Source organism: Acanthochromis polyacanthus, chromosome 16 (assembly GCF_021347895.1).
Source record: "Acanthochromis polyacanthus isolate Apoly-LR-REF ecotype Palm Island chromosome 16, KAUST_Apoly_ChrSc, whole genome shotgun sequence".
NCBI lineage: Eukaryota > Metazoa > Chordata > Actinopteri > Pomacentridae > Acanthochromis > Acanthochromis polyacanthus.
Window position 1 is genome coordinate 8,747,847 of NC_067128.1, and position 71,411 is coordinate 8,819,257.

The 71,411-nt window shown below is 40.6% G+C and overlaps 4 protein-coding genes across 4 annotated transcripts; 2 read left to right on the forward strand and 2 right to left on the reverse strand.

The window, feature by feature from the left end:
• Positions 1–554: 554 nt before the first annotated feature.
• Positions 555–1,366, reverse strand: ripply2 (ripply transcriptional repressor 2). Its single transcript, XM_022189377.2, has 3 exons — positions 1,183–1,366; positions 1,018–1,088; positions 555–920 (listed from the first exon to the last, which is right to left on the reverse strand). Exons 1-3 carry the CDS (start codon positions 1,300–1,302, stop codon positions 758–760), a joined length of 354 nt encoding a protein of 117 aa, XP_022045069.2. The 5' UTR covers positions 1,303–1,366; the 3' UTR covers positions 555–757.
• Positions 1,367–12,645: 11,279 nt separating this feature from the next.
• LOC110948017 (melanocortin-2 receptor accessory protein 2A) lies at positions 12,646–15,512 on the forward strand. The gene is made up of 3 exons (XM_022189378.2): positions 12,646–13,191; positions 13,602–13,701; positions 14,324–15,512. Exons 1-3 carry the CDS (start codon positions 13,077–13,079, stop codon positions 14,805–14,807), a joined length of 699 nt encoding a protein of 232 aa, XP_022045070.1. The 5' UTR covers positions 12,646–13,076; the 3' UTR covers positions 14,808–15,512.
• An 8,806-nt stretch (positions 15,513–24,318) lies between these two features.
• LOC110948020 (beta/gamma crystallin domain-containing protein 1-like) lies at positions 24,319–50,563 on the forward strand. The gene is made up of 21 exons (XM_022189382.2): positions 24,319–25,754; positions 26,242–29,764; positions 30,059–30,238; positions 31,335–31,373; positions 32,194–32,312; positions 34,250–34,406; positions 35,108–35,247; positions 36,567–36,693; positions 37,073–37,108; positions 37,786–37,946; positions 38,127–38,247; positions 39,167–39,312; positions 42,060–42,186; positions 42,859–42,888; positions 43,006–43,118; positions 43,581–43,713; positions 45,086–45,225; positions 46,583–46,706; positions 46,933–47,091; positions 48,992–49,154; positions 49,922–50,563. Exons 1-21 carry the CDS (start codon positions 24,319–24,321, stop codon positions 49,948–49,950), a joined length of 7,203 nt encoding a protein of 2,400 aa, XP_022045074.2. The 3' UTR covers positions 49,951–50,563.
• LOC110948040 (reticulon-4-interacting protein 1 homolog, mitochondrial-like) lies at positions 50,447–59,694 on the reverse strand. Its single transcript, XM_022189411.2, has 9 exons — positions 59,079–59,694; positions 58,788–58,939; positions 56,587–56,655; positions 56,010–56,134; positions 55,496–55,544; positions 55,236–55,372; positions 54,477–54,660; positions 52,417–52,512; positions 50,447–51,373 (listed from the first exon to the last, which is right to left on the reverse strand). Exons 1-9 carry the CDS (start codon positions 59,374–59,376, stop codon positions 51,170–51,172), a joined length of 1,314 nt encoding a protein of 437 aa, XP_022045103.1. The 5' UTR covers positions 59,377–59,694; the 3' UTR covers positions 50,447–51,169.
• Between the last annotated feature and the right edge of the window lie 11,717 nt (positions 59,695–71,411).

The window sequence follows — 71,411 nt, forward strand, 5'->3', positions numbered from 1 at the left end:
ATATATATATATATATATATATATATATATGTGTATATACACACACACACACACACACACATACATATATATATATATATATATATATATATATATATATATATATATATATATATACACACACACACACACACACACACACACACACACACACACACAGACACACACACACACACACACACACACACACATATATATATATATATATATACACACACATGAGCGAGCCTTGGGTGTCTGTGTAGGATTATAATGTGGATGCTTCAGTCAAAAGCAGACAAGAAATAATTAAATAAGAAAGCCCCAGAGAGGCGTTACGCACCTTTCACAGACTTTCAAATGGAAATTTTAGTCTTAGTGGAGGAGTCTTCCTTTTCCCCGGAGAACCTAATTTCCTCTGGATCAATGAACACTGCCAGAAGCACCGAAGAGCCCAATTTACTGTTTATTTGTGTAATAAATTATTTGATTTTGACTGATTTCTACCCAGTATGACTCTACCCACAGAAACAAAAAACTTGATTATATAAGCAAATGATCTCCAGACAGCTGCATTAATTTAATGCATTTTATTTCAATGCTTAACCGAATACAAGAGGTAGAAATGTTAAAGGAATAACTTAAGCATTTACATTCTCGTTTGATGCAGAAATAGAAAAGGATCTATTTACATATATTTACAGGAATAAATTAAGAGAAATGTATATATTAGCACACTATTCAGCAAATTGTCTTCAAAGGCTTCAGAGGGTGGCATTTAGTTCAGCTCCTTTTCCGCCTCTTCTTCTTCTTCGTCGCTTTCTTCGTCGCTGCTGGAGTCTCGACAGGGGCAGATGGTCGCTTGGACCGGATAGTTGCGGAGCAGCATTTTTGCATCCTGGTACAGATAATCGAAACATCTGGATTTCGGCCAGAACAACCTTCAAACAGAAAAAAATACTGAATTAAGTGAATTACTTTGTGAGAAATGGCCGGCGTAAGAAATGAAGATGTTTAAAATCACAAAATTCCCCTTACTTCACGGGATGTACGACCTGAGGAGGTTTGGTGATGTTTGCAGTAGAGACGTTTCCATGCGTAGAGGTAGTCTGAAAGTTAAAACAAAACGATCTAGTTAGACCTTTTGTCCATTAAGCAATAGCATTGTTCAAATACAAAATAAATTTAAGTAATTAAACCCACCACGCATGGAGCAGTTTCGCCCTGATTCCCACTCCACGGTCTCCACATATTGGATTGCTGCGTAGAACTGGCTCCAGATAAAACAGGCGTTAATCCACTGTTGGTAGAGTAGGCTTCCATGGCTCCTTGCGCTTTGATCAGCTCTGAGTGTAGTCCTGTGAGGATGTGAGGCTGAAGGCAGGAAGCTCCTATTTATCAGGGCCCCGGCAGCCCGTGCCAAATTGGGCTTTGACGCGTCCCCAAGTGTTTCCATGCGCCATGGTGTTAAGGTGCGAAGTCACACTGCAGCAAACTCAGACCATATGGCTGCTTTCTTTCTTAATTTCTGAATGTAGAATAAAGTATTGTCACGGAGAATTTGGATCTGTTGAAAACACTTCAGAACAAGCACGATATTTCCCAGATGCAGCATCTATAAGATATAAAACTGCCATTACACGTAATGACTCGTGCGTAATGACAAATCTGAGTCAGGAAAAGCAGCATATTTGTTTAAAAGGCCCATCTGGCGACGCACAATTTAGTGCAGATTTGAATGTAAAATTGAACAACAGCTGATTTACTCTGCTAAAGCTTTGTTAAACAAAGAAAAACAGAGAAAATAAAATTGAACTCTTGATCCCCTTAACCTTTCTTTATCTCTGTCTGTTCGTGTTGCCATTTGTGTATGAGGTGTGAACAAACACGTGCCATACTGTCAAAGCCTGCTCAGAGGAAGATGGAGGGAGGCTCGTGTGTGTGTGTGTGTGTGTGTGTGTGTGTGTGTGTGTGTGTGTGTGTGCGTGCGCGCGCGCGCGCGCGCGCGCGTGGGTGTGCGTGTGGGTGTGTGCGTAGGGAGTTCGCCACGCGTCAGCCTTTTTGTGTACACAACAGCAGGATGGGCGCTAATAGTTACACCTCGGCAGATGCAGAGCCTGAATGCATCACATCACATATGGAAAACGTAATGGTGCACCCCAGCTTCTACAGGAGCTCCATTAATTTACCATTGCAATAAATACATTCTGTAAGCAGCTGATTTAATTAATCCCCCTCATGCTTTCATAAACGCCTGGATAAGTGAATGTTTTCCCCCCAGTGCACCAGCAGATGGAAGTGTGGGGCTACACGCTGTGCTGAAATCATGGGAGCAATGTAATATTTGATGCACATCTACACAAAAATGCAATGCAAGTAGCACACTGAGAGTGGAGTTCAGGCACTACCAGGTGTTTTCCTTTGACTTCAATCATACAGAGCTAATGGCTGCAGCATCACCTGTTCAAAGGTAGCAGGTCTGCTGTGAGGCTGTGTTTTAAAGGTGAACCATGCATGACCAGCATTAAATTTCGTTGCCCACTAGCTCCATTGACATCACAACGCCTCTCCAGGGAACAAGCAGTGAGAGCCTGGCACTAATAAGGTCCACAAAGACTGCCTCCTCTGTCTCCCTTTCTCTTTCAGCCTCTCTCCCTGCCTCTTTTTCAGATCTGGAGCTAATTGGACACACTATGCTCTGCTGCTGGCTCTTTTTGTGTTTTTTTTCTGTGTCGTGTACTTTATTTGCAATGCTATAAAATAGAATAAATATATGCACAAATGACATACACGCTGTCCAAATTACACAGGCACAAATATGCTCTTTTGAGTTGATAAAGTAAGCAGATTAAAGCGACAGTTACAAAAAAACACTTTCACCGAGCAATACAGTAAAACTAGGGCAGCACATTCAGACTCTTTTATGGGTTTGTGGGGTTTTTGCTTTAGTACTGTTCATGACAAAGAAGCTTCTTGTATGTATACAGTGACAGGTCTTCAAAACCCATGCAGTGCATCCTGACAGAATAGTGTAAAGTAGGAGTCAAAACAGTGCATTAAACAATAACACAAAAGCAGCAGGGACAGTAGATGTGAGATCCCTGCCAGCTCAGAATGAAAAAAAAAAAATCACTGCCAAGTCCACCGAAAAACACATCCCACCACCACACACACGGGCTAAATATCACACACTCGTCATGGAGAGCGCAGATAATCCAAGATAAAGCCATTATCCCTTATTGGCTCAACCCATTAAGCCTAAATAAGTAACAAAGGATGAGATGGAGATAAGGAAAGGCATACAAGCTGATTGTATAGAGGAATAGCTGCGATTCGACACTGATGAGATGTATTTAATATTTTAAGCAATCGGGCTTTTTCTTCTGCTGAAACTAACCAAAAAGCCTGAACCCGATTGACTAAAAGCTTATAATTTTCCATTTACCAAGACCTCCTTTTTTAGGTTCCCCTGAAATAACCTCATCTAATGCTCTCCCTGGCTTATTATTCGTAGGTCGTGCAGCCTCTTTTCTGCCCAAGTCATTTACACTTCTCTTTTACAATGACTCTAGATACTTCTTTCCAAAAGAAATCCTTCTCCATGGCAACAGTCAACCAAAATAACACAATTTTCCAGGAGTTCATTCAGAAAATCTTGATAATTTTATCACCATGACTGCACATTACATCATCTTTACAAATGACAGAGGTCGTATTTTATTTGAGTCAAGTAAGTATCATTAATCCTGTAATCATGTTACATCTTCACAGTTCGTCTTCCTCTCTGAGTGATTTTAGTCATTTTGCGCGAGAGTGTTTGCGTAAATGTATGTGTGCTGGGCTGCTGGTTTTAAACTGCTTTTGTGTTTGAGTAAAGAAGCTCTCAGATCAGTGTTGTGCTCTGACTCTAATGCTATATTCTAATGGCAGGACCACTTTAAAGACTTGCTTACTTTTTCCATTTTATTCCCTTGGAAATGTAAAATATATCGACAATATGGCTCTAAAAGAAAATCTAGGATTAGTAAAGCACGTAAAGCAGCTATATTCAATATTTTACTAATATCAGTGCATCAGGATATATGGTTTTGTACATATTTGAAGAAACTCAGAAGATTCACTTCAAATCTAAGTGTACACTGTTCTCCACATGAATAACTATGTCTCAAGGCCAGGCCGGCTCAGGGCTATGCTTCGGTTTGTATTAGAATAAAAAATCGTATTAAAATCTAACAAAGAAGGAATACAAACCTGAGAAGCCAAAATAACAACTGTCTGTACTTTTGAAGTTTAATTCAATTTAATTCAACTTCAAAATTAATTAATTACATAATTCACCAATAGAAATATCTGCTTGCCAGCCAAACTGATATTTCTAATACATAAGACAAAAATCATCAAACAGAAGTCAGTGTCCAACGCTTATATCTTTGTAAATTTAAGATTAGTTAGCATCTTCAAACATCTTCCAGACAAGACATTAATGTTTTCTAAATGATGAAACATGACCAGTGATCCCTGATTATTCCACGAGAGCCACCATGACATTTACATCTGCGGTTTTTGGATGGATTGCCATGAAAATTCCAACAGATATTCAGGATCCCCTGAGGATACTCACATTTTTGGTCCCCTAGTGCCACAGGTAGGTCAAAACTTTCATTTAATTCTGTGAAATAATTGATGGATTGGCACTTTTTTTTTCCATGGACATTAATGTTGTCCAGGTAGTTCCTTAAATTTCCGAAGGCCCATGGAAGGACTGCAGTGCAAATTAGGTGAGAGTATAAATTCTGTGTTAGCAGGAGTTCATTATACGTACTTTCCCGTGCAAATGACACACTGAATAAAACAAATAAATGACTTACCAAGGGGCTTTTGTGCAAAAACACTGCAGATACTTAAAATGTGTATGTGACGTCTACATTTAGACACAGTAAACCCATACTATGTGCTTGGCATATAAAACAGTACATATTTTAGTCATACACGATTGGTTGAATGTATTCCAGGACACAGTAACATTGACCTTTGCCCTCCTTGCTGTTGTAAGAATGTTGTCCTTGTTAAATCTGGTAAAGATAGGAAAAGATTCCACCACACGGCCCCATAAGCGAAGCAGAGGTTGCTAATGGTTCATTTACTGTAGAGGAGCTGTCCAGGCTGATGGCACCTTCCTGCTTCCAGCTTACATAAGGAGCTGAACTGATTTTCTTCAGGAACAAACAGGTGCTTCACCATAAAGCGGTTAAAATTAAAACTGGAGGCTCCGTGAGGAAAGAATATTATGATTTACATTCGTGCTTTTGAATAGGTTCTGTTCAGTAACTGTATTCTGAAGACAAGAAAAATCAAAGACCACCGAGGCACAGGGCTTAGAAGCTGTTAACAACAGCCAGCCTGACAGAAAAATCATGTAGTGTCTATTTATCAGGTGTCCAGTGGCACTTTAATCAAACCTGCTTGGTATTCAAATCCACAACCTCCTGCAGCTGCAGTTCAATAAACTCAGAGTAAAAATAATGATGCGCGTTTGCCTCAAGATCTGTACTTGACGTTATCTGATGTCACAATCTTCTCCTGAGCATCAGATCACATGTTCCTGCGTATTTGTGAGGGTTTCTGTGAGCTCTGAGTTATCTTCTGAGAATGGCTATGCAGAAGGTCAGATTGATCCAGATCCCAGTTTAATTGAAGTCCAGAGTGTTCCCTTGGAAACCATCCGACGGGTACAAATGTACCGCAAGTAGAACCAGATGGGATTCAGAGGAAAAATATAAGAAAAACAGAAAAAATACAATTAATTCTTGAATAACAAATAAAAAACAATCAGTCTGTGCATCAGGGGCTAAGGGGATGTAGCAAGGCAATGAAATCCTGAGACTGGCTTGCTAATTGTTCGAGGAATATGGATTTACAATATGGAGCTGATGTTTTAATAATGAAAACAGAATCATATTTCTCACTGTTTTCCCCATCTTTCATTGATTTATTGATTTCTATTGATTTTGTGGGCTTCATTCTGTACTTTTTATTTTCACTCCATCGTCCTCATTTCAGGCTCTGACCCTCGATCACAGAGAAAGAAAAGGCAGAAATCGCCCGACCAGGGGTCAAGATGGCACCGCCCTGACTTTTCCTTCAGCTCTGCACTGGGATTAACTTGTGTAGCTGCACAATATGCCGCCAGGTTTTTTTATTTATTTATGCTGACAAAAACAGATCTGGAAGGCTCATCCATCAGAGCTGATGCACCGAAATATACCACTTGTGGGGGTCAATTTGGATGACAAAGGAGAAAGAGAGAATCTTTAAGGCGGATTTTGCAGTTCGAAGGAAGGCTGAATGAAAAGGGTGTGTTTGGAAGTGAGAGCTGGAGTGCATGTGTATTGTGTGTTTTCAATAGCCCAGCAGCAGTGTATCTGGATCATACTGTTCAGGGAGAAACCAAAGAGCTGTTCCGCAGAGTTTGGAACAGATAACTACATCAGACACGTAAGGGAAATACAGTTTGGTGCAATAAATGAATGTTTTTCTTTGGGAGAGGGACAGAAGCAAAGCAAAAGAAAGTGTGTTATAGGAGTTAAATAAAGAATGCACAACTACTGAGCCCGATCTAGAGAGGACATGACCACACTGCTGGTGAATAAAAGATATGAATTCATCAGGGCAACATCATACTAATATGCAATGCACGTCACAGCAATGCGGACGCAGAACCGATGAATATTTTATATTTATTTAGGAATCTTCAATGTTTCTGTCGTCAGTTCACAAATGGAAAAAGCAGCCAGAGTGGTGGGTGGGAGAAACTTTAAAGCATGAGCAATTAGGCATAATGGGTGAATGAAATGAAGGCAAATTAGCAGCAACGGTGGGAAATGTGTAAGCTCACAGCGGCACTGGGCGCACACAGCGTAATAATGAATGAATGTGAATCGGAAAATGAAATGTAGAAATTAGCCCCATAAGGTCTGTCTACATTTTGAAAAACCTTTTCTCTCTTTGTTCCTTCACAGTGTTCAGGCTTTGTACAGAACGGGTATGTGTGATAATCAGTAGAGAAATCCGAATCAAAGCATACCTCCTACCAACAGCACCTGCAGTGGTGAGTCAGAGATGGCAGCACCCACCGGTCAGGGTCATTTACATGCATCAGAGGTCTGCAGCCTCTTTGGAGGAAGGTGTGCATCTCACCTTTCATCACTTTATACTCTGTACAGAAAAGGACACATTATAATGAACATCATATGCAGAAGATAGAGGATGAATATCACGAGTTTTAACACAGACTGTTAACTGAAAATAAATTTAAATCATCTCCACAAGTAGCCGATGTTGAACTTAGATGAATAAAAGTACAGTGTTAAAAGATTTTTAATAACTAACTGGCTCCAGGCTGTAAAAGTAAAGAGAGCTGAAGCCCACTGAGGTTACGTTCACAAAGATTTTGACTATTGATTTTAATATGCAGCCAGTCACCCAATAATAATAAAAAACCCCGACATGTTGAAAGTGAAAAGCAATTTTTCCATGATAGTACTTTTCATGGTTGGCTAGAAACTTGTCCTTAATGCTTCATGTCGCAAAAAATTGAAAACAGAACAACTGTGGCAAAAAAAAATAACTACAAGAGAGAGGTAATACTGTTTAGACAAAATTGTAAACAACACTCTATCAAACAAACATTTGCACACAATGTGATAGGAATCTACTGGAGTGATAAACCTACAGAGACCTGGACTGGCAGACTGGCAGGTCTACAATACCTGCACAAGAACACAAGAAGAAAAGAAAAGTTTCAGATGGTGTGCCAGTTCTGTTTCAGTCGTATATTGAGATTCTTCAGCGGTCAGCCGCTGCTCTCAGACGCTATTCCACTGATGCTCCATCAACACAAACCTCTTTCCAAAGCCGGGAGCTGCTTGATGCTGATATGCCAGTCTTGGCTGGCTGTCAAATATGACATTCTCATTCTCATATCAGTATGCAAATTTAATACCAATGGTGTAATTTCAAGACAAGCCCCATTATAAATTATACTGAACAAATATAATAACGCAGCATGTACTGGATGAATAAAATCTATCCATCCGTCTTAACATTTTGGATAAAGTGTGGGTCCATCACATGGCATGCCTGTAGTGGAACAAGGTCATGAAACAAGCAAGTATGAACACATGTGGAATGAGCTTGGTGGAGTTGAGCATTACGATAAAATACATCATGAAGAACCTAGCCAACCATATATATAATTTGTTATTTACAAGCAAAGTTTATAATGAGGTTGCAAACACCTACCACTGTGACCCTGCAGTAGTTTGCTTTTTGGTTTGGCCCTGTGTTATGGATGAAGCAGACGGGCTGGTGGGTGGGAGACCTTAGCTTAGGTGAGCTCTAAAAAAAGATGATAGACTTTTGCAGCATTTACAGCAAAATACAACAATATTTTACAATCAGATGTTTCAAAAGCATGTAACTAGGTAAGTGAAAACACAAAAGCAACAGTTTACCAGCAGTTTCCTTCAAGTGCTTTTACCTGCATTGTATTGCCACTGAAGATGAAAATGACATATTTCTATTGACCACAGTACTTGCGTTGAAATTCTTCCGCTTGCATTGCATTTGCATACTGAAGTGACCGTCTGTTTGGTAGAAATAGTCATGGAGAACTTCCTTGCTAGCATATCGACTGGATTTTTCTAAGGTATTGTAAAACAATTGAGAAGAGAAAATGTGCCGTGTCAGTGATTATTGCTCACTAAGCAGAGAGCAGGAACAAACCAAGCTGACCTTTAAAGCAAATAACTGAGGCCATGAAGTGCATTCACTTAAATACCATATTTTACCCTGTCCAGCATGTGTCATAGGCCCATCCACAATCACATGGCTCTGTCCTTACATCAAGAACTACATGTAATGCTTATATGAAAAACACATCCAGTCTCTGCTTTGTTGTGATCTGAACATTGTAGCCTTGCAGTGTCTTAAGAAGAGACGAAATGATGATGACATTGGGCTTACAAAACAACCTTATCTAAGCTGTAACAGGCAGTTCAAATGCTGAAACTTATGTATTTATAAAAATGCACATTAAACACCGATGAAAACATGGATAAATGGTCTAAATAGTCAGAGAATTCATTATATTTTACCAACTAACCCTAAAAGATTGTGGCTTGAGTCCGACATGAGCTTAAATGAAAGCTAATGTGGTTGAACTGGCTGGGTGTGTAAATAGGTAATTGTTTGCAAAGCAGCTTATCATATAAAGGTGAGGATATGATAATGGTGTGTCCATGTTTACACACCTGGTCAGCTACTGTAGGTTTAAGCTGATTAACTGCTGTTTTCACACATTCGTGCTAATAACCTGATGCTAGTCAGCTAATAGCAAAGGGCTAATGCTAACCTTCTAATCTACCATGTGTTTAGGTATGTGAGTTGTCGAGTCAGGGCATTTTCCTGCAAACACACGGCTATTTTTATTGTCAGTTACCAGGTGATCTGGCAACCATTTGTCCTCTGTTATCTAAATGCAGCACCGCAGGCAAGTGGATGACCAGCACTGGTTGGTTATTTTAACCAATTAAAACATCATGAGATTTAAACTGATCATCATTGCTGGTTATAACTTGCATTAATCAGCTGACTTTACGTGTTTGCAGTGTTAGTTCTGTGTGCATGTAGTTCGTATTAACTACCTTTACCTGCTTGTGCAAAAGTGTATCCTTAAAAAGGGGGGAAATAAGCAACAATAGATTCAATTTTAAAAAGATCTGAAGTGTAAGTAAAAAGGCTACTGTAAAAGAATAATCTGTGGCCATGTATTGATGTCCTAAGTTGTTATTTAATTACAGCTGTGGGAAGCCAAACCAGCTATTAAGCCACTGTCTAAATCATATTTGTATCTATTTTTCAGATAAATAGATTTTTGAGGTTTACTGTTGCTCTGTTCAAAATGTACCTTTGCACTGAGAGCATGAAACTAAGAAACTAAACAAAACTGTAAAAAATGTAATCTTTTGAACTTGACATTTGAGCATCTGTTTCAATATAATAATAGTGAAAGTCCGTGAATAAATCGACTTTGTCAACATCATCCACCAGCTCGTCAGTGTATTATCTGCAGGAAAGTCAGGTGAATAGTTCAGTGGAATTGAGTAGACAAGCTGCTGGAGCCGTAAGATAAGAGACGTTATAGTGGATTAGCGAAAGGATTCATCACTGCTGTTGCAGATGCACACAGTACTGCAGGTGTGGAGATGCTACACATTTAGAATGTTGATCAGGATGTTTCACTATTTTCCCATCAAAGACCAAAAGTAACCTACAAATTAGTTTCTGTTAAGACAAAATCAGTTTACATACAAATAATAATACATAATCTATGCAATGAAAGTCTTGTTGTGGACATTTTTTGCATACGATCAAGATTTCTTGCTTCCATATCAACACTATCTCTTCCATTGCAGATGACAAATACAGAAGGGTCCCAGAGAAGAGAAGCTGCATAATTCAGGATTGCATTTGGCTCATATTAGCTGTGTTGATGATGTAACAAGCTATCACTCCTCACTGACAAGTACTTGAACCATTTCACTGCCAGCAGCCGCACTTCTTTTGATCAAAAACCCTTCTAACTTTCTGTGTGATAACAGCAGTGTAGCATCTTACCGTGGCAGCTGTGGCAGGGGAAGAACAAAGCAACTGCCCAGAGGATAGCAGACCAAAGCAAACCCTGTGTGAAAGCTTTTGGTTGAAAAATGTATTATTGATCTGCAGATGAATATGAGACAAAATGCGGACAAAATGCGAGCTTTGGTGTAGCTTTTGCGCACATTAACGCTTTTAGTAAAATGAATGCAGCAAATAAACTGAGTAAATGTGCCATCCAGTCATGATATTTGGTGCTTTATATGATTACCGGGTGATAATTGTGATCCATCATGTGGCAGATTTTTGTTTCTAATGTGAAGCTCTGGGCCTCAAAGAGAATAGCAGCTGTAGAGCAGAATTCACCTCAACAGCTTATTACAGATGTACAGAAAGTGTCATTATTATTTCTGTAAGTTGATTTGTGCAAGGCTCCTCATTAGCAGAAGAGCACATAGAATCGACAGAGTTGACGGTGCCATCTGGAGACAAAATGTAACACCTGTGGTAGTTATACTACGGTGTGTGTGTGTGTGTGTGTGTACCCCACATGATTCAAAACTGTGAGTAATTCAGTGGAAAGAAACAATAAAGGTGTGCTACCTCAACAGGTATTTTGAGACAACACAAATCTCCAAAAGTGTCACCAGATGGCATCATCATTTCGAGTCTCAATGCAATAAGAAAAGCCGCCTCCATCATTTTAATTAATTTACCTTGTGCAAAGTTTATACTCTTGTGGAATATGTTGTGACTTGTAGAAATAGACTGTTTCTAGCTGCCAAGAAACCATCTTCCCAGTGCAGCATCCCTAAAGAATGACATGTTATGATTTAGGTCCAGTACTGAGTGGCAGTTATAGATTCAGGGATGTTTATGTTGCAGCAAATTGTTAAACTTAACTTTAATTTCCATGACGTGACGAGCTGATTTCATTGAGCGAATGCAGAACTGAGGTGGATAAAGTACCTTTGCTTAAGAGCTACTTCACGAATTAAAGTAATGCAGGACTCCTAATGAAGCCTGTTGATCACGATCAAAAAGATGAAAAGAAGGCATGTAATGATGTGCTGTTTAAGAGTTTTTAAAAAGCATTTCCTGCCTCGAGCAGACGCGTCCTCACATTTTGAAATTATCCTTGGCGCAAGTAATTTTAAAATCATTAGTCATGCTTGCTTTGTTTACATCCTTTCACAAAAAAACCCATGCTCTATTTTAAAAAAAAACGCATGAGGTCAGGCCATTTGAATAAGCACTTTATCATCAGGGGACTTGGTGGATGGTGAATTATGATGATGCTTCACTTCAGAATTTTCCTGAAACTTTTCCACTGAACTCAACTTTGAAGTCATCATCAGTGGGTTGAAGAAGACTTTGGGTCAGGCTCATTAACACTTGAGAATTATATGCTCTTGAGTAATTACCAAATGATGACTAAAAGAACAAATTAAGACTAAACTGATAGTCAAACAATTGGCTCCATAAATAGCTGTTGGAATCAGGGTAATGATGGGTTCCTGAGGTTGGTGGGTTCACACACTGACCACTAATGAGTAGCTTCATAAACTCCAGCTTTTGTCTCCTGAAGTAAACACTGTGTTGCATTACTGTAAAACAGGCACAGTTTATAGAGCTGTTATTTAGCTGTGATTTGGTGGTTTGGTTTAGGAAAGGTTTTCCAGCTCCCACTCCTTATAATCAACAAGTCTCACTGGTTTATGCTTGAGTGAAACATGAAAAAGTTTATCCAAATGCATCAAAATATGTATTATTCCTACACGTTTTTGATTGTATTGTGATTGAATATGGAAATATGCATTTACAATATAGATTTTTTAAAGATACAATGTGCATGCCACACACCCAAAACACATCCAATACATTTTATCATAGACTGCTTAAAATTTACAATAAATTCCAACATTCTGAAGGCATCTAGAGCTGCATATCCAGCAGCTAGCATTTGAAACACCTCACAGTGGAGTGGAGCCAGCCAGCATCAGTGCAGTGTGTAATCTCTCCATCCCCGGGAGTGAGCGAGCCACCAGTGCAGAGGCAGTTGGATAAGGGGCGATGCGCACTGAGGAGCTCACCAAAAAGGCTGCTGCTTCTCTTACATGAGGATGGACAGAGTTCCTGCGTAGCGCGAAAGCAGCGACAGATTCCCACCTTCTTCTGCTCTTTACCACACTTTGGGGGCGCTTTTGTTTTGAAATTATAGGACGAGAAACACCATCGAAGTTCGAGGATTCCCCCTGTTCGCAATTTGCAGGCGGTGAATTGTGTTTCTCAGCGAGCAGCGAGGTTTCCTGGAGACTGGAGAAGGGGGGCGTTTATGCAAACTTACTTTGTGGATGCAGTGACGTGCTGTTTATGTGGCGTTCTTCTTGGATTCATTTCGGCTGTCTTGTGTTGCTAAGGTGCGTTTAAATCGATTTGAAATGTCCGATTCCCACAACCGGAGCCAAGCCAGCGCGCGTCGCAGTGACTACGTGTGGCAGTATGAATACTACGACGAGGAACCTGTTTCTTTTGAGGGTCTCAGGGCGCACAGATGTAAGAATGACTCCGCTACTCGTTTTTCTTTCACTGTCTTTCCACTTTGTGTGGTTTGTGTGCGTGCGTATGAGCCATCCAGGGCACTTTTTCAAAAATCATGCTGCCTTAGCTCCTCACTCCTTGCATTATCTTTATTGCTTCAGCTTACAGGTGACAGTTAATCCAGTAGCAGGATTTCATGCAACCCCATAGTTGGTATTTTAATGATCAAGACACTTCATGAGACCAGATTGCCAAAGCAAACTAATCCAGTTCCTCAAAAACAATGTAAATGCTTAGTGTAAGTGACTAATTGAGGATTTGCACTTAGAGTGAGGTCTCCTGAGGAGGCTGGGAAGAGCAGAGTGATGAGATTAATCACTTAAACTGATGTACTAATGAGAGTCTTTCCCCCTCTGACCTTCCAGACTCCATCGTCATCGGCTTCTGGGTCGGACTCGCAGTGTTTGTCATTTTCATGTTCTTCGTCCTCACACTGCTCACAAAGACAGGAGCTCCACATCAAGAGTGAGTATAAATGCATTTACAGCATCAGCAGGCTACAGCCAGTGTTTCCTCTCACTTTCATCCAGAGCTTCAAGGAAATTTAGCTCCTCTCATGTGAGAGCTGTCTGAGGATGAACTCAAATGGACAGCACAGAGAGAAGCAGGGCTGTAATGAGGTTCAGGGATGCTTCTGGTATTCTGACGGCCAATTAAGTCGTCAAACATTGTAATTTTGGTTGCATGGCTGTTCTGTTTCTGTGAAAGGATGAGTTGGGAGGTCCAGCAGCATACTGGCAAAGACTGACTTCCATTTCCAGTGCAGACTGGCAATGAAAACTGGTGGGAAATCACCAAAGGTCAGACTGAGTGAAGCTGAGGTTAAGCCTGGAATAGAGAGATTACTGGATGGGTGCATATATGTCACCCTCCCTCGGCCCCTTTGTTTTGCCATAAAAGGCTGCTGAGATCATTCAAGTTCAGACACAGACATAAAAAGCGGGGAAAAGAAATCCTCAGTCATTTCATGTATTGAGCTGCAGCGACATTATGAGTAAAAATGACAAATAAAAGCCTCTCAAATTTTTCAAAGCCTTTTCCGACTGCCTGATCTCACTCCAGACCGTTTTCTTTGTTTCCTCAACAGAAACCAGGACTCTGCTGAAAAGCACCATCGACCGGGGAGCTGTCTGGTAGACATCGATGGTCATCAGGATGAAAACGACAAGGCCTTCTCTCGTCCGCTGCTGGCGGGATCTCGCTCATATTTTAATTTCTTCATCAGTGAGGACGATCAGGGTCAGGCGAAGCAAAAAACTGAAGACAAGCGAACTGGAAAGCATAATGGAGCCCGAGCTCAGCAGGGGAACAGCGACCGGCCCAGAGGCATCAGCTCATCAGGAGTGGACGAGATGGAGGAGGACATTGAGGAAGCTGGAGGATGCCAGCATCTCAATGGATTAATAGGAGAGGGTAAGATAGACCGAGAGTGTGCCTTCCTTTCTCACTTCAACATCCCGAACTTTGTGAGCCTGGATCACAACTCCACGCTTGGAGAGGATGATCTGCTGTACGAGCCGTCGGCCATCCTGGAGCGCCAGTCTCGTGATTCTCACTGTGACGTCCACTAAGGACAATCCTGCAAAAAGGCTTGGATGAAGCAGTATTGTACTATCATTTGCTTTCCATTCAGAGGGCCAGCTGTGACCAGACCGTGGGAAATAGACTCATCTGCTACACACCTTTTTAATTATATTTATAACAAGCATACAGTCAGATCAGCAAGCAAGAAGGTATAAAGCAAAGGCCACAATCCCATATTAAGTGCAACTCAAGAGTTTTAAGATGAGAGTCCTTCCTGTGTATGTAAAGGCCTCAGTAACAAAATGTTATTTTGAGTACTGGGCTCCTCAGTTGGATGAGGTTGTGCCGTTCTGAATTAGATCATTCCCCATCTGAGCAGAGAAAAATTAAAGAGCTGTGGGGTTGCCAGGGAGAGATGCCATGTTCAGTTTATTCTGCTGTTATTGCTGTCCTGTTGTTTTCGTGGAACTCTGGACGGTATCTCTGCCAATTGGTCCACCAGCGAGATTCAAAGCATCGAATGAAATGCTTTTTTTTTCTAAAATGATATGCTTTCTGTTAGAAACGGTGAAGTGTGCGTTAACTGTGTAATTAGTAGCACAAAATCAAACATATCATTGTTCTTTCAGGGTAGGAAACCTGACACATAAGGGTGACGATATCATATGATACTTTTGTAGTCCTGTTAAATCTACAGGTGCTGAATGTTGATTGCCCAAATAAAGCCGAAATGTTTTTTGAAATCAACCAAACATTGGTGTGGTGTAGCATTTCTTAACACGTTGTTGTTATAATGATATCTAATTAGATCACAGTTAGATTTACAGTTCCTGGAGGTAGTAAACTAGAATTGAAAGCTGCACTTCAGTGAAACAAATGACTATGTGGAAGGTGGCAACTTTAACTTGGAGTGAAAACTGAAAGAGAAGTACCATATTGGCCGCTCCATTCAATTAAACAGAGCATTTTAGTGCCTTATGAGTCATTTTTCCAATTTTATGGGCCCCAGTTTAACAGTTTTGGAGTTTCACTTCCCTCATGAACCCACTTCAAATCACATTATATGCCTCCTGCAAGGATCACACAGCTAATATTAGCATCTAGCTTCAGAACGTAGCGGAGCGTTTTGCAACTCAGGAGACAGTAATTGCCTCAGGAGATGGTGGAGATCAAAACTGAGCTAAAAGTAGAATCCCAAACTTGCATACGACATCAAATGACAAAGTGCTTTGTTTACAGATTGTTGCCATGTCAACAAGTACCAAAAAAACATCAATAAATACAGACTCATTGTAATATCCTCAGTGTTTGGGGAGATTTGACAGAAGAGAATAAAACACAATTGCTGCCCTGCTGCCTCTCTTTATTCACACAGAATAATCCTCCCCAGTCATAACAAATTAAAATAGTTTCGAGCAACATCGGTTGATGATTATGCAAAGGAACATTGCTAGTTAGAATTGTCAGTTATCAGTAGATGGATGAGCTACATATATTTGTCTGATTGAAGGATGTGCTGGGAATGAATGAGAGTCAATCAACTTTAACGCAACACTGACTCTGCCAAATGAGTCGTTTGGATTTTTACAAACAGCCTATTAATTCTTTTTTTGGGATGTTCGGGGGAGAATAAATATAAAAATGAAGGCCTCTGACCTCTGCTGGTATTTCTTCTGTTCATTGAAATGCAGGCAGTCTGAACCAGAATGAGTAAATGTGCTTTGTTACCCAGAAAAATTGACACAATTACATTTTTTCCCCCACACTAAACTCACTAAAAAAACAAACACCTTCTTTAATTATTCTGTCACATTCTCAGATAAGCAGCAATAATTGCTTTTTGTTTATAAAACCGTCATGGCACCTGTCGCAGTTAGCAGTGCTAGAAATTAATGAGAAAATTAACACAGAAATGCAAAATCTATGTACATTCGATTTCTTTCCCAATTTTCCTCAGCGTATCCACCGTAACATCCCTGCAATCATGCCTTTGTTACTGAGCTGAGAAAAGTGGATGCGTGTTAATCATTAAACTACCACTTTACCAGAGCAGCTGAGTGATACTCTGAAGTGTCATTCAGTCTTACCAGTGAAGATTTTTTTAAAAAAAGAATGAAAGAACTGCTTGGTAGCGTTTCGAGCTCGCCCAGGGTGCTCTTTAAAAAAGGCGGCAAAGTTCAGAACGTCAAGAGCTGCGTAGGCATTAAAGCAGGTTAATGTTTGAAGTTATATAATGCAAGCGTGCAAAAGGTTCATCGTGATGAAACAGAATTTCTGCCTATCAAACAACCTGACAGACGTGTGTGACTTGAGAGGAGACATGGACTACAGAAGGAATATATTAATTGCTGTCCTTTCCCCATCTGTGAATGGCAGAACTTCAAACTAAAATCATTTACACATCACTGGCGGTGGTTGCTGTGGTGATGTAAGATTAAGTGACTTGGCAGCGAGGGAGAGAGAGAGAGAGAGAGAGAGAGAGAGAGAGAGAGAGAGAGAGAGAGAGAGAGAGAGAGAGAGAGAGAGAGCAGCAGTGAATCACATTCTTATTTATCTTCTGACTGAGGGGGTGTTTACAGCCAAATTGTGTCCGGTTTGAAAACTCAAACACAAAGAGGCTGGTGGGGAGGAATTTGAAATGGAAAATGTTAATGCAAATCTTATTGTGTCTCATTCATTTTGCGATAAAGTGCATTCTCACCCGCTCCATCCAACTAATTTGACTTACACGCAGACATGACTGCTGTTCGACTCCAGCATCCACATGCCTCGGCTGTTTAGCTCGGAATCATCTCGTCTCTGGAGGGCGGCCTCCGTGGATGCAGTGAATGTCTGCAACCAGCGAGTGGGGCAATGGAGTCAAAACAACTCCTCACGGCAGTCTAGCATTGGCTCTTCCTTCTAAGGCGGGCTGTCTGGGCATTGTGGCTGACAGTTGGTGGGTTGAGCAGCGATGGAGGGCTGACTGGGAGGGGACGGGCAAGGCGGGAAGGAGAGCAAATGCTGGTATTTTGTTGACTCAGATAATTCTTTGGGATTTGGTGGGTGTCAAGAAGAAATGCCAGTGAAAAGCTAATTACATATTTGCATGCAGGAGAACAAGACGCGCAACATATTTCATGGCATCCATAATACCACCGTGTGAAAAGGGACAACGCTGCACAATATCTACAAGGCAACTTTTCAAGCGACTAAAGAAGAAATGTCGTGATGATGAATGCCTCCTCTGTAGCCTTAATGGTCTGACTATATTAAATATCAGTGAGCTTTGATCCTGAATAAACTATTCATTGTGCTCTCAAATGCCAAGTATATGAGTCAGGCAAATTTAATTAACATCATTCAAAAATGAGAAGCTGTTTAGGAGCCAACTGTCGATTATTGGCTAAAAGCATATCAACCAACATGAGTAGTGACTCTGTTTTAATAAAAAACTAAGCCTTACAAACAAGATCCAGACTCACTTCATCTCTGTCTTTTTTTTTCAAACATTGAGGGACATTTTGGCCATTTATGTCATTCTTTTGTGCGAAAAAATCAATGCTCTTTCTAATTTAAGATAACCTATTGTGTGTCTTTCAATCTCAAGGTTAAATATATATATATATATATATATACTACTACTACTGTAAGCAGTAAAAAAGAAAAGAAGAAAGCTCAGAAAGAACATCGAGGTCCTCAAAATAAAGTACTACAACAACAAAAGACAGAAGAATAAAATGCCAGATCCAAGTAAGGGAAAGAATAAGTGGAATAAAAAAATAGAAGGTAAAACCATAACACGATACTAAAAATGATTATGATAGTACTAAGAATAAATAAGTAAATACATAAATAAGGAAATAAGGGTAAAAGAGAACAAAATGAACAACGAAATAAATAAACAGCAATTAGACGATTCAAACAGATGATAAAATAATCATAGAAATAGGGATATAAACTATGTCCAATCCATCATAGCTCCTCCATATGGAAGGCGTCAATGATCACACTTCATGTTTTCAGAGTCTTCTGCCATATTTATAATAAAGGGTAGCCACCATAAATACTAATTCTAAATTGAAAAGAGCAAACCCGTGCATAAATCACAAAACATTTCTGAACCGCAAAAACTGTTTAAAAACTGCATAAAGAGCCTTTCACATGAGAGTAATAGCTAAAATGCAATCTAATTAGAACTTTCTGACTGAACATTGTGTAGCTGACCTCAAGAAACCTCACATCTCCTCCCAATCAAGGGAAATCTGGGTTGGATATAAAGAGTGACTAAGTCTTTCTGTCCCCTGCATAACAGCAAAGCAGCTGCCTTCCTACAGTGAAGCTGCTCACTTAATGCAACCAAAATAGGCAACTTGTAGTGAGCAGCTGCCAGGAGAGCATGTCTGTAACTGTACAGGGATGGCGCAGAGCTGGACTGGAAACAATTCACTGTGAAAGTCGTACCTGAATGAACCAATGCCTGAAAAAGTGTCTGCTTTCTTTTTACCACACTTTTTACAGTTGCTCAGATTGCTCAGTGGAAGAATGTGACTCATCCCTCAAGGATTTGCATTGTCAGTGTATAACAAGCTCTCGAGGTAATCCTTACAATCCAGGTCATCAGTGGAAGAGGGAGAGACTGAAAGGTACATTTTATCTAAGTGCTCTTAAAATGCTGCTGTAATGATACTTTTTCAATTAGCTAAAAACCCGTAAAACTGGAATTCCCCTCATTGTGTTGTGAAGTGTGATAAGTGCCGTAATTTCCATACATTGTTTTCAAACATAAGTGAGCCGACCAATACTGTTCAGGCTACTGAAAACACATAAAATCTGACAGTCAAAAGTCACATTCCTGAGCTGGCGCCACATGGGTGAAAACCCTGCCAGATATTCACCTTACAGGTTCCCCATTGGGTTTACTATTAGTAAAAGAAAGAACCGAAAGGTGTAAATTTTTCATTGGGTGGAGAATGAGACAGGTTTCAGCTTCTGTGGCTCATCAATAAGTCATGAGAAAGAGACGAACAGAGGGGAGGAATGTATTTGCATGTATTTGGGAATGTGGTGCATGTCACTGGCGTGTTCTATGTGCCTACTGTTTGCAGTATGCAAATGTGGCATGTCAGATCAGCACCTAGCACTGGTTTTATAGGCGGGGTCTGCAGAGAGGACCCCCACAAAGAAAGAAGAAAGCAGCGCTACTAAAGGCATCATCATCCATAATTAGATCAACCCATCAAAATGAAATAGACTTAGTGTTCTGTTACAGGGAAGTCTGTAGACTCCAGTGCATCTATGCCAGGCTAAAAAGTCTTTACCTGTTCTGCCCTTTTACAATGACACAGTTGCACAACAATCCGTCATAGCTGGCTGCTGTATCAGGTGCTCAAAGCCCTGGGGTGTGTTACCTCGCCCGGGCAGATTCCACCTGTACCTCTTCCCTCCTTACTATGGGAAAAAATAAGACTTCCAAAGCTTTATTCACAAGGACACCCAGCTGGGAGAGTTAGCTGTGGTGTTTTCTCATTTGAAATATTAATTAGGCGGTGTGGTGCACAGTGTCCTGCTCTGCCTCAGAGGAGGGACAGGTTACCTCACAGGAGCGGCGCTGAAAGGCTTCATTCTCTTCAGGGCTTTTTGCAGCGGGGCTGCTTTTGACTGGTGTTTTCCTCTGACAGCCAAGAGCAACACTGTAATCATGGTAAGCTCACACTCTTTGTTTCTGCTGACGTGCTCGTGAAGAAGTGCAGTCGGGGCTTGTAGAGTTTTCGGGTCGATAAACTGGACTGTCTGGATAAGTGTAAAGCTTTCAGGCCACTGTTTGTGGCAGTTTTGTGGCGAGAGAGTCTGTGTTGAAGGTAGACCTTCATGAGAATTAGTCAAAAAATGAAAGTCTGTCCTTGTCGGTGCCTTATTTTATGTCTAGGCTACACTTCCAAACACTATGGGGAACAGTATGAGAATGATCCACGATAAACAGGCTACAAAAAAACAGTTATGTAAAGAAAAGCGTGCATTATTTTTTGAAACCAATTACAAGGGCTCCTCCCATAGAGGTAGGGTTGATTGTGCACTAAATTGAAAGGTGAGAAAAACAGGCCTTAATTAAAGCATGTGTCAATTCACAAGTTGGTGTTTATTCCATTTATCTTATTCTAAAAGTCAAAAGGATTACCTTTTACCCAGACAGAAGTAGTTTAAGGGTTAAGTTCTTTGACTAAGCTGCATGGAAACACTGACTGGAGCTGCTCTCCAAATGAAACGAGGGGACGAAGATTTAGGAAAACCAAAAAACTGAATTCAACAGGCTCTGAAACCCACACAACTGATGCGTCATTTCCCCTGGAAAACTTTGTTTGGGCACTGCCTCCTGCTGCCTTCAAGTGTCCAAAAAACTGTTGGAATTTTGAAAGCACACATCCCATAAGAATGTGTTTCAGCGTGTGTTTCAGTAGTTGTCGCTTTTCTAAACCAGAATCTTTGCATCTTAATGTCAAACTGACATGTTCACACATGTTTAGTCAACTTATGTGATACATTACAGGGAAAAAAGAAAAATCTATGGAAGAGTACTGGCCGTTAGCGAGAAATGTTTGCCCTCCACTGGCTGCTCCCATTGATTAAAACATGACTTCAAATAAAACAGCCTCATGATGACACTCACATGAGTAAATTTACACTCAGTCATCCCCAAGTCTCGCACATGTCTCACATATTTGACAATCAGGTGATGCTTTGTTAGCTGTCACGCAAAGTGTTGCATCAACATTCCCACAAACATCCCTGTTTTTGGCTTTTAGTATTTAGAATTGTTGCATAAACGACTTCTAGTGTTCTTTGTGTTGGAGTCATTAAATGGAAATGAATTTAATTTGCTTAATGAACTGGGTATGTCAGCCTTTTCCTTTGTTCTCCTGCTGCAGTGCAGTAAAGCTCTGACTGTGTTGCCAGATTTCTAGAGTAGAACAACAGACTGCCTTAATATATGTAAAAAAGACACTAATACATTCAGTATGAATAAAAACAGTCCATACCACATAGGAATTTAGATTCACTACAGTGAGCTCAATACTAAACAATGTATACAACATGAAAGTGTCAAGTCTCAGCTTTAATTTGGGTTTATATCAATAGAGGCACAGCATTCAAATTAAAAGACTCAAAAAAATAATAATTGCACACATGGCAACTAAATATCTTTGGGAGACTGTATATGCAGTTTAAGAGCTTTATTTCATTTCAAACTGAATTTGCTGAAACACGGATACTGACTAATAATTAGTTTGGACTGAGCTGAAAATACAGCTGTTTTTATAGATTAATTCCAGTATGCATAAAATACACCACAATTTAGCCTCTTTGCCTTTCAAATAAGACCGATGTGAGCAGCTATACAGTGACTCACAGGGAATTAAAGTTTCAAAAGTGAGGAGGTGTCTTTATGTTGTCTGCACAATAGCTTCATTATATTAAAAAAAATGTCCTTTGTGCATGCACAATGATCCCTCAAAACTGTGAATGGAAGACATGATAGAATAGTACATGGACAAACAATATAAACTACAGATCCCTCCTGAAAAGACAGAAATGTTGCTGCCAACACTGAAGCTTAAATGAAAAAGCATAAAGTACAATAATCATTAAATCAAATCATTTTCACATGATGTATGTAGACAAGATAGAGGATTAAGTGAACAAATTTAAAAGGTAATTAATTCAAACCTGTTTAAATTATTGTTACTACAAAATCCAAGTGGAAGAAGAAGCCTCTGCTGGGGATGATATTACTTACTGAGTCATTTTGATAAATCCAAACTTGTTCCTTGTGTACAACATTAACTTTATTCTGAAATTTTGACATTGGTATGACTTTAACTGTAACATAAAAGTTAGATAACACTTACAGAAATTATTTTATTTTTTTAATGAAGTGATTATTGCAGATTAGTTACTAACCTAGTCCAAAAGTTAGAACTTTACTGTCATTGATGTGTAAATTTCTGACATAGAAATAATGCTAAAACACAAGGAATGCTTAGCAAACAGCAGCAAGAAATTCAAACTACAAAGATATCACCAGCTAACAGCTGTAGATTACATTTCACGGTGCATTGTGGGATATTCTAGGTTATTGTATTACATGATGTTGTGTATCAAATATAGGCTGGATTTCTAAATATGAAAGACGTCTATGGAGGGCTCTTTATCCCCTATCTGGGTGCTTTCATTTCTCAACAGTCTTTTTTCTTACATTTTCTTATATTACAACAAAAAACATATGTTATTATTTCTTCAAGTCAATGCAGAACCCTTCAGTGTCATATTTACAGAAAAAATCTTGCGTTTGCATATATTACAACAAAAGTATTTGTTATTTTTTGCTCAAACTAATGCATAACCATCCAAATGACAACCATGTGAAACAGAAAAAAAAGTTTGTGTATATTTTTATTAAAACAACAGAACATATTTTGTGTTGTGTCAAAACCACTTAGAGTGATTGCTGTTTAACGATTAGCAAAGCTGCTGTCATCCTGGAAAAGACCCGAAATGAAAACGGATTACATCCAGTGGTCAGGAGGGGGATTATTACCTTAATTTAACACCCCTCTTACCTTTCTCCTAATATAAAACAAATGGGCTTAATGGGTTGATGTGACTACTGTGCCCCTTTAATGTATTAAAATGTTTTAAAATGGTAATGGAAGGCAGTTATACAATGTGACCAGTATCTAAATCTGGAAGTTAGTCATCACCCAAACAAACATCAGCTAAATGACGTGGGAAAACCGCTTGTTGACCGGCCGTCTCCATAGTGACGCTGATTTGGAAGTTTACGAGCAGCACTTGAAGGCATCACTTTACCACCGTGCTGCCGCGCTCCGCTGCAGGGGCAGAACTTCATGTCATAGCACCAGCACCACAGTGTGCTGCAGTAGTGGATGCTTTACTGGAGGCTAGAAGGACTAAAACGCAACATGTCCCATCAGTCAGAAACAGCATCTCAGTGAGGATCTCAAACTGCGAAAACTTACAGTCGGTTTACAAGCTGGAGGGGAGAGAAAAGTTTACTTGTGAGTGTAATTAAGGGTGAGTTGATCTTGAAATGACCGCTCTGACTTAGAGTTATGTGTGGATCTGTCACTGTGCTAAAGGCAGAGTATCTTTTTTTTTCTTCTCCATGATATTTTTTCTGCTTTTTCACACTGCTGTTGTTTATCCTGTTGGAATGATTTTGTGTTTGTTTTATGCTCTGTAGGAGTTTTTGTTCTAAACCAAAATCATGTTCACAACCTACATAAAGAGTCTGAATGATATGGTATTTTCTACGGTAAGCGTACAGGTTATAAGCACTCCTGCATGTCCTTACTATGCTGAGAGATGCATGGCTGTACTGAAAATAATGTCTATGAACATCCTTAATTTGTTTTCCTTGGTGTTAAAGCTTGCACTCCTTTGCTTTGTTCATAGACAACTTATGAGATTTGCATAACCATTATTACATGTAATGTTTCCGCATATTCACTTGAAATATGCATGTTTATCATCATCAGCTGCATGTACAAGCAGATATTCATGTGGTATTTCTCTGCTTTTCTTCAGTCTGAGAGCCCAGAGGAGCAGCCGAGTACTGGAGTCTTGGGTCGTATTGGCAGTTGGTTCTCTCCGTGGAGGGGAAAGCCACCAAAAAGTCCCTCTGAAAATGATTCCCCAACTAATGATCACAGTCTTAAATCAGAGAGAGAGGAGGAAAGTGAGGAGTTTGTGAGTCCTCAGGCAGGGGGACAGAAGGAGGAGGAGAATCCCAATCCACTGGGTCTCTTCAGAGACATTTTCCCCTGTGAAGAGGAGGACGCCACGCAGTCTGCCCACAGAGTCGGCTCTGTTGTGAGCAGCACTCAGACACGAGAAGGAGGTCCAAAAGAGGAGGAGCTCGCGGAGAGCAGGAAGCAGAGAACAGGGCAGGGCAAGGAGAGGGAGGAGAGCAGCAACGGTGCTTCAGCGAGTGGGAATCCTGAAAAGAATGCCAGCCATCTGACACATCTCTCCTTCCCTTCTAAACAGGGAGTGGTATGGGACTCTGACCAGGCCGACACCCAGCCTCAGGCCCAGAAACAAGCACAGGCCCAGACAGGCAAGAGACTCCATGTGTACCTGGAGGAGACCAGCGTGATTCACTGTGGCAAAGACAAGCGTGCCGGTCAGGAAGTCGTCTGCACCACAGTCACAAAAAGCCTCCAGGTCCTCCCCAAGGCAAAGTCACTGACGAGATTTGATGTACCAAATAGCCCAAGTCAAGCCAGTGCAGAGCATGAAAGAACAAATGTGGTGTCCACTGTTGGTGCACAGAGTTACTGCAGTGCTGTAGTGGGAGTGTCATTAAAATCACAAAAAGACTCACAATTAGAATCTACTGAAGAACAAAGAGAAGCTGACAATATGGGGCGTAAAAACGCATCCAGGAGGAAAGCTAGGAAGAACTCTCAGGGAGATGGAGGGAATAGCCCTCTGGAAAAAATGCCCCCTAACGCCCAGCCTGTCCCACAGGGAAAGCCTACATCCAGTGACTCAACAAGCAGTTCTCAGGGCAAAAGTCCAAAGACTCACATGAGAGAGGCTCCTACAGGCTCCTCCTCTAAGCCTAACTCCACCTCGCAGACCTTACCTGAGGGAGGAGGGGGAAGTAAGGCTTCCTGTCCTGAGTCCATCAAGCAGTTGGACAACTTCCAAGACTCAAAATCAGTCACTGCAGAGACTCAGGTATGTGTGGTGGATGGTGGCGCAGACATGGAGGACGATGACAGCCTGTACAAAGTGGAACGGAAGACAGAGACGCCGGAGTCCAAACGCAGGAGTATTAAGGTTTCTAGGAGCGAGGTGAAGGTTTTTCCAAAGAATGTGCCTTTCAACCCAAAACAAAGTCCTGTGGAAGAAACCCAGGAAACTAATGCAGCATTACAGGATAACAAAGATGAAGCAAAGGAGAAGGTTAAAACAGAGACTGATTCAAGGTGAGTTAAATTCAGAAAGAGGAAACTTTGATTTGTGAGTGAAAAAATCAGTGATTTACCATTATTTCATAAAGTGCTGCATGTGTAACTTTGTTTTAGTAATGCAGACCACACAATTGTACTTGTGTACCGCCATTAGCAGACATTTCACCCACCTGTAGCTTTTGTTCAACATGGATTTGCTGTCAAAGCAGGGAATGTACGTTAACTGCTGTGGGTGGAATAAATACAGGTGTATCCACGGTGCAACAATGGTGTGACTCATAACACAAAGTTCAAACCTTTGCCTCAGGGTTGGTCTTGTAAAGTATAGATCAAACTGAAATCTGGGTCAGGCTAGTCTTATCTTTGGGTCATTAACAAATTATCCAAAGATTAAAGTAACTAAAAGGATTTGAGGCGGGTGTGCTGGTTAATAAATGAATCACAAATGTTTTCAAACATTCTAAAGTTTTTATTTCAAACATTTGCCTCTCATTAAACACAGAACACGGGGTCTGAAGACAACAGATGAGGAGCCAAAACCAGCTGTTGGTCGGATTGCAGATAAAATCAGCCTCTTTGAGCAGCAGCGACCGTTCGGGGGCAACAAGCAAACCTTCCGAACTCCAAGGAGTGCTGATGTCTCTCCGGTCAGGAAAGTCACCGACAGGCTGAAGGCAGACTTTCTGCTGTCTGATCAGAGGTCAAGATCAGCTGAGCGATGCAGCCAGGCCAGGTCCAGCTCTGCGTCACCTGGCAGTGAGAAGCCAATGACGATCAAGGAGCGAGCGCGGAGATTTGCAGAGGCATCTGGGTCAGACGCTAAACCAACACTGCTTAAAACACCAGCCACGACAGGAATGTCTCAGAAACCCACTTCATCTGTTGCTTCATCAAAGCCACCTGAACTGGATGGTCAGGGTAAACTGGATACAAAGGAGCAGATAAAGACAAAACCAATGTCAGAGACAAAGTCAAAACCAGAAGAACGGGATACCACTACTGTCGGGGGACAGATTTCCACTTCTGAGGTACAAACAACAGACTCAAAAACAAAGCAAGCAGTGAGCTCAGAAACAGCAGATAAGGATACGAAACCTAACAGTGCTGAAAGAGATACTCCAGCTGAAGAGGTAGTTGATTCTGCAGAACAGAACAGTAATATTAGCCCTCACTCAAAAACCCCGAGCAGAGCAGGCTCCCGCTCTAAAAAAAGGAAAGGCAAAGAACCAACCAGTCCCATCAGCCCAAGCAATCAAAACAAACCAGAGTGCTCTACAAGTAAGCCGAAGGTCACTGAGATAAAGCAAGAGCAGGTGGATGAAGCAAGGGAGACTAACTCTGAGTCCAAACAACTTGCAGAAAACATCTCATTACCATCTAATCAAGCCCAAGGAAACACAACAGATAAGCAGCTGATGAGCGACACCAAACAGACAGCATTTAAAAAGGATTCGGAGGCATCGGACAAACAAGAGAAACAGCCGGATGCTTCATTTAAAAAGAGGAATATTGACAAACCAGTCAGCAGCAAGGAGGAATTGCCCAAACTGTCTGTCAACAAAGATGAACCTGATACTGCTGCTTGTAACAGTGGGACAAAGAAGCCTGTTGTCAAGGATTCCGTTATTTTACCCCAAAAGGAGGAAAAAGTAGAGGAACACAGCCTTGTATTCACACAGGAAGGAAAAAAGGCCTCTGAGGACAGCAGAGAAACTTCGGCCTCCTCCTCCTCCTCACCTTCGACTGAAAAACCCACTGATAAGTCTTCTGTAGTGGGGAAGGATTCACCTGTTGAACAGCCCAAATTAGATAAAGAAGTGCCAATAAAACCTGAATCAAAAGCAAAAGCAAAAGCAGAGAAGCCTGATAAAAAAGAAGCAGGGTCATGCAAGGACACGGGGGTAATAAATCAAACTGAGAGTAAAGACGTGGAGAAATTAGAGAAAGTGGAAAGCAAAACAAATAAGCAGACTGAAGAAAAAGGCAGAGAAAAAACACAGCAGCCTCTGGATTCAGACAAAAGTACAACAAAGGGCAAAGTTTCCGACGGTGGACAAGGCATCTCAGAGAAAGAGGGGAGTGTTGCAAGAAAAGCCGAAAAAAATAAGGAGACACAGCCGGTTAAAGACACAACAAAACCAGAAGCCATCCAAGCAGAATCCACCTCTCTGTCATCAGAGAAGACCAGTGGATCATCAGACCTCCCCGTTCAAACACAACATGTCAGCAACACAGAGACCACACATCCAGAAAAGGCTGCTGCTCCTACTGTCACCCAGACTAATGAGGCTGTGAGTAGCACTAAGAGTGATAAAGGTCCTAAAACACAGATGGCTGCAAATGTGCCTCCAGAGCTGCAAACACGGCTGACAGAAAGCCCTGGAACAGAAACAGAGCCAATGGTGATTGCAGCAGAGCCGCAGCCTAATTCTGTATCTGTGGAAAAAACAGAGAGTTCACCCGATGACTCATGTGCACATGGAGCTAATGATGCAGCGTCGTCCAGCTCGAAGCCTATTACCAAAGCACCTCCAGCAGTTGAGGAAGTGAGTGTAAAAGTCGCTGAGGACACTCCAGCACCGACAACTGCACAGACTGACATGACGCATAAGGTAAAGAAAGAACTCTCGATTAAAGAATCTCCTCCTATTTCTGTCTCTAAATCTGAAAGCACAGAGGGAGCAGGACAGGATCACGGGGGAACAAGTTCAGCTGCCAAATCAGTGTCGTCAGAAGTCAAAATCTCTGGAGACTTATTGAAACCAGCTTCTAGCCACCCACAGACCGAGGCACTAAAAAATACAGAGGGAACTAGTGATGCGGCTTTGGTCAAGGATGCAGAGAAAATATCTATGAGTTTGTCTAACAGCATGCCTTCAAGCTCCACAGCCAATGTAATGGAGCAGTCAGCTGACAAAACACTCAATCTGCCCGTCAATAAACTTTCGCTAGTTGGTAATGGTGATAATTCCCCCCCTGCAAAACAGGAACCAATCAATATCAAGCCGAGTCTGACTCAGAAAGCATCAACTTCCCCAGAGGCTGATAAGCTGAATTCAGACTCAATCCAGCGTTCACCCATGAAGAAGCTCCATTTGCCACGGGGACTGAGCAAAGATGATTCTTCACAGCAGCAAGACGCCCCCTCTAGCTGGCTAGATGTGGACTTTCCCAAAAAGAAACTTAAAGTCCAAGAGGCCAGACTTAAAGCATCTGGAAGTGAGAGCAATCTTCTCGACACTCCCGGTGATCTGGATGATGACGATTTCATTGAGAGAATCAAGAACCTCTGCGTCCCGTTCTCCCTCCCACCGCGTAAACACAACCACTTTCGACCACCTCAGCCTCCCTTTGCAATGCCGGCCATCAGAGAGGATCGATTCGAGAAGACGTTTGACCCCGAGGAGTTCACGTTTGGCTTGAGGAAGAAGAATCAGTACACCTTAGACACGACCCCGAGCCTTTTAGCCAATCTTCAACAAAAAGACACAAAAGCAGGCCTGAAGCCTGCCAGGGCGAGTTTGGCTGACAGGAGCATGCTGCTCAATAGTCTGGACACTCACTCTCGTCTCAGGGAGAAGACCCCCGTCAAGGAGGAGGAGGAGGAGGATGCAACGGAAGAGAAAGAAGATAAGATCAAGGTGAAGTCTCGCTTGGAGAGGAGTGGTATCCTCAGCAGCCTCACCTCCTTGAGCGGGAAGAGAGGGAAGAGGAATGGAGCTGAGACGCTGGCAGAGGGCACCAGCTCTGGGAGTGTGTCGCCGAGCGAAGCCGCCCAGCTCAGCCCTTCATCTTCATCCCAGTCACCCTCTCCCAGCCCAACCGCCACAGCTCCAATCAAAGACATACTGCCCAAGCAGCGTACAGAGGAAGCGCCGACTGCTGAGGTTGTGGTCTGTGACTCAGGTCCTCCACTTCCGTCTTTTAACGACATCAAGCTGCCTGACTATTTAGAGAAGTACCTCCCACGAGATCAGGCAAAAGCAGTGCAGAGCGTACAAGGACAGGAGCAAGTCAAACCAGAGGTTAGTTTCACTGTATGTAGCTAAAAACAATGCCAGTATCATTGTGGTTGTCCTCGTAACACAGTAAATCCATTGACAAAATGCATCCAGCAAGTACAGTCAAGTTGAAGTACAGCAAAGCTATAGACTAAGTATGAATAGTTTAATGACAGAATACAGCATTTTAATGTGTTGTAGCTTTGCATGTCCCTTATTTTTGACATAAAATGACAATAAAAGTCATCAAAGTTATTACCAGAGAGACACCACTGACCAACTTTTATGTTTACTGTTGTTTTTTGATTTATGCATCAGTCTACTGGAAACATGTCAGCTCCAGTTGCTGGAGGTGAAATAGAGCTGGCTGTGAAACCAGCTCCGACGCTTCCTAACGCTGAGGCTCCGTCTTTTCCTGGGATCCCTCCAACCACACACGCAATGCTCCCTGAGCTAAAGCAGCCTCCGGCACCGCCACAGGGGATACTTAGAAATAATGTAAGTGCGCCGCATGCACAATTAAAGCGTGCATAATAGTTCAAAATCACAAATTATAACTGTACATCACGCATTAGAGTATCAGTAAACATGCCTGCCTGCTGTGATGAAAGGGTAGCTGGAGATTCTATCTTAATTTCCCTTAAAGCTTGGTCATCATTAGCAGAGGAGCTCACCTATCCACTGTATTTCTGTCTCATTTATCTTTTGAACTTATTTATGAGAGTAACACGAACTGTGCTGTGTTTTGAGCTGCAGCTAATGATTATTTTGGCAATGCTCTATTTTACTCATCTACAACTTCTTAATCATTTTCAAATGATTTCCTTGGATAGAAAGAAGTGTAATTTGTTTCTAATCATGGAGAAGAAGGGAATTTCATTGAAACTGTAGCGCCACTTGGACCCATGCAAATGTTTATTCAGTAGTAATTTATGATGAGAAAGGCTGTATACATGCTGAATTGTATGTTTACATGCAGAGAGGTTTTTACATTTTTTGCATTCTCAGTTGCTGCAAGCTGCTATTAAGAATAATCTGACTGAAAGTTTGCTGTATGGACTTTTTTGATGTTAGAAGACAGTGAAAAAAGGCCATTGCAATTTCCCAAAGCATATTTAAATTGATTGTTTTGTTCAACTGACAGTTCTAAATGCAAAGTTGCTGTTTTGACTATCAAGAATACTAAGAAAATGAGCAGAAGAAGCTGGAAAAAGTGGACAAGTTTAGCCTGATTGAATGAAAAGTGCTTAAATTGTTAACTGATTATAAAAGCTGTTGATGTTTCTAGTAGCTGCAGCTTACATTTTTCAGTTTTCTTTCACGGTCATTTGGAGCTGCCAAACGTGCGAGGCCCCACAGAGGGTTAAGAAACCCTGAGTTGCCTCTCAGTGTGTTGTGTGACTGTGAAATCAGAACAGTGTTGCTCTCCACAGAGTCACTGTGACCATGCAAGTAAACTGAAAGGTCAGGATATTGAATAGACACAAAGCTGCAGCACAAACAAATGCAGATTAGCCTCTTTTGCATTTTATAAATGTGTGCCATGGTCCACGGTGATTGTCGCAATCTCAGTTATGTGTCTTCTGCATTCCAGATAAGAAACGCCAAAGGATTTCACAAGCGCCCTGGAAAGGTACAGTTGGCATAACTTTGCCGGCATAGAATAGAAACAAGATGGAGAGAGGAATCTGGACAGACAACTCTCTGTTCTGTGAAAACATCTGCTTTTCATATGGTGTTCTTGGGGGTAAACAAAGTATAAAAAAAAAAACAGTCCCGTGCAAAAGCTCAGCTGGGTGCAATTACAATCATGGAATTCAGTGCTGCCAACACAGTGCAAATCTTGTGGTTCTTCATTATTGCAGAACTTCATTAGCTTTTGTTGCAGCAAAGCAAAGTATTCTCCTGGTGCTCAGAATTTTCAGTCTCTTGCCCACACATCAGTTATTCATTAATTCAATCTACCTTCTGCTTCAGCTGTGCTGGGATCCGCTGTCATGACTGGCATTAATAAAAAACCAATACATGAAAGATTTAGAGTTTTGGAGTAGGGGGCTTTTAGAAAAAAAGGTTTACTGACTACGTAGTCTTCAGCAGCCAGTTCTTTTAGTCCATTTCTTCATTATTTACAAATGTTGGTCTCCTGTTGGACTGTAAACTTGGACATAAAATGTAACCTTTGTATTAAACTGATGCATTAAACTAACAGTGCACTCGGGTATTCCAAATAATTATGTGCATGTATGGGCTTTTTGTTATTAACAATGCTCTGGCTGTAGCAAAAAAAAGGGACGCAAAGTAAGAGTGTCATGCTTTTAAGCTTTTTTCAGCACTCACCGAATCCTGATTTAATGTGCTAGATTTAGCAAGCAATGCATTTTGCTGTTGTTTCTGTTCGTGGTGAATGTGCTGATTTTTTTTCTTCTGACTCTGTTCTTCATGTCTCTGTGCAGATGGTGTTGTTTGAAAAAGCTCAGTTCAGTGGCCAAGCATATGAGATTTACAGGGATGTAGCAGATGCTTCGTCTCTGCAGCTCTCGCCTCTCGTATCCGTGAAGGTCGTTAGAGGATGGTAAGTAGCAGAATTCAACCAGAACTTTCAGATGATGGAGAGAAAATGTGTTGTGAAGTGTGCTTCTAATTAGTGTCAAGTGGGTTTGAGAGGCCGGTGTTGCCTGCTGAGGCTCCTCACAGGACCAATTTCATGAAATATTAGCATCCAGAGCCCCATGCTTGCTAACTGCACTCTTTTTCTGCACTTTTTCCTATGAACATTTTTGAGAAACGAGCAAAAAATTCTGCTCACATTCGGTGTCGCTCACCAAAACAAACTCTGTGTATCTTTGTGGCCTGGCAAACATGTTGACTGAAACTTCTGCAGATGTTATTTCTTTTTTTTAGAAACTATTTAAATCCACGTTCTCGTTCCTCCTCTTATCCCTCCTTTGCTGACCATTTGCTGCATTACTTGACATGGTGCTGCCACTTGTAGATCACCAGCATACTGTGAAACCACTGGCAGTTACGTGCTTCACATCATGCTTGTGTGTGTGTGCATGCATGTGTGTCCTTGGGCTTGTGCACAAGTCCAATCTAAAGTGCGAGCCACTCTTAGAAAATAGCTGTGTAGTGCTACCAGTGCTGGAAAAATTGCTTTTGACATTCAAGCTGGAACTCTACAGTTTTGCTCTCTCAAAAACAGCTAATGCAATAGCTGCAGCAGGTTTTGCACTTTTATATATTCAAATAACCACTAAAGCAACTTAATATCTGTTCAGTTAAATGAAGAGAGCACACTGTTTGGCTCCGAGGAGGGAAGAATGAAAGTTTTTGTTCCCAGTTTGATTCCAGAGCTGTAAAAAGACAAAAACCCAAATTAGACATTGATCCAACTCTGACCTTCTGCAGCCACATCAATACAAAGTAAATGATCATTTTATCACCTCAGTGTGTCCACACAAGATTTTCAAAGACTCATTCATGACTCATTTCTAGCATTGTGGACTGTTTTAACAGTCTCTTGTCCTGTTTTATAAAAACAGCATTAGATGACTTTATTTCATTTACGTCTCGGCTGCCAGACTTCTAAGAGAAACCGAGATGACTAAGCGTATTTTTCCAGTTACTACAGTTTTACTCCTGCTCCCACTTACCTAAAACAGATTTAAGGGGCTGTTTTTGTTTAAAAATCATTCAATATTCATAGGCCAACGCATATTCTCATTCTGATCTCTTTGAAGAATATAAACTCAGCATGGCTATTGGATCTCTAGGAAGTAGTTAACTGATAGAACCTCAAGCCAGATCTAAACAGGATGGAGCTGCATTCAGCTATTGTACGGCACACAGATAGAACCAGCTTCCTGATTATCTCAAATGTGCATTGAACTGTAGCCAATTTTAAATCTAAATTAAAAATCCTGCTGTTCTCTTGTGATTTCGACTGATTTCTCTAATGTGTTTTTAATGCCTTTGCTGCTTTTGGGGCAACTTGCAGCTCATTACTGCACTATAACTGTATTCCTGATCTGCTTTTACTACTGTCTATTTTTTGCTTTATTGTCAGTCTCCGTGCTGTTTTTACATTTATATCATAAAACCTCATTCTACTCTGTTTTAATTGTTCATCTCTGCTATTGATTGCTGTTAGGATAAATGCTCATCTTGTGACACATGGCGGTTTCAAGGATGGAGTGTGTTGTTTCTACACTCTGTAACAGATTAATCAGCCAAGAAGAATTTGTTTATTGGTGTGCTTCAGAGGTCCTAGCAGAGGCAGTCAAGCTAAGCTAACCGGCTATTAGCTGCATACCTGTTTTTAATGTGAGAGTCTCATCTAACGTACAGCAAGAAGCCAAATTAGAGTGTTTCCAAAAATGCGAACATATTGATATAAAACAGGCTGTTTATGTGGCATAAAGTTTCCAGATCCTTCATACTTTCTGCTTTTCCAAAATCTGCATGTGTTTCTGCCACGTGATAATATATACGACTGTGTTCACGTTACAGCTGGGTGCTCTACGAGAAGCCTGACTTTCAGGGACGTACCATCGCCTTGGAGGAGGGCGGCATTGAATTGGCAAATGTGTGGGCTGAGCATGAAATGCAGGGAGAACCACACAACAGCCCACCAATGCAGATCGGCTCTATCCGGCTCGCTGTCGATGTGAGTGCACTGCTGAAGCCTTCCCTCAGCGGTGGTCCCTGCACTGGGGCCGCGTCTGTTGCTAGACTGCAACCAAGCAGCATTTTTAAAAAGTTCAGTCCAAACAAGCGGCCGCCTTGCACTGCTATGACTGAAATGAATGTAGCATTTGTTGTAGTTGAGGCTTTTTCGATTAAATGTAATAACATCATCCCCACTGATTCATTGTCATAGGGCTGTTATATAATCTCTGCCTCATAGTAGTTGGTAGTAAACAATTTTTGCTGCAGTTCTTCAAGTCTCCCCTCTGGCCTGGTGATGGAGACACAGAGACTTGTTGTATTTCAAAGTACTCCCAAGTGTCTCCGCTCCATAAAGCTCAAGGCTGCTCATTCTGGTCTTACACTTGTAGAGCTGTTGCTGACTAAACCTGGCATGTTGATTTTAAGGGGAATATTTCAGGGAATAGCTTCGGGCTTAAGGAGATCACTTCCTCCACCTCCTATGTCCTTCATTATCTACATCATCTCCAGCTCACATTGGCTTTGAAATGTGGCTAATTGCCCATGTAGCTTCATTGTCATTCAATCCAGCCTCCAGAAAAGAAACAAATGAGACTCAGCTAGTTACGATGTTACTTGGTCTGATTGGGAGCAATTGTTGTTAAGGTCTAATATAGCCCACTGCTGATAATGCCTGTGTTTGCTTCCCTCTCTCTGTAGGATTACAGCATCCCCCATATTGATCTGTTTACTGAACCAGAGGGCCGCGGCAGAGTAACGCCTTACCACGATGATACAATAGAAACAGGTTCATTTGGCATCCTGCTGAATACGGCTTCCATCCAAGTGCACTCCGGGGTGTAAGTATGGCGGTCTCTGGAGAAACACATTTTATCTGAAATATAATACAAGCTAAAGAATAAAGACGGTGTGTCTCGGAGGAGATGAGACAATCTCAGGTGTGGTGAAGAGCAGAACTCTCTCCTGCTGTGCTCAATCAGTGCGGTGCTGTCTTTTAGATGGGATGTTCTCTGGGTTTGGCTTTGACAAATAGCTGAGACACGATAATCATTACTACGCTCCTCTGTGTTTATCTTTGTCTTTGGTTTGACTCGCACTCATTTGCCTCCTCAGGAATGTCTGTCCTGCTGCTGCATGTTCGAAAGACCGAGAGTGGGTGTTGGGGCACTTGGAAAGCAGAGTAGAGAGAGGTGGAGACTAGACAGAGAGTGAGAAACAGACAAAGGTGCAGAGAGAATCTGGCAAAGGGGGAGCGTGTTTTTCCGTGTGAGAGGTGGAGGCATTCAGGACATTTTGTGCCCTGCCCCTGAAGGAAATGAATGACATTCAACCTCTTTCCCTGCAATGAGCCTTTGTAGTTTCACTTTGGTATCTTTGGCAGACCCATTACATTTTAAGGATTCTTTTTGAACAAATGCCAGCTCATCTCTCCTGAAGAAGCAATTACAAATAGTTATGCATCAACAGCTCTTCCTACAGTGTTTGCTCTGCAACAAGTGGGTTCTGTGTTAGACAAGCTTGTTGTAGCTAGCCCAGTTCACTTCACCATGATTGAACATCTTTGATGATCGGCATAACTTCTCGGTATCATTTTTTTTTAGCACTGACTGAATGAGCTGGGTTTATTTTTCCTGTCAGAGGCTGGCATGTGGTGGTTGGTATGAGGCATTGTGTTGCTCCACACAATGGCTCAAAATGCCAGCGTTAGGGGCATAGTTCCAACAGAGGCTGCCCACGCTAAATATAAATTATGGAGAAAAATGCTTTGAACTGAAGTGTGCTGTTCCCAAGATATGTAATTCAAAGTAAAATAGCTTTTTGTTCGCTACTCTCTCTGACTCATGTCTGAGGAAGATATAGAAGTAAACCCAAATAAAACACTGCTGTGGATTATTAGTATCAATGGACTGAGGAAAAATGACCAGTTGTTTCTGCCTATGTTGTAAAAAAGTCCCTACAAATTTCTATGTGGGAAGACAAATATCAATGAGTGTGTTACTTTTTTTATTGCAATGTCCTAGTTTTGTTTTGTAAAACTAACAGTGTCAAAGATTACAACTCATATTGATTTTAAAACCACTAAGAGGTGTAGGTGTAATGTGGAAAGACCTTTTGACATCATGATAACACACGATATGTGGATTCCTGCTTCCTTCAGGTGGTTGGTGTTCAGTGATCCGGGGTTCCAGGGCATGATAGCAGTGCTGGAAAGAGGAGTGTATCCTTTTCCTGAGACCTGGGGCTTTCCATCCCCCTTCGTGGGATCTTTAAGACCGCTTAAAATGGTGTGTATTTCTGTGCAGCCTCTAAAGTACACTGCAGAGTGGTACATATATTTGCTATTCTGAGCCACTCTGGCAGCCTGGGTCTAAGACAGAGGCAAATATCTCTAAATGATTGGATGTACTGCAGTGAACTTTTGTTCAGTCATTAGTGTTTCTGAGAGGATGAAGCCTGCGGACTTTGCTGATTGTCTAATTTTCTTCTCATATTATTGTGATGTTTACCTTTATGCTTTTTTCTGAAATCTCGTATCTATGGGGCAGGCTGCCATTAAATTTGAAACAGATGAAATAATTTGAATTCTCACACTCCTTTTTTCTACAGTGTAAATTTAATTAGAGAAGGAATTGTTGGTTGGTAATGATGACGTATCTTTTTCAGGGTGGTTTCAAAGTGGAGAATCCTAATGAAGTCAAGGTATGAATAATTCCCTTCACCGTTTCTTCACCGTTTTACCTCACTTGACTATTATTGATGTAAAGTATTGAGAAAAATAGGCAATGTAAGTTGTAAAGAAACTTAACAATCAACTGTGTAGGGGAATTATGCTTTATAAAAGGCATACTGACCTTGTATTTTACATTCTTTGGCCCATTATTCCTTTAGTTTATCTTATTTCAGACCAAAAACAGATGTGGTATCAAGGAATTTCCAAACTAACCACTGTGTGTTTTTTCTAGCACACATTTCTAAAGCCCAGAATGTGACATGCATGGTCTTTATTTAGATTCAACATTTCATATTATCATTCAACCGTCATACCAGGTGAAAATCACTGAAGTGAACACATTCCTAACACTGAGCTCACACATAGATGTGCTTCACTTCGACGTTTGTGTTCATGCATAAAGAGTAAGATATTCGTCAAGCAAATAATCATTACGTCAAGTCACCTCATAAGCTGGATGCCCTTTGAAAAGAAGTGCTATATTATTATCATTAAAAGATTAAACTTGTTTATGCAACCAACTGTCTTGGTTCAAGTGTCAACAAGTGAGAAAGGCTCATCAGTAAAACATTAATATCAGTTAATCTGCTCAACCAATGTAAATGATGCGTCAACTTAATGCCAGTCCTGTCTGTCTGTGTTACAGGCTGTGGTGTATGAGAAGCCTGGCTTTGATGGCCCCTGTTTGGAAATCGACAGCGATGTTTTCAGCTTCTGCGAGAATGAAGGCGAAATTGCTCCAGACGGAGAAAACCTTGACTCAAAGAAACTGACGTCTGTGGGTTCTCTGAAGATCACTGGAGGATTGTGAGTCTTTTTCAGAGTTCCTTCCTTTTGTCTGCAGTTAAATGGTAATCTTGGCTCACAGCAAAGTTTATTCAGTGCTAACTTTGCTGCCAGATTGTGATTTTGAAGTCATGCAAGCCAGTCAACGTCTAGAAATGCGGCTCTGACCAACGACATCGCTGCACTTTTTTTCTCTTCCAGCTGGGTCGGCTACAGCGAGCCTGGCTTTGAGGGTCAGCAGCACATCCTGGAGGAGGGAGAGTACCTGGACTGCAGTGAGTGGGGAGGCTCAGCGCTTCTGTCGTTGCGACCTATACTTTCTGTGAGTACCGCGCTGCACAAACACGCCTTACACCTTTGTGGGACTAAAGTAGCTTATACCAGCATGAGGCGAATAGCAACTGTGGAGTGATGTTTAAATTACAGCTTGAGCGCCACGGGTGTGTTGAAGGTCGGAATTTGTATTAAAAATAGAAGCTATTCTGTTCAGAAGTGTTCTTTCTTGACAAGGTGGAAAATCTATGTAAAGTCAATCAAACCGTGGGAGACCAAAAGTTTCCACATAAACACTCGCTGTGCAGAGTGTGTGGGGTTAGCCAGCAGGGACACCCAGCCCAACTATTAAATGCCTGAGAAAATGGTCAACCTCTGAATCTTTACTGGAGTATGGGTTTACCAACAAAAGATTTTTTTTTTCATGAAAAGGGAATAAACTTTACAATACCAACAGTGGGCATTGTTGGCTCTTGGATGCACAAAAAGAGAGCTTGTTACTGTAGATATCAACCACCTATACGTGGCAACGGATTTGAGACATCCTACAACATACACAATAACAACACAAGGATAGAAACAATAAATACTTATGTCCCCTGTGAGGGTTGCTGTCCAATACTACAGATGTAAGTTCATGTCTTGGGTAGAATGACTTCATAATCAAACAACAAAGCAACTTTTCCAAGTGCAACAGACATGCAGGTCATGTTCTTGATGATAGGATTTCAAAGAAGTAGCATTCAATTTCACAGCTAATTTCCTCGCTACGGTTAGCGATTGATAAAAAAACAAATGGAACTAGTGACATGCTGGGTGTTTTTCTGCTGCCCAAGTGGAGCATGACAAAAAAAGGCTCCAGAACCACAATTTCCTGGAGTAAATTAGCATTTTTGTGTGGTCATTTGGGGCATGACCTGATGTGATGCTTATCAGATTTTTATGAGATGATTCTATTTCTATCACAGGATTTTATGTCCCCGCACCTCAAGATGTTCAGCGACCGAGATTTTGGCAAGCTGGGAGTGAATGTTGACGTCACAGTTCCTGTTATCAACATGGATGACACTGGCTACGGCATGAAGACGCAATCTGTTGATGTCGTCGGTGGTGTGTAAGTGATATGTATTATTCTTTTTGCATCCATTCAGTTTATCAAGAGCAGTACTGGGAAATGAAATGGTTAAGGGCAGTTGACAGCATTTTTTTTTTTATTCTGCTGAAGCATGAAGGATGTCTTTGTCTATTGGAATTCTTCAAATATCCTTTCACTGAAATACAATATATATAAGGCACATTTCTAAGAAAGTCTGTTTGATCCCACCTATCCTGCTGCTACTGCACTGGAGAAAAATCACAAAAATCATCCAAACAAACAAAAAAACCTACAATAGCTATCAAACAAAAACTGCAAAGCAAAAGTAAGGCATCCAGAACATCCTAAATGCATTTACAGATATTTTCACTCTATGTATATCAGTGTTAACACATGCTCAGCACTGAAAAATAATAGTCTTATTTTGGAGGAAAATGAAATTGCACAACACAATTGTTTAGTTTATTTATAGGAAAGCTTACAATATCAACCCATTATTCACAAACAATTCTGCAAAGCCCCTCAGGAGGAAGTGAAAAACTAAAAGTGAACTTTGCCTGCGTTACAATTCAACTCAACAAAAATAAGACCAAAGAGAAGATTTAGTCTCTTTGTATTTGCATTATGTTGGATTTAATGAGAAATGTTTGCTTAATTAGTATCCATAACTGCAGAGTTTGAATGTAAAAGTAGGTAAAAAATAAAATAATATTATTTCCCCCTTGTTGGCAGTGAACAGCCAACATTTTTCACCTGAACTGCAACGATTAATCGATTAATCAGTTAGTTATCAACTACTATGTGATCAACAACTATTTTAAGTATCTAATTTTATAAAGCAGTCTAAATTCTCTGATTTCAGCTCCTTAAATGTGGATATTTTCTGGTTTCTTTCCTCTGTGACAGTAAACTGAACATCTATTCAACTTTATCAACCAAACAACCAATCAATCAGTTGAGAAAATAATCAGAAGCTGCAGTGATTAATCGATTAATCAGTTAGACTATTATCTCCAACTATTCTAGATTCTGTGATTGCAGCTTCTTAAATTTGAATATTTCTTGGTTCTTTTCTCATCTATGACACTAAACTGAACATTCATTCACCCATCGTTTGACGGTTTACAGACCAAACAATCAATTAATCATTTATTTGTTGACTATTATCACCAGCTAGTCTAAATTCTCTGATAGCAGTGTCTTAAATGTGAATATTCTCTGGTTTCATTCCCCATCTATGACACTAAACTGAACATCTTTTCAAAATTTTCTGCCATTTTATCAACCATCCAATCGATTGGCTGACGGTGAAAACAGTCAGTAGCTGCAGCCCCTCGCTAGCTGCTGTTTGTCGTGTAATATTTGAATGTAGCCTTTATATAAAGAGCTACATATTTCACTACTGATGATTTCTGTCATTTTTTATAAATTTATATGAAATTTAGGAAAACAAAAAAACTGCTGCATAAATAAAACAGTAAATCTTTTTTTTTTTTTGGTCATCTGTACAATTGAGCGATGGCCTGGCGGAGGTCTGCACTCTCCGAGTGCTTTTCTAGTTTAGATTTGTTTTTTCAGTTCAACAGAGCACAACTTACCCGTCTACACTATAATTACAATAGTTGAGGCTACTGTTCCTGTGAAGTCTTGTGTGGCTTACTGGTGCACGTTGCTGCTCAGGTGCGTAACGGCTAGGCGGCCACACCCGCGCTGACAGGTCGAGACAGATTGTCTCTTTCACTGATGCTTTAATCAGCCACACCTCGCCTCCTGCCAGTTTAAGTCGACCTCAGAGCAGGATGCCTGATGATGTGGGAAATAATCAGTATGGAGAAGGAAGAGCGAGATGCTCTAGCTTTGTCAACAAGGAATGTTTTTATATGTGGACGGTGTTTCCCTTGTGTTTGGTCTTGTTCTCTGTTATTATTACATAACGTTGAAAAAGTAGAATATTCATGCACTGACTGTGTTCCACTTCCGCTTCTATTTCCATGCTTCTTTATGCTAGAATCAGTTAATAAAATGCAGACGTAAAAAAACCTGAAGCAAATTAGAATCATGAAATGCAGAACACGGAATGCTGATTGCCGCTACCCAAGGGAGAGACTAACAAAATGGTTAATAATGTGGAGAGGAACACTGCGTCTTTCACGAGGCAGGACTCTCACAGCTTCGAGAGGTTGTTCTTGCTGTGCTGCTAGCCTGTTCTTTGATTGCAAAGCCTTGCCCATGCTGTGTCGCCACCCCTCCGAGCCTCTGATTGGCTCAGTGTTTTGATTTTGCATTACTGGGAGAGTCTTGTTTGTAGCCTTGCATGCTAGGACACACACACACACACACACACACACACACACACACACACACACACACACACACACACACACACACACACAAACACACACACACAAACACACAAACACACACACACACACACACACAAACACACAAACACACAAGTTGACAAATGCAACAAACACGCTCTCATCCACCCACATCGTGCCACATTTGCCAAGAGAGTAACTGCTGAGATACTATCATGCGAGATGCTATTATCAAGTAGGACTCTGAACAACAGTTGTTCCCATACGTGACAAACGAGCACCACTTTAACGGAATTCCTGTGGTTTTCTTTCCCAGCTACTGTGGCTATGTCAAAGAATCCACCAATTAGAATGAAATGAAAATGGAGAAAGCTGAATTCTGAGAAGTCAGTGCAAAATTAAAGGGCTTTGGTTGTGCTGCTGTGCTTCTGTTTCTTTTGTCAGCTGGGTTGTGTTTGAACTGCCGGGTTTCTGCGGTGAGGCCTACGTCCTGGAGAAAGGCCTGTATGGAAGCCCAGAGGACTGGGGGGCACTGCAGGACAGAATTGGCTCGACAATGAATGTCATGCTGGTAAGAGCTCAGAGAAGGTCAAGAAATGTTGCCATTTTGTGCTGGTGGAATAATTTCCTAGTTTTTAAACGGGTGATCAAATTATATTTTGCATGCAGTTGCCACAATAGTCAGAATCTTCACTTGAGCTGCAAAATTGATTTCAGGTCATCAAATTGTAGCTTTGCAAGATGAATAACTGTGCAGCTACAAGCTTCTTTCACTTCCCCTGGCAGTCCCAGTTTGGCCCGTTGAGCGGTTTCACTGCATGTGACCAGTCATACTTGTGACAAATTCTGAATTTAGTGGAAGAATCTGTGGGGGTAACAGGCAAACCTTTATACAGCAGATAATCTTTTGGAGCATGAGGCACAGGAAAACATATTTTTAAAAATAATCTGCCCGGTGGAAGAGAGGAAAACATTTGTCATGGGACTGAAAGTGAAAACATCTTAGATCACAATGGTGACTCATCGTGGAGCTGCTTTGGTTTGAACCCAGATGATGACAAACAGATACATTTCATTCAAGGTTTGCTGTAGTGGTGCACTGGGTCACTTGTCTTTCTCTAGATTGTCTTCCTCACTTAAGCGCAGCTGCACAACTATTGTGGAGTTTGCAGAGATTTTAACTACTATCTTTTGTGCCTTAGTCCATGCAGATCAATCTCATTATTCTTTCATTTCTTTTTAGGAGGATTTTGAGAACACGGCCAAATTTAAGGTAGGCAGCTGAAAAGAAACTAATAAAAACATCTAATCTTGTTTTGATATTGTCCATCTTTCCTGATGAAGTGTATGAGGAGGTTGGAGTCTCATTGTCTTGCTGTTTGTGCCTCAGGTGCAGCTTTTCTCCGATGCAGGTTTTCAGGGCTCTGTCCTCACACTGGAGGACAGCGTGGCTTCGCTGCAGGACGGTTTCTCTGTGGCCTCGTGCAAGGTTTTGGCTGGCAGGTGAGTAATACGGTGCTCATTGTGAGGGATGATATAAGTTGAATCATTGGTATTTGAAATAGTTTGAAACAACCTTCTGAAAGCAGATTTCAGGAATCGATTTCCCCAAGGTGAGCCGCTGCAATCACAGCTGCATATTGCTCATATCACAAAAATATCCCTGTGACTCAGAGTCTGCTAAAGGCTGCCACTGCTCCACTTTCTAAAAAATATCCTGCATGGCAGCAGCTCGTGATATACACTACTACAGGTCTTGCATTTTTCACAGTGCAGCATCCATACAAATTGAATACATTACTTAGCCTTGTTAATGGAGCAGAACACTGTGGGCTGTAAGTAATGTAGCACATCATGCATATTGTGTGTGATAGCATGTAATTTTATGTCCTGTTCAGTGATGATGATCTCTTGCAAGCAGTCTAGAACATGTGAATAATGTGTGTTTGTGCAAATTCTTTTCAGCTGGCTAGCATTCGAGGGGAACGACTTCACCGGCAAGATGTATGTGTTAGAAAAAGGCAACTACTCAGACCTGAGAGCAATGGGCTGCATCGGTGCAAACCCCTCCATCCTGTCACTGCAGACTGTTGGCTTTGTAAGTCCACCTTTAAATCACTCTAACATCATCTGACAACCACTTCCCCCTTGAAATACAACAGGTAATTTTTCCTCATTAGACCCTTAAATTGGGAGTTTTCGAGGATTTCATGCATTGTTAGGATGTAGACTGTTCCGTCTACAGGACCACATTCATATTTAAATGTGCTACTATTCATATTTTATGTGACAATGGAAAGAATTATAGTATGATGGAAAAGCTGCCTGTCATTTTGAAGAATTGGGACCAGTTTCAGCAGCACTGCTCGGTTCTGCAGAGCTTTGTAGTGTCTTTTGTCAGGTGAAACTGAGATTTGTAGTATTTCTGAGACTCATTCTGCTTGAGTGTGGTTTGGATTGTGTCTCATGAGTATATTGGAGAAAAGTGAAAGAAAGAAAGAAAGACAGAAAGACAGAAAGAAAGAAAGACAGACAGACAGACAGACAGACAGACAGACAGACAGACAGACAGACAGATAGATAGATAGATAGATAGATAAAATGACACTATTTCAAAAAGATATACTGATAGAAAATTCAAAATTAAAGAATTCAGAACAAGATCAGATAAAAACTCTCACTGTGCAAATTCAAGTTGAATGTTACTACAGACGACAAGAAGTTTCCCACGAAAAATATACTATAAAGTGTTATCTATTACGTTGAGCGTTTTGTGTAAACAGGTATAACTTGTGTTCAACGGTTGCTTTAAAGTGGATAATTGCCACTGTCATATATTCGCTTTGCACTGCCCCAAAGTAGCTAAAAAGTCTGCTATGCACATTTAAGATTTTAGTTCTGCATTTTTACTGCAAAACTTTAAAAAAAAATAATAATCATAATGACCACTAGACAGCTAAGTTTAATTTATTCAGATTTATGTTCTCATTAAAGAAACTTTTCCTAGGGATAACTTTTACATACAGTCAGCAACACAGCTTTTTCCAAACGGGTAGTCTCACAGATTTCTCACAAGGCTAATGTAATTTCATGTCATCCAGACAGGGTCAGAGTGATGTTTGAAATTAAAACTAAATTTAAACTGTGAAGGAGTGTGATTTCAAATCAAATCCACATCATCTGGATGGGAAAATTCTCACAGGTTAGCTCATCTGTCCTTGCCCTTCACATTAAAACTACCATCCAGCATTAAATGAGTCACCACTGCTGAACCACGACACAAGTGTTCATTTCGAAAGAAGCCTGTCTTTTGCAGTTAACAAGGAGCAAAAATGGCAGGCGGTCCGAAGGTACGAGCATGGTCTGTTTCTAGGGCAACTTTAAAATAACCTTACTGCCTACATATATGACCTGCAGCTTTCAGGATGTGTTAATGTACCATCCGTGTCTTTTTCTCTCGTCTTCTGCAGGAGTTCTCCCTGCCATCCATCACTCTTTTTGAGCGATGCGGGCTGCGTGGGAAGAGGGTGGTTCTAACAGATGGATCTGTCAACCTTCAGCTGGCTGGAGGCTGTGGCCGAGTCCAGTCTGTGCTGGTGGAAGGAGGCATGTGAGTACATTACAAATGCTGGGTGGTAACTCACTCTGTAGGAATGTAAAGCAGCGAGCCAGCCATCACCAAGTCGTCCTCCATGTGTGTGTTTGACAGGTTCATGCATCACAGTCTGTGTGTGCTTCTCCTGGAGACCAAACCCACTGTGCTGTCAAAAATATTGTTTTTTTTCTGGCAGGGAACAAGTCAAAGTATTATTCCTTATTTCTAATGCACAAATTCTTCAGTGGCCTATTGGCTATAAGCAGCTCAGCGTCTAAATCCCCGTTGTTTTTATATTCAAAGGTTATCATCTGCCAAGTCAACATGTCAGATAGTCATTCCTTAGCTCTTTGTGTATGGCGAACCACACCCTTGTAGAGTGCCATTGCTGTCATAACAAATGATAAAGGAGATAAAGCTCAGCAGACAAAAGAAGGTACTCTAAATTAAAGATGAAAGATAATAAGCAGCAGCGTTGTGTGTCTAAATAAGTGGCTCCCTTTGTGTTTTCTGAATTGCCAGCAGTTGTCATTACATTTGTATTCAATGCAGATTTGTTAGTGTGACAGGGAAGTAAAGGCAAACCAGTCTGGGCCTGAAAGCTTAGGCATGACGTTTCATAGATTCAGAAATACTGGGTGCAGAGTGCAGGTCAGCACATCTTGTACTTCAGCGTGGCACGCGGCAGCAGTGGCAGGTGGATAAATGATGGAAATCTGCTGCTGATGTGCAAGATTCAGCCTGTAGGTGTGAGTCCGCGCAGAGGAAATAAAGGGCTCACAGTGAGGCAGGAGTGTCTCTGGAGTGACACATTCCTGCTGCAGCAGAGACGGGCCATTGAGAGCCAAGTTGAAAGCAAAACTGGACGGCGGTGAAGCTCAGCACATTTTACAAGATTGTCTTTGGCAGAGTGTTGCTTGGAAGACAGGGCTCTAAAATACTGCTGCTTTTAAAATGAAAAGGGGTAGGTTGAGTTTATAATATCAGAACAATTCCACTTTAGATTTCCAGACTTTTTTTAGGATCAGAGAAAGGCAAAGCATATTAATATTTGCTCATGTTGACTCTATTCATGCTCTCTGGAGCATCCTCTAATCTCCTGACTAAAAGGTACTTCCTTAGTCACACAAGGAAGAAGTTAATGAAGGGAACTGCCAAACTTCTCATCTAACTTCTAACTGCATATATGTAGGCTGTTGAATGATGAAAAATTAAACCGAATGCAAGAGCAAGTTCTCAATTCTATGTAGGAAACACTCTGTAAACAGTATTTATCTTGGAGCTGATGGTGATTAACTCGCGCCAGTCAAAGAGCCAAATGAGAAAAGCTGATAAGGAAGTGTTGTTTGTTCTGTACTTTCTTTTCTGTCAGGTGGGTGTTGTACGAGGGAATCAACTACCGCGGCGCTCAGATTTTGCTAAAACCTGGTGAAGTGCCCGACTGGCATAAGCTCAGCAGCTGGCAGAAGATCGGATCCCTCCGCCCTCTTATACAGGTAAACACTGAGACTATGCTGCTTCAGAAAACCTGTACACCATAGTGGTTGGTTATCAATACTGCACTTTTACAACCCTGTCTGTCAGTTCTAACATGAAACAGCTGGGTCTGCACTGAGAAGAACAATCAAAAAAAGAAAAAACACATCATTACTTTCGCTAAGTCATGATCCCTGTCACTCATTCAGTAAAAACATCCATCCTGTGTACGTTTCTTCTGAGCAGAAGCAGGTGCACTTCCGTTTAAGGAACCGACAGACGGGGCTAATGATGTCCGTGACCGGCGATTTGGATGATGTCAAACTGCTGCGGATCCAAGAAACAGAGGAGACAGATGGCTTTGAGCAGATTTGGTTCTACCAGAACGGACATCTGCACTGCAAGGTACCAGGATGTTCATTATACAACTAATCAGTGTCAAAGGTCTGAGAAAGTTTGACCTGTGAGAAGTGCTACAGATTAGACAAGTTCTAGCAGAGGTGTGTGAGGAGGTCAACAGTTGGCAGGTTCTTTGATCATCTTTAAAATACTCATGTCAAACATTAAGGCAAGACTAAGAGAAGAGATTTCAGTTAGCCTTCAGCCTCTTATCTACTCATCAAGTTCAAACAGAGATAAATTCAGTACTATTTTTAAAGTACAAATGGTCAGTCGAATGGTATAGACTCTAATCATGAGAAATATCCCAATCAAGTAACAGGCAAAATGTTTTGTTATTAAACTGTGATCATTCTATCTGTACAGTTTTATTTTCTTTAATCTAAAGTAATGAAGCTGTTAGGCCACAGCTCATTAAGGGAGAAGAACATTAACAACCAGTTGACAGCGGCTGAGAGCGAAACTGTCCCCTTTTTTAATGAAAGGAATGAGACATGCTGATCAGTTCAGCAGCAAGGCTTGGCAAAAATAACAGCATAAATAAGAGGGCCAAGGGTCAATGAGTGCTGCTCAAAACAAAGAAAGGAAAAAAATAACACAGGGAACGGACACTTATTCCTCTGAGCTCCAAGCAGCAGTAGTTTATACTTCTGTTTATAAATCTATTAAAACAGCACTACCACAGCTACACAGAAATAAAGAACTCAGAAATATCTTCTGTTCAGCACAATAACATTAAAATGGCTTAAATAATAAAGACGGAAAGACAAAAGTTAAATTTCTTTCAATACATATTTTAAAGGAATACTTGAATCAGCGTTTGCAGCAATTTTTCCAGTGGTCTTAACCTCACTGTTTACCACTTACATTTTCAATTTGATTCCGTATTTCTCTCCTATCTGCTGTATATAAACAGTCTGCAGTTCAGCTTAACTCAGCTGAAAAACCCCAAATTTTTTGTCTCATGACTGTTGGTAGCAGCTAATAGTACACTGGTTACAGCAAAAAAAATAAAAAATGTTTTAAACAAAATCTGGTTCAAGTAAACTATTTATTTTGGTTAGATTTTAATTGGGATGTGTATAATAAAGTAATATTGATGAAATATCACAATTTTAAGCTTAGGTATGAGTAGGTTTCTCGACCAAGAACCATAGAAAATCTGAAAACTTGATAATTCTGTTAGTTATTGTCTCTGAAAATTGTGATTTTGACCCATCAGTGGGTTTTAACAGTAAGAACGGTAATCTGGAGCTTTTTCTTTTGCCCTTTAGCTGCTTATTAGACAAAATAATACCTGCTCTGTGTTTTCTGCTCTAATTATACTTGACAAACCAGAAACTTTGGGAGTTGGGAATAACAGCCAAAAACCTGAATTTGGCTACACAAGCAAACAAACTAATGCCTGCCTCAGTCTCCAGGTACTAAGAGAGTACATGAGTGATGTTGCACAGCTACATGTTTTCACAGTAAAGTGCATACAGACACAATGTAACACTAAGTGTAATTGCTAAGAGTAAATACAAAACACAGATGCAGCCTGGAGTCACTAACCGGTGAACAGAGACACCAGGGACGCATTGGTATGCTGCTCCTGTTAAATCACAGCTCCCCTGACTGCCAGACCTGCTGCGCTTTTAAGGCAAGTGTTGAGATTACAGCTGCAGTAGGATCAGAGCAGAGGACCGGGCTCTGATCCAGTCAGAGGCATTCAGGTGACAGGAATAAGAGAGGAAAGCAGGGCGCCGAGGGAGTACAGGAATCAAACCTGGACGAGAGTTTGTTCACACTGATTTAACAAAAACACAATCGATAGTCACCCACAAACCAGAGAGGGAGGGAAACCCCAAGGGTGGGAACAGAAGCAAAATGAAAATCTCTCACTAAATCCTCTCCCGGTTTCCAGCTGTTGGAGGAGTGCTGCTTAAGTCCCAGTGGCAGCGTCACTATGGCAGGAAGCCGTGTGGGTCTCACACCAGAGCCAGACAACCAGGTCAACCTCTGGAGCATCACCCCAGACGGCTTCATTCGCTACACCCTCACCTCTGATCTCGTCCTGGAAGTCAAAGGTGAGCCTTCAGATCTGCTGTGACGTGTAACTTAAAAAAGAACTAATTCTCTTCAGTGGTAGAAGACATTGGATTAATTGCACTACTAGCACCGGCCGGTACGAGTTTGCCGTAGAACGTTCAAATGTCACAGTTATATAATATTTCATTGTAAGTCAAATATGCATTCACTCTAGGCTTTTCATAGCTAAACTTAGTTAAATCTGTCAGGGCCAAGACCTAAGGGCAAACGCTACAATTATTAGCAAATATTCTCTGTTCCCACGTCCATTTAAGAGGCAGTAGTTGTACTCTACAAAACTCTCTACTTAGAATGCTAATTCTATGCATTAATAACCAAGCCAGTACTATTTCATTTGGTGTCTAACCTCCTCCTAGAACCTGCTGGAGAACTGAACAGGGCATTTATGTACAGCGACTCTGCAACGCTGTCAATTAGTGACACCTTGTGGACTAAATAATGCCAGTGTGCAAACAATTAGGAATCATTTGCTGCGCTAAAAGTACTGCGTAGCACATGTTGTCATTGGTATAGTGCAAATAAAATATATACAAAAAACAAAGAAAAACTATTGCAAACGTCCAAGAACAAAAAAGATTTTTAAATCCATCAATATGCACATGACCATTTATGAGTGTCATCAGTAAATATTATGGAACATGAGCCTATTAAACTTAAAAAAATATATGCTTATTTATACAAAATAATAGTAGAAAAATCCTCATATTTATCTGTATTTTAATGAAAAAACACTGATCTCTTTCAGGTGGCCATCACTATGACAAAACCAAGTGATTCTGAACACGTTTGATCCAAATAAACTACAACAACAGTGGAATTTGGAGATTATATGAAAACATGAGCTGCTCAACTGGATCCCTGATATTCAGAGTCAGAGGCACGGCTCTGTTGGAGACTCAGCGTCAAGAGTTCGAGGGTTCGAGGACGAGGTGCATCATTGGAGCTGCTCGGCATTTTGCTGCAGGGGCAACAACAAAATTCTCCAACGAAGAGGTCAACTTGGAGAGAAACGGATAATTTCATCAGAATGTATTACAACCCTCTGAATATACAACCAGCGGGGTCTTGAACTTGAAATGCTCATTTTACACTACCAGTAATATATCTTCAAGGTTTATGTTTTGTCTCTTCATTGAATAAATCTATTTCTACGCGATTTTAATTAACTTAAACAGTGTTAACCCGTTTTCATATCTTTTTATTCAATGTCATGATATACAGTACATACTGATGTTCCTTCCAGCTGCATGCAACACGAGGAAACAAAACATATTGTATCGTGTCTTTTTATTTTTGTTTAATGAAAACTATACAGCTCAGACTCATTTTGTTTTCAGAGTAACAAAAGTATTTTTGTCAATAAATTTCTTAAATACATTACACGAAACAGTTAACTGAGCTCCACTTTACTGAACAACAATGTAGAAACTAAATGGAGTGTTTCAGATTTGATGTTTATTTCTCAAAGGTTTAACAGACATATTCGTATTCAGAATAAGTAGCTGTGTACAGCATCCACATGAAGTGAGACACAAGGTGATGATGGGAAAAGGGTTTGCGCTGGTGGCAGTTCAACGACTTAACAAGGAGATTATGCAAATGAAAAGGAAAAAGTCACCAGCCTTGTAGTGCTGCTTCTGTTTGTAACAGACATATTTCATGTTGGATTAATTCCAGCAAGCAACCAAATACCTGGTTACTATTCCCAGCTGGATTCTGACCTGAATGGTATTTATGGGTCAGCAGGTGGTAATTATAGTAACCCCACTGTGACACGAACGCAGCATAACTCAACCAACTTGTGAAAACTTCAAGACAGTCCTGGAAGGCGTAAGTTTTAACAAGAGCTGCAGCCTCCAGCTCGCTCTCATTACGAGCACACGTCACGCTTTCAGTCTGCTGCACAACACACCGCTACCTCTGGATAATACAGTTTGCAGCAGTCAAGTGTAGCCTTGCAGAGGTGAGAAGGATCAGAGGAGCAGCTCTCCTCTTAGTTCTGTTTGGCTGTTTCTTGCGCTTCTTGCTCCGACTCTGCAGTCTCTAAGCGGCTGCTCTGCACCAGCTCCTCAGTCTGTTCGTCGTCCTCCTCAGTCACCCTGACTACAGTCTTCCCCCTGGCGTGGCCCTGCTCCAATTTCTGAAAAGCCTGAGGCACCTGTGTGAATGGAAACTGGGCCTCCACGACTGGGAGGATCTACGATGAGACAGGCAGAAAAATATCAGGAATGTGAGCCGGAGATCAAGAAGTGTATCACAAAACGATTACGAGATCAGACGGGCTAAATAGGCTTAAAAAATGATTTTTAGCTTTTGTTTTATTTTGTTTGTGAATATGATGGTTGGCAATTGCTTTGTTTCACAGCAGAATTACTACTGACAGTCTGAAAATGAACTCAGATGGATTTTTCTGCTGCAACCTGTTCTAATGAGCTAAACTTGCTGCTTTACAAAATGAACTGACTGTACTATTATCACATCTAAGTGTATAGCCTCCAATTGTTTCCCCACTGGATGTCATTGTAAAATCACATTATTTAACATATTCAGCGTATAGCCACAAGCCCCCTAATGCTACATCATCTCTGCTTTCATAGCTGCCAATGTGAGAACGTGAGGGAGGGCTTTTAGAATGTGATGAGGCTGGACAATCCTGTGCTAGTCCCACAACACAGGCGGCCGGGCTTGTTATTCTGGTCAGCATCTCTTGTCGTTAACAATGAACGGGGAGCGCGGTGGCGTCACTGGAAACCGTCCACACTTCTGACTGCAAATGGGACGTGTAGAGGGAGTGTGTGTGCATGTGTGTTTTGTGGGTAGGTGGGGGGTGGTTGTTGCCGTGGGGGTCCGTAGGCTTCCCGCCACTGGTCTGAGTGTGCCGCTTGCTGTAAGCCCCGGGACAATAGGACAGAGGTCCCACACGCTTTTGCGAATGGCTGCTCAGCACTGTTTAAAAAATCCATTCACCGTCTCCTGGCGCCTGACTCAATCGCCCAGCAGCCAACCGTGCACGCCGACCAACCAGCATAGTGGGAACATGATGCCCTCTCCCTAACAAAGCCGCTGGAGGGCCTTGAATACAGGCATGTTCGGAATCCCTGGTATGTTCATATTCACCGTCTTTATGACCGCCATCCCTGCATGTATTTCACTCTCAGACTGCGACTGATGTACAAACGAGAGAATTTCCACAAGGTTTCCCAATGGCAAGTATGTACGACTAACAAGGCCATACAATACCTTCCCTGCATCCACCAGCCGGCTGACCTCATCCAGAGCGGGCCCATCCGGAGCATAAAACCCCCACCTGTAGAAGACTCCGCTTGATAGTATGTTCTAGGAGGAGACCGGGGAGGAGGCAATAATTAGAAGTTGGGCATGTCTGCGCCTCACAGCACACACAGAATAGAATATCTATCTGGTAGAAAAAGATAAGGAGGTCTGCATGCAAAGGTCTCCAGGGCTCCTAAATTGATCTTTACATTTTCGTAAATGTCAACAGGCTCCAGGTAATGCTGAAAATACAATGAAACAATTGTGTAAAATCAGAATGAAAAAAGATACTAAGGAGGAACAAAAGTCAGCCCACACATCTGATCATTATTGTGACATGTGCAACATAATCACAGTGAGAAAAAATTAACCGAATAGCATATATATATAGAAATACTACAAATTTGCTGAGACAAGCTACTAAGCTAAGCTACTGTAGAAAACTGAGGTTTCCAACCAACCAAAGCAGAGTTTTTATTTGGATTAACCTTTATAATATTATTTCAAGCTCTATTTTACTCATTATCAGCAGAGAAATATTAGTTACCATCGACTTAATTTTTTTAAAAAAAAGACAGATGAAGATGAGCATAAACAGAAAATTTAACCAAAATCAACTCAATGCTGATTATTTCCCACTATTATGTAACTAGAATTCATTTTTATGGAACGTCTTAAAAATGTAATGTAACTAGTTAAAACTTCACACTTTTTTCACAGCAGACATTCTAACATATCATAGCGGAAAAACCAATCAATATCATGACTCACGGCTGCATTTCATTGAGCGCTTTATGATTCAGGGCCCTCATATTATGCTTGCTGGTCTACTGGGTGACAAGGACACCGTAATGGAACACAGAAACTATTACGGGTGGCTGCATCTACGCCGTTTCCTGCTATGACAAACAAACATTCAGTTATAGAAGAGAAAACCGCCCCCATGTCCTTAACTGGAAATACAACACTGATATTTGATGAAAATATAAAGCTATGCGACGTCACTTTGCCACACCTGGAAGGCTCCGGTGAAACTACCCCTGCTCGGTTGAAAAAACAAACAGCTCAATGCTGCCATGAAGCTTAACACTAGAGGGCTCAGTTGCGCTGTGATCTCCCCGATGGAAAAGACTCGCTGTCCAGAGCTGAGCGCTGAGGGTGTGACTGCTGCGACTGAGCCCCGCCAAACTGACCAGCTGGCTGCTCCTGTGGACAAAGGGGGCTCGGCGGCTTGGCAAGAAACACACAAACACTGGTATGTGCCGGGGGGAGATAGTCGGCCACAATCTGAACAAACACCAAATACTGCTGGTTCAGCAGCAAACACATCCACACACATTCACACACACACGCGCGCACTGCACCGACTCTGATGCCTACACAGTTACACACTCATACACAGTTTCAACACTGCCAGCTGTGCTCTCACTAGCGTCTGCACTGCCCCGGACAACTGGACTCAGTCCTCAGAGCAGCTCCACCCTCTCCTCGTCTGTTTGTCCACCACCCTCATGACATGAACCTCCCTAACAGAGCAGCCTTGTACTCATTCAGACACTTCTAATGCTCAGATCCTCACCTTACCTGCTCAGATTTATCACGCCCTGCAGCATGTATTTCTAAAGACCAAGCACGAGCCAAACGGAGAATACACTATGAGGCTAAGTCAAGTATTCACATGATTCCCATCCAACCTCACCCAAACTTTAATTCATCTGATCAACTGAATGGAAGTAAAATGCAGCAGAAACTTCTATTTGCTGGAACAGGTGTGCACCCGTAACACAGAACTGTCTTTCCATGCCACTGGGGATCAAGTATGCCATTTCAGTTTGGGAGCACCTGTAGTCCACACCCAGCCTACTGGCCTTATGAGAAACACAAGCCTTAAGAGAAACACAAGGCTCAGTGCACTTTGTAAAGACAGTCAACTGAGCAGAAAGGCCTCCGTTTGTGAAACAGGCAGACATCCGTGCTTGATCATAAACAGCGGTGTCATCTCTCACATCAGTATTACTCATGTTTACCTGAATGGCTTTACTGTGGAGGGTGAAGCCGGCATGAAGCGTCCCATCTAACAGGCCCATGGAATCGGTGTTGAGGAGTAAAGGTGTTACCAGCGTGACATATTTTGCCCCAGACCAGGGCTTCAGCAGGCCCATCGCATACTCCTCTGTATCTCCACCCACGCCATCCAAAACAACATCAAATCTACGGGTGCAAGCACAGTCAAACTTAAGGAAATCCTGTTGGACAAAGGTTTAAATACTAAAAATCAAACAAGCGGCTACATATGAGACCCCTGTGGGCTTTTAATTTGTTAAAATCTAATTATCTCATGTCCATGGCACTGTCTTCTAGAGGACCCATTTAAATGCCAGGAAAAGATAATTGTTTTGTCTTTAAGCTAAGGCCAAGGTTTACCAATTCTGTTTTGGGGGTAGGAAAATAAGTGAACCAGCATCCTCTCAGACCTTAAGCCCTGGTTTCCATGGAAACTAGAAAATGAGTCAGTGAGCAGGTGTGCCATGCTGACAGGAAGATGTTTACCACATTTAGGGTGTTTATGGGGGGAAGCGTACATAATTTTAGCAGTCTTAGATGATCGCTTTTCATTAGCACCTTTATTGGACTGGCACTGACTCTAATGATGCTTCATCAAAGAACATTTTGCTCCAATCTGCTTCTTAAGAAGAAAAAAAAAACACTGAAACCACTTTACACATGATGTAAGGCACAATTTTTATAGTCTGTGTATCTCGAAAAACACAACAGCAAAGTCTTACTTTTCCATTGTTTCTAGTTTTTCAGCGACATCTCCTGCTGTGTAGTCCACCACCTCGTCAGCCCCGAGCCCTCTAACAAGGCCTTCAGCATTCTGAGAGCACGTAACGGTTACGTGGGCTCCCCAAGCCTTCAGTAGCTGGCAGAAAGTAGAGGAAGAACACAGATAAATCGGCACAGCAGGAGGCCGTACATTCTTGCAGGGTTCAACATTTGCGAAAGACACACGCAGGCACGGCTACAGGAATAAACTTTGCCTTACCTGAATGGAAAATGTTCCAACACCTCCTGATCCTCCAGTGATCAAAACTCTAGGAGGAGAAACCCCAGCAACCACAGGGTCATTCAATTACTGTGCGACTCATTTAAAACGAAGCTACGAAAAGAAGTGGGAGCCTCGGGGGGTGAGAAGGGATTTGCAGGATTGGAAGCTATTACATTAGAAGAGAAGTGGAAGTTCCATTAGGTTACTCATCAGGTTAAGTTTTTCTTACAGTGTATGGTTTAAAAGCTGGATCTTTTGATGCCAATTAGAACGAAACACGAGACTAGTTGAAGTACATGAATGAAAGTGTTGGAGAACGCCTCATTAAAGTCGTGGTCTGCATGACTGGACTGACTTCTTAACAGGAAAAGAGCACATTTAAATTCTAAGACCCTAACGAATTAATTCAAGGATTACAGTTTGGAATGGCACTCAGGGACTTCTCACTTCTTCCCGATTCACACCTCTCTTGGCAAAAAGGTTCGATACTAAGTTTCAGGCTGGTGCTTGCCTTTTATTTGAAGCGTTGTCTCTGCAAAGACCACCTGCATTCACGAGTGCAGACAGAGCAGTGTTGGCTACGTAGGGGATGGACGCTGCCTCGATGTGACTCAGTAATTTTGGCTTGTAGGAAACCTGCAAAAACAGCCAGAGACAGACTGAACAGCGAGAACTATATTAATATGTAAACAATCTTTTAAATTAGCAATTCAGGAACTCAGTTTAATCACCAGAGCTGTTGCGAGGGAAGCTAGCGAGAGCAGCTGAATAAATGAAGTACAACGCAGCAAGAAAGCACAGGGCAATTTGTATGTCCCTGTAATTGCTGCCACAGTGGCGACTGCAACCAAACAAACTTAATCCTAATTACTTCTTACACAGCAGCATTACGTAACAGGGTGCACTTCTTCCAAACTTTTGTCAAATATGTGTTTTTTTCCAGTTAAAATAAGACTTCTCAATCAGCTTTTTCCACTTATTTGGAAACATCCTGACAGTAAATTTAAATTACTTTAAAGTCGAGGCAGCAGTTAAATTACACACAGTGAATTTATTGCATCAACTGCACTCTGCAGACTGTAGCTTACCTCGTACTCTGTCAGAGTCACAAATTCGGCCAGACTGCCTTGTTTCCATGGGGGTACAGCAGCCCACACCTGGAAGACAAATGACATTTAACATGCTGAACACAACTCAAATTAACCACCTACTCACAGTCTCTGAATTTGGTTAATCGGCTATTAAGCTCTCTGACAACTCTGCCGGTCGTTTCTTGTAATTAGTCTTTTCCGAAGATATTTTTAAACTTGTGGAAAACAATTACTCGAAGAGTGCATGTGGAAATTTTTTACTGCTCCATTGTTCCATTATTTAATCACATTCACTTTCAGCTGAATTTGCATAATTACCTTTCTGTCTGCCGGAAGACTGTAATGTGGATACGTGGGAGACAGCACAGCAGAAGTCTCAAATTATTATGAGTCACACGTAAGTGATGACTGAGCAGAAACAACTTGATCTTTCCTCCACGAAAATGTATGTGAGTGACTCAGCTATGGAGGAGTGTGGAATCGGGGTGAGCAATATTACAATAAATTACATTTCAGTAACATAATCTCTTTTCTCTTAGTCTTAGCTATATCTTTAACAATTTTTTGAGTGCTTTGAAACAGTGCTTCCCAACCTTTCAACGTGTGACCCCTTAAAATGCAGTAATGCTTACCTAGAGTCTCTCATTACAAGTTGCATACGTCTGTGTTTTTGTTTTTTGTTACCAGATCAACCAAAGACTCATTTATCCCCTATTTTATGCAAATATTTTTTATTACAGTTATACAATCAGTCACAAGTGAAACAAGCAAATAATAAAGAGCACAAATGTTTTTCTCCTTTACTATCCTGCTTATCATCTCAGAATTAGCAACTTGGGAGCTGGGAACCTCTGTGTCAGATCAGAATGGAAACTGCGTCAAATATTCACAATACTGGATGTTTGCATGACTTTTGATTCAATGTGATGAAGAAATTTCATTTTGTTTGCTGCACTAACCACAAAACCGATTTTCTGTTTGGTTATTTTGCAATGTCTGTTATTTTCTGATACACTGTACTACATTGCACATTCTCTTGTTTCATTATTAGGTACACCTACACAATTTAACACTTTGATGCACAACATAGGTCACGAGATACCCATTTTCCATTGAATTTGGGTCACGTCTGACCCATGTTGTGCACCAAAGGGTTGGTGCAACAGACATGCCATGAATTTTACATTTAGGTAGATTATGATGTTCGCTTTTGAGTGACACTGTCAGAAAGGACCCACATCAGTCATGAATTAAACCCCTACAATTGCATCTTTGTGTATTTAGAAGTTGTTTTTTTCAAAACAATAATCTGTCCCTGTTTTAAAATGACTTAAATGTAATTTTACATCTTTGCATCCTCTCTTATGTGCAAATCTACACATTCCTGCCTCTTTTTCCCCTGCACCTCTACCCATTTACTGCTACTTGAGCACACTAGCTCAATTACAGCATTGCTAAAACACTGTAAAAGACACAAAATGCCAAGCTGTATTATTGGAGTAATTGAGGAACACATGTTCAACCAGGAAACAGACCCTGAAAAGAAAAATTACATGAAAAGTTCACCCAACAAGATGACAAGGTTAAGTTATTTGTATTGTTATGTACAAAACTCTGGAAGTCGATACACTGCAGTAAGAGAGGGTCTTAAATTCTGTGTTAGCCCAATGTCTCTTGTTAAGGTCGTAGATTCTGGTGGTGGTCAGGCATATGGGTTCTGTAAAGCGTCTTGAGACGATTTGACTGTAATTGACGCTATATAAATAAAATTGAATTGAATTGAATTGAATTGGTGATGTGCTGGACTGGATTATATTCAGATGTGTTCAAAATATTCTTTTTCCTTCCCGTTTGTAAATGGGACAAGAGGCAAAACAGTAGAAACACATCAGTAAGTTGTATTCCAGGTCAATGCCATTACAAAGAACAAACTTAACAAGTATAGTTTAGATGCGAGGTATGTGACAGGATCAGAGGAGACCGAACTGAACATTATTATCTCAGTGAAGGTTGAATTTAAGTCTGTGCTACCTTTTTTCAGGCATACTTAACAAAGCAACCACTGTGACATTATGTCCCACTCCTACTCCTGTCTTCCTCCTTACTGCCAACTCCAAACATCCATCCATCCATCCTCTATACACCGCTTTATCCTAACTCCAAACATGCTGTACTCTTTCTAAAAGATGGGCACCTACCTCATCCCCTGGAGAAAAGTGGGTAACCCCAGATCCACAGTCCACCACTACACCAGACACATCCCGACCAAGAATGAGGGGAAACTCATTATCGTCGCTCATCGCAGAAAATGGATCCCTTCTTAACTTCATCAGTTTAGCTCCATAGCCACCTGAAATGAAGGAAGTCAGCAGGTACGCTTAAAAAAGTCAACTACAAATCATTTATTGTCTGTTTATTCTTATTACATTGCTCATGGAGAGCATTAAGTTAAATTTTTAGGTAATAAATTCATATTAAGTGACACTTACCCCTCATAGATACATCAAGAGGGTTTAGACTAGCTGCATAGACTTTAATCATCACCTCACTAGCAGAATTGATGGTGGGCATTGTGATTTCCTCTGTGTACCTCAGGACCCCATTAGTGCCATACTGATCAATGACCCAGGCTGACATGCAGCTTTGCAGTCTTGAAGGTGAACTGGAGAAATTCCTCCTGAAGCACACACTGCATCCTGCCCTGGATAATGTTTTTATCGAGCCTGCTGCCTTCGCGTTGAACAAACACAGGAGACTGGTTGAAGCCATAGCTCTGACTGAAGCCATGCGAATCGTTCTTCCAGCTGTCTGTGCCTACAAGGTCAGCTTTCGATACAATTTGACATTTAGGACGCTTGTCACCAAACTAGCTAGCTACCAAGCTAGGCAGCTACAGGGCTAACATTAGCATGTCCGGGTTGTCAGCGCGCAGCACACACGGACATTACAGGTTAAATACATAAGCGACAACACATTTGTGTGTTACATTAAGCAAAATAAGGAACTACTGGTGCAAAAATCCACAGATAACACACCTTTCCCCTGCTAGGCATACAACAACATGCAGGTTACCAAACAAGCTAACCTTTGAACTCACAACGGTAGCCAATAAGAATTCAGTAGCTAAAAATTCGCACCAATAGAAGTTGAGAACAGACTCTGACGTATGTTAAAACTGCGTAATAAATTCTAATTGTGTTAAATCTCTTATCTTTCATTCTCTTGTGTGCATTTTACAAGTGATCTTGTTTTAACTGAGTTATTGAAATTGTAAAGTCTGTATTGTTTGAAATACACTTTGAACTAGTGATTTATAAAATATGTCAGGTTTTTTTATCCTTACATGTTGTGCAAGCTTTGATTTTTTTTTTTAAATTTTGTTTTTGCACATCCTAAATAATGTAGAACAATTTCACTGTATTTATGTTAATATGTCATTAATGGAATTTTTTTGTTCTAGTTGTCAATAATATTTATACTTTATTTATCTTGCACATTTAAAAGCAAGTTTTAGCAAGCCATAACTTAAAAAATGATCAGCTAAGTTCAAAAAAATTAAAGGGAACAGAAGCAAAAATGCACAACAGAGTTTGTCAATAATGATAATAAAGACATGTAAATTATTTAAAGCAATAAAACCTTCACAGTTAAATCAAGTCACAGTTATTTAAAATGTAAACATCCATTGTGCCAAAGTGCTTTCCAGCAGCAAAATAAGATTGCCATTACAAATTTACCTGAAAATTTTAAATATTAAAGTTAAGACTCTACAAAATTTTATAAGCTACAAATTTATCAGATTAAATTAAATTAAATATTATAATTAAGATTATTCAGTGTTATTTATCATCCAAATTTATTTTAAGTTTAAATATTAGGGTTAAAACTCTACATAATGAACTCTAACATTTAACATAATATTATGAGGTCATCTAAAACAAAAAAAACATGTTTTTGCTGTTGTTGTTTTTTAATGAATTGCTGCAGAGTACCAAACCAAAAAGCATCAACAAACATAAACCCCTATTAGAGGAGAAACAACTGAATTGTGGCGGCTCCACGGAGGCTCATACACAAAAACCCATCATCTAGCAATAATAGTCTATTATCATAAAAATGCAAGTGTACATGAAAAAATTATAACCCAATATGCTTGAGAGGCCCACTCAACACTGAAATGACTGCTGAGTGCTCCATCAGCTGGAGACAAATGAGTGGAATACATGCCAGTGTAGCAAAGGCTAATGGACAGAGCACATATCAGCAAAGATAGCAAATGCACACAAGACACTATTTGTTTATGCTGGAGCAATACACATGGGGTTATAAGTGGGTTTGTTTTAATGTTTACATGACACTTTATAGTTATAACGTGGCATCAGCTTCTCACCGGATGTCTTGATGAATATTCATTTGAGGAATGTGGTCACAAACAAAAAGCTCTCTCAATGCATGAGCCACAGCTTTTAATTCTTAAAGAGGAGTTGCTCCTCTTTAACCTCGTTATGATAAAGATGGCTTGAAACAAACCAGCTGTCTCGCTGTTTATCATCACGCATCACTGTCTCTGCTGCAAGAGCTGCATGGCTTCAAATCAGGAGACCTCATGAGGCACGAAGCATCTTGGTTGCTGTCCTTATTATTAGACCAGAGAAAAACCGCACTTGTCTCATGCGAGTGACATAATCAGGAGGAACCGATGTTCTGTCCTTTTTTCCAGAATGTGAAGGGAGAGAGGTGCGAAAAGAAAGAACGAGGTCCTGTGGCTGCGTGATCATGATTCAGCATGAAACCAGGCAACAAACAGCACGGTCATTATGATCACAGCTCCCAGGGGAAAGAGGACACAGTGGAAATTGGGCGCTTTGTCTATGCTGGCTCATTATAGCCAGTCTGTCTAATGAATTATACTCCTGGCTGCTGCTCAAAAAAAACTTCAATTCCATGTTACTGAGTGTAGAGGGTGTCGTCCCTCTGAGCAACATTGTGATAAAAATGAGCACTACTGAAATGTTCTTGTTGATCAGGACAAGATAGGCTCTGACGGCAGCATTTTGCCTTAAATTGATCTTTTTAAGGAGGGTCATTCTTTCACAGAATCTCCATGAGTAACTTTTCTAGGGCTCCTTTCTATCATGGGACCTGTGGCCCACATCGCATGGTTGGTCTAAAAATTATTGCTTTGATCTAATTTCCTTTGGTGGTAGTGTGGAAAGGGCTGTCAAATAAGGCAATTTTAACCCTGCTTTGGGTCGCCTGCAAACGAAAAATTAAATAAAACAACTGCATATGTCATAGCAAAGTGACGCTACTGTTGTCCCCTGTTGTACCCTTTTCACTTTTAAGCACTTCCCTGGGTAAAACAAACCAGCTAGCAACAAATCTCCAGATGCTTGACACACTGTGGCTAAACACTGTGAGCCTGCCGAGAGGTTTGGGCATGAATGGCCACTCATTGCTTGGATAAGGATCACATAAGACTTGTTTATTATGTGACAGACCAGCTCCTTCTGAGCCACAACAGAGAGGAAGAAAAAAAAAGAAAGGACTGCGCACCACAAGCTCTCACTAGCAGGGGTCTGAGATTATATTTTTAGAACGAACGATTGATTTCTCTCCTTGGTAACTGCCCCATTTTTTTCTTCCTCGAATAGGTCGCAGAGGATATTGGCTGTGATGAAGAGGAAGGTAACCTGAAGATTTCATTATGCTTCTTTGTTTACATGAATCGAAATGGTGTCAAATTAACTGGATTTCCTGGAATATATTCATTTTTGTTGCAGGTTTACAGCAGGATATGTATTTAATGAGTTTGACCGCACAGGGCATCCAGGTTGTTTTTTTCTTTTTTAATGTGCAGTGTGACTAGGTTTTCTTGTTTGTCTATCTCTCAGGGGCACATCAATGAACATGAATTCACAGCAGGGGTTGGACACTAGACAGGACAAACACACCTGGTGCATATGATCTTGTTAGCGCTCTTCAGGACATGCGGGAAAATGTAAGTTTCCATATGCTCATGTATGATTTGCCACATGTGAAGGTGAGTTTTAAAATGTGGGTGTATGATCTTATGTTGCATAAGCAGTTTGTCAAATGTTTACCAGACACTAAGGCACTAAAAGAAGTCATATGCAAATACAAAGTTTTGCTTCTGCACAAACATTTGCACACTCTATGCAATTACATTTGCATGAAGGTAAATGACGCAGAATGAACGTGCATGGTCAAAACAAACCTATTGCTTTAATAGACTTTGTATAATATACGGTGATGTGAAATCAATAAAAGAATGGAAGAATGAAGAAAGAAATTTTGATATGCTGACTGATTTTACAGTAATCTTGACAGAACAGCTAAATATGAGGAGCCTTTTAGGTCAAAACTGAATACTTCGCATGCACATATATATGTATATTTCTACTAAGAATGTACATGACAGTATCCATGTATGAGCAAGTTAAGTATTCAGATTTTGCCCTACATGAATTCACATACCTACAAAATGCACATCAGCATAAATGTTCAACAAGTTCAGCATTTAATACATTAAAAATGGCATGACCAAATACTGTATTTGATCATTTGAATACATTTAAAAATGTATTTGAACCAGAAAATCACTAAAACTCAACCTCATTAGAGTGAAATGTTGCTTGTTTGTTCTTTATTATTATTGTTTGTGTTTTATTTTTCACTTTGGATTATGACTTAGTCAAAGGGAAGAAACAGTAGTCACACTGTCAGCCAGTTCTTGTTGGCTGGGGCAACAAAGACACAGACTATCTCTTTACAGAGATCTGCAAAAGCATTTTGTTTAGCTCAAACATACACTGCCTGTTCAAAAAAACAGTCACCACCTGGATTTAACTAAGCAAATAGATAAGAGCCTTCCATTGGATAATTACTGCAGTGATAAATACGTTTCAGCTGCAGCAGCTTATTTAACCCTAGCTGATGCAGTGAGGAGCTTCTCATTTCTCAAACAACCATGTTGGAAGACGTATCCTGTGGTCATGGATCAAGGGTCAAATTATTGGCCTGCATCAAGCGAAAAAAATAACTAAGGAGATTGCTAAAAACAACTAAAATCAAGTTAAGAACCATCCAATGCATTATTAAAACCTGGAAGGACAGTGGCAAACCATCAACTTCAGGAACAAATGTGGTTGGTCATGTGATCTGATGAGTCCAGATTGACCCTGTTACACAGTGATGGGGCCATCAGGGTAAGAAGAGAGGATGAAGTGATGAAACTCATCATGGCTAGTGTCCACCAGCCTGTGGGGGTTAGAATTATGATCTGGGGTTTGTCAGATTCAGCAACGCTATGTTCCCAAAGAATGAGGTCAGCTGATACCTGAATATACTGAATGACTATGTCTTTACATCATCGGAGTGTTTCTTCCTTGATGGAACAAGCATATTCCAAGATAATAATGCCAAGATTCATGGGGCTCACATTGAGAATGAGTGGATCAGGGAGCATGAGACGTCATTTTCATACATGGATTGGCCTCCACAGAGTCCAGACCTCAGCCCCATTGAGAATCTTTGGAATGTGCTGGAGAAGACACTGATTGTGAAAGTGTCATATTTTACCTAAAACCGTATTTTTTTTCTGAAACCAAATCAAATAATTTTGCTATCTAAACGTAACCAAACTTCTAACACCTGGTTGAAGCTGTGAACGGGTGGATTCTAGCCAACAATAACAACCTGGGGTGAGTAATGAAGCGAGTGTGGAAGTTCCTAAAGCAACGGTTTTGGTTTCTAATTTTCACATTCATGACAATTGTATGGGAGGTTTATTACAAAACTCACCTGTCTAAATGCAGTTATGCATAATTAACATCATAGCTGCTTCATTTATCTTTATGGAAAGCCTACACATTTAACTCACCTAACCAAGAAATTTAGGTGTTTATACCTTAACCAAACAATGAGTAAAATAAAACTGTAAACGAAACTCTAGTCTGAGAACAATTGCCCCATGTAGGAAGTGAACCGCAGTCAGAATGAAAGTCCTTTTACGCCTCCAAACTCCCAGCACAGACTTTGCGGCTCCGTCAGCCTCTGTTTCCTTTTGAATCGTAACCTCAGCTTTCAGGAAATAAGTGCATTTCATTCAGCACGTATTTGAGAATGCAGTTGAGTTGTACAGGGATGTGATTGTTGTTAGACCAGGTTGGTAAGCAGCATGTCAAGCCTTGTAAAGCTATACTGTCATTAGAGCACATTTATTTCCAGCAGCAACATCTAGATGATTGAATCCGAATTACTTTGGCGTTGTTGTTTACTTTGTAGCTAACAGGATTGAAAGAGCTAAATTATTCATGCTTGAGCAATAAACACTTGTTGAGCTGACTTTTTTTTTTCTTTCCTGAGAGAAAACTTTGAATTTTGGATATACCAATAAGATTTTTCAGGGATGCTTCAAAATGAACTTAAGTCAGACTCCTGGATTAAAATAAGAAAGTGAAAATCTCAGAATTTTAAAAATTTAGGGCTTCATATATTATAAGATTAGAGATTTTCCAATGGAAAAGAAACCTGATGACGGGTGTCCACACACACATGCAGGTGCACGTACACACCGAGACCAGTCCAAAGCTGAAGAACAGGAAGCGCAGTCAGCTCTGCTCATCTGACAGATAGCATCTTATCTGCAGGCTTCCTCCACAGTGCAAGGACAGCACTGGAAGTATAATGCACTGTATATTCTGTTTATCCTGGGGATTAGGCTGAACTGCAGTGTATACGCTGACGTCAGAGTTATTGCTGTAAGTTTAACTCTCTGACTGATACACATCCACATTCACAGCCAAATGACTTTTTGTCTAAATCCAGAAATAAAGAATTGACAGAAAAATGTTACAAAATAGGTCTTTGTTTCGGTACATACGAAAACACAAGCACGCTTCCAGATTTGTTAACTACTTTTCTTTATGGTCTTGTTTCTGGTATCATTCATATTTGTCAGTTTGTCAATCTATATATACAATGTTGAAGAATGTGTGTATCTGTATGTGGGTCAGAAGACTGATTGACCTTGGTGTGCAGAGACCATTAGATGCTCCCTTCCTCTGCGAAGGTCTTATCTCTTTTGCTCTCACACTCATAAATTAGAAATCTCTGTCTCTGCTAGGAAGGAAGAGAGATAAACACTTCAATGTAACCTCTTAATGAGAGCTGGCATTGTATTAGTGTCTGTACCTGTTCTTCTTCCTGCGAGATGTGAGAGGCACAGAACTGTCTGTAAGGTTTGAGTGTTTTATTTATTCTTCTGTATGCATACATTAGAGTTATTGCAATAAATGATGAATGGATTTTTGTGATTTGCTCATTTACACCCCACTTTTATACACATAACTGTCAAATTTAGTTCTGTAGATACACAGAGATGGCATTTGAATGTTTGAATGTTGGGACAGAAACTTGAACATCATCCAAAGTAAATATTTACAGTAAAAATGTATTTACCCAGAAACAAGTTCTTTCATTTATTTGACAGTGTTGATTTAGGCTTCCTGGTGACTACAAATGTACATAGACTGAGAAAACAAACCTTCAAAAAGGCCTTTAAACAATTACTTTTAAGCTCAGTCAAGGTCAGTTTATTTGTATTTATTTTGTGGTTCTAATCCTGAGTATTGTTACTCACAGTGAAGTGAGTGAACCTTAACCACTAAATAAAACATCAACTAATCTTAACGTAATTTTTTTTTTTATCTTTGTAAGTCCCATATTGTACCCCTTTTCAGCAAAGTAGTGAAAGACTCATATGTCCCTAGAAAGTGTTCTTTACTTTTTCAACTCAAAATACTGCAAAGATAGTTAATTTCACCATATAGCTCCTGGTTTTATGTTCTAAATCGTCTGTTTCAGTGTCTGTAGCTTTAAATGCAACTAAGCTGCTGCGGACCACACCCCCTTCAGGAAGAAAACTCTCTCTGTGTCTGTGATTCCCAACAAGTAGCAAAGCAGTTGACTGAACTCCTGCAATATGTAGTTTATCAGACAACGGTGCAGTTATAAAATCAGTAATTTAGCAGTGCAAACTTGGAAACGGCTCATAAGTGGCTGACGGTTAAAGTGTATTTTTAATGGACTACTAATTCCTTCTTGTTCAGTTGTCTGTCAGCAGAAACAGAAAAATATGCAAATTTGCAGCAATATTAAAATGCAGTATGTGTGAACATAGAGAGAAGCAAACAGATGTAAAGGACTAAAACCAGCTGAGTTAAGATTGCACTGAAGCACAAGAAGCGACAATCAGTCAATTAGACTTCATTAGTGCAGCACTTTTCATATAAATGAAATGTAACACAAAGTGCTTTACAGAACAAAGGGTATAAAAAGGCAATAAAAACAATACACCCACGACACTCAACAAGCATTATGTTACAAATGAAGGACTCAATAAAACAGGGACTCAGGAACTGAGGAAACACTATCATTAGAATAAATGCAACGTGGAAACACCAGAGGCAGGACGAGTTGAAGTGCCGAAAATAAGACGATAATATAAAGTCAAGTAATAACAGAGAAGGAAAATACAACCAAATTGTTTAAATAAATAGACAAAAAGTTAATTAAATGTGTTTTTAAAATGGTAACAGAAAATAAAGACGTTAAATAAATCAAATCAATCAAAGGCAAGACTAAAAAGGCAGGTCTTGGCTTTGCTTTTAAAAATGTCAAAGCTCTGCTGATTTTCAGGAGGTCTGTAGCAGAAATGTGGGCAATAATAGCAAAAGGTTCTCTGACTGTGGGTGTTTGTTTTAACTGTTGATATAATTGAAAGGTCACTACCAGAAGAGCTCAGGGCCCTATAAGGTTCTATAGCATAAAAGCAAATCTGATAACTGGGTAGGACCAAGACCACTGGGAGCTTTAAAAAAACAACAACATAAGAACCTGAAAATTAGTTCTGAGACAGGCAGGTAGGCAGTGCAGAGGCTTTAAAGTTGGTCTAATGTTTGCAATTGAAGTGAAGATATATTCTTCCTTAGGGAGACAAGACAGGAGAGTTTTACAGTCGTCAATCCTGCAGGTAATAAAAGCATGTCGTAGTGTCTCAGTATTGGCCTGAGGAGGGAATTGGTGACACTCTGGCAATGTTTTCAGATGATAAAATGCTGTTTTTGTTGTGTCTTGATGCCACTTCTTGCACACATTGAGTGTCTCTCTCTTGAATTTTACAACGATTGACAAAGATTTCTGTTTTATCCTGACTGAGCTGTGGGAAGTTCTCGGCCATCCATGGCTTGATATCTAAAATACATACAAAAATAATTTCACGGCGCTTTGCACTGAGTGTACACGTTTAAGGCTAATGCTAACATTAGCAGCCCAACATGCTAACATTAAGGATTTCCTTTTTGTTGTGACCATAAAAAGAAAAATAATTCACTGGGTCTTCAGTTCCTCAAATACTGGGCGTGCATGAAGGCTATTGTGTTCACTCTTGCATAGAGGAATGGCAATGGAGAGCAGCATTTTACACCTCTAAAACATAACAGACCTTTAAATCTTAACCCCTTTACTTCATCCTGAGGTGTAAACCAAATGTCTTAACTTTCATTGTCTAAAACAAGCATTGAGAAGAGCATGTACAGCCTCACAGACATCTATTTTGGTAACATTTGCATAATTAATAACCACCAGAACGTAAACAACGACTGATATAAAACTCCATTGTAAACTGTGAGATGTATTGTGTTTCTGCTATTGTTCCCTGGAAGGATGCAAACTGCTGTGTGTTTAATAAATTTAGCAAATGCCAGTAACGGCTCCTTGGCAGCAATTCATCTTTTCTCATTACATCCCTGCCAACTGCACATCCTCACCCCTACTTTCAGGACATTACCCAGAGCACTACAGTTAAACACAAGTAGCCTGCTTTCATTCACAAATGCTGAGAGCTTTTCCATGGTTCATCCTTCATAACCTTGCACAGTAAGTTTTAAGAGGCTAGATTCTCCTGCTGGCGCTCGAAATAAAATTTAGGGGAAAAAAACCCTTTTCATTCAGCCAGTGAAGTTTACAAATGATTCATCCAAAGATATCTATACTTGCAGAAATTACATGCAATGGACATAGCTCTCTTGCCAGAGAACACTGCACTTAAAAAAATACAACTAAACTTTCTCCCCTGCTCACTGAGAATCACATCTAATTGGCCAGCCGTCTGAAAATGAACCACATTCATTATACAAATGTCAGTGCCTGCTGGTGGAGTGTAGGAAGAAGAGAGGGCTGAGAGGAGGTGTGGAGGGGCCACGAGTCGAGCTGACTGTCTGCTAATGAGCTATCATCAAGGAAAAAGGCTCCTAAGTCCATCTTAGAATCACAATTTAACATAGCGGTTGGGTGTATGACTTAATGAGACACATTGCGCAATTATGGTTTGTATATGTGTGTGTGTGTGTGTGTATATGTGTGTGTGTTTGCAACCGTGAACCATTTCCAACCCCCCCCCCCATACATGTCCTCACCGTGTTTTCACATTGAATAGGCTCGGCCTTTATCCTTTGTTTAAAAAAAGAGTCCACACAAACATTCCTGCAGGGTTTGAATGTTTTTCTCTACTTGTCTCTATTCAGTGTCACTCATCGTGTTTGGTGTTCACAGGGCAGCAGTAGGTGGGATATAGAATTGTGAATAGAAAATGAAGCCCTATCTGATATTTATCTTAACCTGAAAAAGAAATTTTGTGGAAAACAGCTAAAAAATGAATAGATATCTTGGACAAAATGTTTTCCACATGGCAGTATTTCCTAGAACGATGGAGACATGAGGCTCAGTGGTATGTCAGAACAGCAATGCACACCAAACATTGTAGTGAGGTGCTGGTTACTGGAAGCAGACTGTAGAAAAAAGGGTTTTCTCAGTCCGTCTCAGTCTTTTAATTAGGTGACATTTTTGTCCCTAGACTTTCTACAAAATCAGCAATCATCATACAACAAGGACAACTCAACGGTGAAGTAACCCGAGTAGAAAATTCAAGTAAAAGCATTACACATTAGCTGCATGTATTTGTGTCCAAATAAAAGGCAACACGTGCTGTATGCTATAATCTTTGTAGACATATGAAATGTAACATTGCATTCATCAATCTTATAAAGTGACGGCATTCTGTTGTTGTAACATGTTTCACTTTTATGTTTGTCTGACTCACCAGATGTAGAAGTCAGGCATAAGTCTGCAATTGGCTGCATATGATAATAACAACAATAACAATAATAATACTAATAACTTTATTTGTATAACACCTTTCAGAAGATAATTCACAAAGTGCTTTGACAGGTAGGGCATAATGATAAAAGAGGAATAAAAGAGAACTTTACAGGAAGGCGAGTCTATAAAGGTGGGTTTTAAGAAGCGATTGAAAAGAATTTACTCAATCAGTTAGTCTTATCTCCTCAGGAAGGTTGTTCCAAAGCCGTAGGACCCTGATGGAAAAGGGCCGGTAACCCTTGGATTTAAGCCTCGACTTTGGAACAACTAGGAGGGACCCACCTGAGGATCTAAGGCTGTGCGAGGGGACGTACGGGGTTAGCATGTCTAAAATATAGCAAGGGACAAGGCCCTGGGAAGCTTTAAAAGTGATCATTGTCACTCAGCTTACTCCCCTCTTTCCCTATTCAAAATATCTTCACTACAGCATACCACAGTTTGTTTTTTTCCCAGTGAATTAGTCATAATAATGGCAATGTTCTGTTTCTTGCATGCAAAGAATTCTCTTGTCGCTACTTTGACGGGACCCTGTTGCTGCATCCTGGGCTTAGCTCCGCCCACTACAACTGTGATTGGTTTAAAGAGATACAACCACGCAAGAGAATTTTTATCTCCTATAGCAAAATGATGATGAGGTTCCAGGACTATTTTCACAATAATATTTCCCACTGCTTCTTTCATACAAGAGAGACAGAAAGAGCCAAAGTGCATGTGCAATGTTGGTCAAATGTGTAAAACTGGACATTACATCAAGTGACATATAGTGTTGGTTTGTGCATGTATTTTCATTAGCACAAGTGCATGCATTTCAGACTTGAGTTGTGTTCAAAGTAAAATATAAATCTTAAAAGATCCAATCTAGAATGCCTCGTCAACAGTTGTCATCTGATTCAAGTATGAGGCTGACATGTTCAGATGACAGATCAACAAAGGACTGCATGCCTGAAAGGGCCTTTCTTTGACAATGTTGAATGTCTTGGTTCAAACTAATATTCAGATGAAACTCTCAAATTAATATTTCTACATTTTTAAAATATGATTCCTCTGTCTGTCATTTGTTTTGTGTAGAAAAAAAGCATAAAAATGTTAACTTGTGGCCTCACAGGGAGTTATGTGCCAAACATGGAAGTGCATAGTGACTCCCTGGAGGCTTCACTAGTTGCCTGCAACATCACAGTTAATTAGTGAAGCTTTCGAAGTGCTGTTGAGAGGATTTTATTAAATTTGGACATAACGAGACCAACTGTTTCTCCTTATTTCTAAGTTTTAGGCTAACCTAAGCTAACCAGCTGCTGCATCCAGCTTCATTTTCACCAGATGGGCATTAAAGAAAGTCAATTTTCTCATTTAAGTCAAAGCAATGAAGTGAATAAGCAATTTTCCAAAATGTGAAACTTTTCTTACTATTTAATGCTATGACGCCTGTTTGTGAAGCTGTGCCATTAGATTAAATGTAGAATCCAGCATGATGTAATTCCTTATACATAATTTATTCCAAAGTTGAATAATAAAGTTGAAAGAATAATTACCCACTGAAATCTTCACACACTAAAGATATTTTGCAATAAATGTTTAAACAG

What these genes read in the sequence shown, in the direction of transcription:
- LOC110948017 (XM_022189378.2), top strand. Translation starts at nt 13,077, where the DNA reads ATGTCCGATTCCCACAACCGGAGCCAAGCCAGCGCGCGTCGCAGTGAC. An exon ending in GGGTCTCAGGGCGCACAGAT is followed by an intron (nt 13,192 to 13,601) that starts GTAAGAATGACT and finishes CTGACCTTCCAG; the next exon opens with ACTCCATCGTCATCGGCTTC. An exon ending in ACAGGAGCTCCACATCAAGA is followed by an intron (nt 13,702 to 14,323) that starts GTGAGTATAAAT and finishes TTTCCTCAACAG; the next exon opens with AAACCAGGACTCTGCTGAAA.
- LOC110948020 (XM_022189382.2), top strand. Translation starts at nt 24,319, where the DNA reads ATGTGGTATTTCTCTGCTTTTCTTCAGTCTGAGAGCCCAGAGGAGCAG. An exon ending in AAAACAGAGACTGATTCAAG is followed by an intron (nt 25,755 to 26,241) that starts GTGAGTTAAATT and finishes CATTAAACACAG; the next exon opens with AACACGGGGTCTGAAGACAA. An exon ending in CTGAAGATCACTGGAGGATT is followed by an intron (nt 37,947 to 38,126) that starts GTGAGTCTTTTT and finishes TTTCTCTTCCAG; the next exon opens with CTGGGTCGGCTACAGCGAGC.
- ripply2 (XM_022189377.2), bottom strand. Translation starts at nt 1,302, where the DNA reads ATGGAAGCCTACTCTACCAACAGTGGATTAACGCCTGTTTTATCTGGA. An exon ending in GCGAAACTGCTCCATGCGTG is followed by an intron (nt 1,089 to 1,182) that starts GTGGGTTTAATT and finishes TTTAACTTTCAG; the next exon opens with ACTACCTCTACGCATGGAAA. An exon ending in CAGGTCGTACATCCCGTGAA is followed by an intron (nt 921 to 1,017) that starts GTAAGGGGAATT and finishes TTCTGTTTGAAG; the next exon opens with GTTGTTCTGGCCGAAATCCA.
- LOC110948040 (XM_022189411.2), bottom strand. Translation starts at nt 59,376, where the DNA reads ATGGCTTCAGTCAGAGCTATGGCTTCAACCAGTCTCCTGTGTTTGTTC. An exon ending in AAACTAGAAACAATGGAAAA is followed by an intron (nt 54,661 to 55,235) that starts GTAAGACTTTGC and finishes TTGCACCCGTAG; the next exon opens with ATTTGATGTTGTTTTGGATG. An exon ending in TCCACAGTAAAGCCATTCAG is followed by an intron (nt 52,513 to 54,476) that starts GTAAACATGAGT and finishes GTCTCCTCCTAG; the next exon opens with AACATACTATCAAGCGGAGT.